Below are 72,089 nucleotides of genomic sequence, written 5' to 3' on the forward strand. Positions count from 1 at the left end.
AGGTCTGGGCAAAACGGTCCTTTGTACCAGAGGTACATTGTAGATGATTAAACTATATGGTAAAAATTTTAAAAGCACTGTAAATATATACAAAAACTACTTTTTTGTTTTTAAAGATAAGTATATTACTATAGGTAAGAAGTCAACTAGTTCCTTTTAGTTCCTTTTAAGTTTGGAGACCTTAAAGTTACTCTTTGAATGCCATTTGTTGCACATCCTGGAACTGAATTGCTCCCATTTAGCAAATCAGGTAAACCTGGAGGATGTCAATTTACCAAACACAACACCTGACAGCACAGCCTCTAGAGTTTGCCAACTATCCTATATAGTAGAGTGAAATAGAAACTTTGACAGATATTTTTTCTTTTTATTTCTTTTTTGGAATACAACAAGTTAGTCCTAAGGCTACTTGAATTTGCCTGAATTTTCACTAGATCTGACTAGTTCAATTTAGACGTTTAGGTTAGGATTTACCCTCACTCTCAGGCAAAGAACAGGAAAGCTGACTTTCCAGACTGAGGAAGCGGCATCAACACATTTATTTTTTAATAAACACCTGATTTGAAGATGGCTGAGTTATTCTAGTAGTTTACCCCTCCTGCAACTAAGCGTGGTCTAATTAATCCTCTCCTAAATGTGAACGCGTGTGTGTGAAAATACACGAGCGAATGGAGAAAGGAAAAGGGAACAAGGAGCCCTCCTACAGCTCTACGCACCTCTGTTTCAGCGAGCTGGGGTCAATAAAGCAGAGGCACGGAGACACGGCGACAGGAGGCCAGGAGGTACCGGGGCCGCCGAGCGCGGCACTGAGTGCTGAGACCGCGAAGGGGAGGGACGGCGCGGCCTCTGCTCCTCCTCGGGTCGGGGCGGGCCCGAGAAAACCCGCCTCCCCAGTGCCGTCCTCTTCACGGCACCACAGAACAGCCATGCCGGGCCGCCTGCTGCGCGGCCTCTGGCAGCGATGGCGTCGTTACAAGTACCGCTTCGTACCCTGGATCGCGCTGAACCTAAGCCACAACCCGAGGTGAGAGAGCTGAGCGGCTCGACTAGGGCCGTTTTCCTCTAACCCAGCGACGCCATCTAGACCGCTGGGACTTGGGTTAGAGGGCCGAGGTGGGCAGAGCTTCCGGAGGGCGAAGCCTCAAGCAGGCGGAGCCTAAGACGACCCAGGGACCTGAGTGGGCGGGGCCCGAGGTGGGCAGCGCCCGAGGTGGGCGAGGCGGAGGCTGATGGAGTCCGAGTTGGGCTGGGGGCCTGAAGAGGGCGCGGGGCTTTTAGGTGGGCGAGGCCTAAGGCCTATTTCCCGTCGTCCCCGGCGCGGCGAGGTCCGCTAGGACCTGATCGCCCGCGGGCTTTGGCTCGAGTTCTCGCTTTTGCTTCTGCAGGGGCTGGGGTTCCTGGGCTTGGGGGAAAAATAGGAACTTTTGGAAAAGAAAAGAACTTGTACAACGTGAGGGTGCGTGGCCTTCTCTCCGCCAAGGCAGTTAGGAGCTTGAAGTTCCTTAGAAAAGCTCCTAACTCCGTAGTTGGTATGGTCACAGCTCCGTAGTTGGTATGGAGAAAACAGCGCAGCTCGGCTGTGAGGATAACAGCTTGGAGTAGCTGATGAATAAAAACGAGCAAAAATCCAATAAAAGCATGTCGGAATATTGGATTTAGAATACGGATTCAGCGCTTGAAGAAGGGGATCTAGCTGAGTGGGTGGCCGTAGGATCATTGTTATTGCCGGCTTTAGTAAGTGGCCTGCTTGTGGTCTGGAAGAAGTCAACGTAATGCTCACTTAAATAGGCAAAGAAGTCAACGTAATGCTCACTTAAATAGGCAAAGAAGTCAACGTAATGCTCACTTAAATAGGCAAACGAGCTCCGCTGAAGGCTGGTTAATAATCAGAGAGCTTTCCCAGAGTTTCATACTACGGAAACGTGAATTCAGCTGCATCATTACTAGAATTGTGAGGCGGAAATTGGTTCAAGTAAACCAAGAAGTAAAAATAATACTTAAAAACTGTTTACGGAAATAAAAAGTGATCTTTAAAGAAGTAATTACTGTGGTGGTGTGATGAATTGGGAGATTGGGATTGACATATATACACTAGTATGTATAAAATAGATAACCTGCTGTATAAAAAATACATAAAATTAAATTAAAAATAAAAAAGTAATTACTCCTGGGAGAGAATGTGACAAAATATATAATGTTAACTTAAATTTGTCTTTGAAACTACACGCGTGTGAAAAGAGCCATTGCAATATGAGGATTCTCATTATGTAATAACATTCACATAATGGCTTTGGGTGTAGTGGGAAACTAGCCCTGTTTCCGCTTCTGGCTCTCCCATTTACCCGCTTTCGGACCATGGGCAAGTTCCCTAACATCTTCAAGCTTGAGTTTCCTTGTCTGCAAAAATGGCGTAATGAATGTAAGGACCCAACAGAATTTGGTATGTAATGGGCCTTTCATAAGCATTAGCTGTTGTTGACTTGTGTAGGTATTGTTGGGAGTCAGGTAACTAGAACTAAACCTAAACTCTTTTCTGAACTTCTTAGTTTTATGCCCTTCAAACACATGAGAATAATCTTCATACAGGCCAGTAACCCAGAAGACATCAAGACAGTCTGGCTTTTATCAGTTGAGGGTAGTGAATAGAAACTTTTCCCATTTTCAGGACCCTCCGATACGTTCCAGAGGAATCCAAAGACAAAGTTATCTCAGATGAAGAGGTCCTAGGAACATTACTGAAAGTTTTCCAGGCTCTATTCGTAAATGATTTCAATAAACAATCAGATATCTTGACTGTGTTTCCAGAACCTGTTAAATCAAAATATCAAGACCTACTGTCAGTTCAGCATCCAGGGGTGAAACAGCTTGAATACAGACATCAACAGCAAAATACCTTTACACCAGAAGAAATTCTTTATAGGACATTGGGTTTCAGTGTCACCCGAGCACCTAGCACATTGATTTCGGCTGGAAAAGGTGTCTTCGTTAACAAAGGATTGGTACCAAAAGGCGCGGTTGTATCTATGTATCCTGGTAATGACATAATTAGTACTTGGCCAAGAGTTTCTTATAAAAAAATATAAGTTCAACAAAATGCCTATCCCTGTAATCCTTGGAGTAAGGGGTTGTATTGGAAACTCTGATTTCCACAGATTTTTCTTTTTTCCACAGATTTTTAAACCCTGATTTGGAAATTAACTGTTTGTAAATTATCTCATGTATTAGAAAGTATCCTGGAGTATTTGTTGGGATAAATGCATTTTTCTTTTAAGGAAATTTTTCTAATGAATGTTTAAATTTAGGAGATTATAGTATGGCCTACTTTGATAAGACTGATTACTTAGAAATCACTAGAGAATAAGTCAGTTTGGCTTAGCTAATTAATAATTAAAGGTAAAAAATGATATGGGTTAAAACATGAAAGATAAAATTTAAACCTATAAATCACTGAATAAAGATCTTCCTGCCATTTCTAAACTTGAAAAGTAAAGAAGCTTCTTTTCAAAAGATCATTGACTAGCATGCTAAGTAGAATGTTACTTGTTAAACATATTATTTGCTGTAGTGGAAAGTATGCGTGAATGTTTGTCAGATAGACCTATGTTTTTAAAAAGTCATTCTACTATTTTTTAATTCTGTGAGTCTCAGTTTCCTCCTACACAACTATCCTAACTCCATAAAGACTAAATAGGACAAGCCAGCAACAAACAAATTAATAGTAAAATAAATAGATTAACATGCCTGGAACATAGGAAGCACCCTGTAAGTATTAATTTTCTCCTTTCCTTCATTGCCAATGAAAGGAAAAACAACCTGAATGTCAGACTCATCTATTCCCGTATATATCTACATTATTTAATTATTAATAAAAACACTTTTCTTAAAAGGCTCTTTAATAGATGACAAATCACACTCTACTTTAAAAAATAAAAACACAGCTTTGTAAAACTGAACCTAAAATGTGGTGTTCACATTTTTTTAACCAAAATAGTCATATTTTATTTGGCTGTGTGGACAAGTTGGTTCTGTGCTCCTTCTGCTATTGGCCACTCTTTAATGAGGGAAGGTAGCCAAAGAGAATCTGATGGTCTAGACGGGAGGTGAAACTTTAGAAAAAGGCAGAGAAATTAAAACAAATTCTTCCATGTTATGTTTATGTTCCAGAGAAAGGTCCTTATCATGATGTTTATGATTTTTATAGGTTGCTATAATAATGTCTTTGTCTTGTATACTAGGTACAGTATATCAAAAGTACGAGCCAATCTTTTTCCAGTCCATTGGAAATCCGTTTATTTTTAGATGCCTGGATGGGGTACTCATTGATGGAAATGACAAAGGAATATCAAAAGTCGTGTATAGGTAAGTTGGTGCCATGTTCAAATTTAATTATAGGAGGTAGAACCGCACCACAATGACTCTGACCACTAGCGTTTGTACTTTAAAGAAAAATCATTTAGGCAGCTGCCCTATTGATTAGACAAAAGTTTTTTAAGAAAAATTTCACTGTTCAATTCTAGGGTTAACTTTCAATTTTAAGATACAGAGGAACAATGTCTTAGCTAATGCTTTCACCTGTTTCAGATCTTGCAATGGGAGGGATCAACTTGGCCCTTTAAAAATGAGTGATAGTACATGGCTAACGTCAGAAATTCATAATCCACTGGCTGTAGGACAGTACGTCAACAATTGTTCAAATGGTAAGTTGGCACCTTGGGGCTGTGAGATATAAATAAAGCAGTGGTAATGCTCCTCCTTTGCCATGTGACTGAGTGCCAGAGGCAGTTGAGTTAACATTTCAGCTATTCTAAGCCCTTGAGTAAACTCTAACTTTATAATAGCTGATATCAAAGAGAGAGTTCGGGGAGATAATGATATACATTAACTGGAATTCTTTAACTTACTATTTTTATTCTGATTTTTCAGTAAATATAGGCAATTGATAACTGCCCTTTTGATTATTATTTTAATATTTTTTAATACTTAACTTAGAGATTATTTTGTCAGTGCCTCAACATAGCCTTATAGGTTACTCACTAGACACTAGACTGGTATCCTCTTTCTGTTGCTAAGTTTGTGAGTTACCTACCTTCTCTAGGACTTAACTTTCCTACAAGTTTGATTATCTGGCTACATTTAACATAGACTTTGGTGTTAGGGAGACATGAATTTGAAGCCTGATTCTTCTACTTAACCTTTACCCTTTCTGAACCTGTTTCCTGATCTTCAAAATGTAAATAAAACATCCAAACATATGTATATAGATATATAATCTAGCAGTGCCTGGAACATAATAGTGATTATTAATTTGAACGTTTTCTGAAAATTTAGAAAACCATACATCAAGTGCCATAATTCAGTACATAATTCATGACCTTATAAAATGTCTCTGTTTCTAAAAAATTCTGTACTTGTTCCTAGACAGAGCAGCTAATGTCTGTTATCAGGAATTTGATATGCCTGCAGTTTTCCCTATAGAACTGAAGCAGTATCTTCCAAACATTGCGTACAGCTATGACAAACAAAGGTTAGTCTTCTGGAAGAGCTTTTCCTATCTTCTGTCTTATGCTGTACCTAAAAATATATATATTTTCTATGAAAAAACTATATAGAGATTGGGGTAAGTTTTTTAGTGAAAAATTATAACAGATTTTTATGTGCATCACACTTTAGTGTGTTAATGTAGGTTATCTGAAATTTAAAATTTTCCATTAACTTAGCTTATTCTGCTTATTATTACCCACTTTTATTCTGTGTAGTATTTTATAAGTTATCAACCTTAAAGTTTGTTTCAGGTGACTCTTGTTTTTCCTACCTACAAAATCTTCAAATAAATTTTACTTTATTTTAAGGATCCTGTTCTCCATTTTACATGGAAGCACCCAGTTGAAGAAAGGGACCAAATTAGACTATTACTTCTTTTGCCTACTTCACTATTAGGTTCAGAAACTTAGTCAAAAAAAGGGAAATATTCAGAAGATATGAATTTTTAAATCTGCTTTTGTTTTTACCATAATTTATTTATTTTTTATACAATTGTTAAAGGTTACTTTCCATGTACAGTTATTATAAAATATTGGCTATATTCCCCATGTTGTACAGTACACCCTTGTGGCCTTACACCCAGCATTTTGTACCTCTCATTCCCCCACCCCTATGTTGACCCTAGTAACCACTAGTTTGTTCTCTATATCTCTAAGTCTGCTTCTTTTTTGTTATATTCACTGGTTTGTTGTATTTTTTAGATTCCACATATAAGTGATAAGAATATATGTATTTTTTTAAATAATGTTATTTATTTTGGGCAGCATTGGGTCTTCATTGTTGCGCATGGGCTTTCTCTAGTTGCAGCGAGCGGGGGCTACTCTTCGTTGCAGTGCGCGGGCTTCTCATTGCGGTGGCTTCTCGTTACAGAGCATGGGCTCTAGGCGTGCGGGCTTCAGTAGTTGCAGCACATGGGCTCAGTGGTTGTGGCATGCGGGCCCTAGAGCACACAGGCTTCAGTAGTGTTGGCACGCAGGGTCAGCAGTTGTAGCTCGCGGGCTCTAGAGCACAGGCTCAGTAGTTGTGGTGCACGGGCTTAGTTGCTCCGTAGCATGTGGGATCTTCCTGGACCAGGGGTTGAACCCATGTCCCCTGCATTGGCAGGAAGATTCTTAACCACTGCGCCACCAGGGAAGTCCCTGTATTTTTATTGTAACATTTCTTCTCTGATCAATCATTAAGTGGAAAGTCTACCGAGAATACTCAAGTAACAATTTTTAAATATAAGTAATTCTGTAGAGCTAAGAGTTCTTTATTAACAATGCTATAGGAAGATATTGTCTTTATATCATTTCACTGAGCTGCCAATTGCTAGCAAACTTTATTTTGTACAGGTCCTATTAAATTGTCTTTTGAAGATGAATGATATTTAAAACTTAGACTATTCCCTGTACTTAAACCTTGATAACTTTCATGTCTATGTGTGTGTATTTAACAATGAGGTTTTTTTAGCCTTATACTCTGGGGCATAATATTATTACTGTTCAACAAGTACAAGAAAAGTTAAATGAGTAGGAACATTGAAGGTGTGCATTATGTCTTGTGTCCATAAAAACTATTTTTTTTAATTCCCATAAATTATAAAGTAATGTTTCCAGCTTTGCAGAATACAAAGATACAAATTAATTTTTTTAAGTGTTGAATTATAATAAATTATAATAAATGTCATTTTAAAATGCTTTTTGTGATACCAGTTTTGAGGGCTTGAACATAAAAACAACATTTTCAAAAGAAGTAGTCAGTTGTATAAACAATTGACTTGTGGTCTTTTTAAATAATACAAAATAAACATACTCTAAAATGCCTTCATCAGTGATGAGAACTATTTCCTCATGGAAATCAAATACATAAAGTAAGATGATAGTAAGGAATCTGAATAAAATTCTCTAAAATCCATATTGGTTGTATTAAAACATGAGCTTGTATCTGTTAATACTTCTAATTTTGTCTGTGTTTCTTTTTGTTTTCAGTCCACTTCGATGTGTCATTCTTGTCGCACTCAGGGACATCAAACAAGGAGAAGAGCTTTTTTCAAACTACTATACAATTGTCAGCTAACTGTATGAAATTAGGTTTTCTATTCAGCTACTGAGTTAATTCTAAATGTTTTTGTTGTTTCTCTGAGTTCCACCTGCAGAGCAAATATTTTGAAACCTAATTGGAGTGGGAACTTTTTAGTTTTTATTGATATTTGTGTTTCAGTTCCATCATGAAAACTATTTGCTTCATTACAATTTCAAATTTGTAATGCAATTCCAGTGTTAATTGGTTTTCACCTAAGTACACAGTAGTTTACTAAATTAAAACCCACTGTCTGAACTTACAGTTTCAACTTTTCTTTTGTATATTTTGATTATCTCTGTGGTGGTTTATCGAATTTTAGCCAAGTCATCAGCAATTCTTGTACTATTGATGTGTACTAACTTCCATAAAGACTTAATTTTTCCAGAATATTCTAAAACCAAAAATATTTGTTGTGTTGTCATGAGTTAATTGGGGTGTGTTTGTGTGTGTGTGATTTAAAGATTGTTTTAGGGACTTCCCTGGTGGCACAGTGGTTAAGAATCTGCCTGCCAGTGCAGGGGACATGGGTTTGAGCCCTGGTCTGGGAAGATCCCACATGCCGTGGAACAACTAAGCCCGTGAGCCACAACTACTGAACCTGTGCTCTAGAGCCCGTGTGCCACAACTACTGAGCCCACGTGCCACAACTACTGAAGCCCGTGCACCTAGAGCCCATGCTCCACAACAAGAGAAGCCACCACAATGAGAAGCCCGTGCACTGCAATGAAGAGTAGCCCCGGCTCGCTGCAACTAGAGAAAGCCCATGTGCAGCAACAAAGACCCAACACAGCCAAAAATAAATAAAATAAATTTATTTTTTTAAAAATTTAACAGAAACAAAAAAAAGATTGTTTTAGCTGGTTAAGGGAAAAATGGGGGGTCATCATACTATTTACTGTATGTGAACATTTACACACACACACACACACACACACACACACACACAGTTTAAGAGTGTAAGATTGTTTTGGCATGGAATTATAGTTAAAAGATGGTGGTGGGAGGAACACCTATCCCCTATTCCACACTTCTCATATTTGGACAGCTTCCATAAGTAATTCTTCTGCCTCTTTCTCCACCCACTGGCGAAAGAGTGATTTTCTGAGATTATCTTTAGGGAAGAACTAGGCACCCATGGCCCAAACCCCTCTAGTTCCTTTTCTGTGGACTCTCCCAGCTGAGTCTGTTCTGGGCTGCTCTCTGCCCTGTGCAGGGAGTAGCCTGTAGTCAGCCCAGCCAGTGAAGGAGTGAGTTTAGTTCAGAGGTAGAGTATTAGTGAGCTGACCTGGCCTCAGCTCTGAAGCCACATTCTCCAGTTTTATTAGTAAGAGTTACTTTGATCTCCATCAACCTGACTCCTGCATCCAACCCTCAGTTCCAAACTTGGATAGGGAGGAGGGTGTTATTTTTTGGGCCCCTCAAATCCTAACATGGCACCTATACAACCAGATTCTTACCATCTCCACTGCTACACCAACAGCTTTTCTCAGTTTATTGCAATTTCAGTGGCCTCCTAATTGCCTTCCCTGTTTCCATTCCTGCCCCTTTTACAGAATAGAACACCAAAAGGGATTCTTTCAAACACAAATCAGATCCTAACCCGCCTCTGCTCAAAACTCTTTGATTACTCCTGCTTTGGAGTAAATGCCAGTCTTTCATTACCTCTGATCTCACGTCCTGCTCACTCCACCCAGCCACACCTGCCTCCTTGCCACTCCTAGAGCCTGCCGGGCACACTCCCACCTCAGGGCTTTTGCACTAGTTCTGCCTCCAGAAACCTCCCCCCAGATAGCCATACAGCTCATTCCCTGTCACCTTGCCTAACCAACCTATGGAAATTTACAATCCCCAACCGCCAACCCCTAAAATCCCCATCCATTTCTTCTCTGTAGTATTTATCATGTATGTCCATGTAAATCCATGGAAGCATCTCTTTTTCTCAGGCTCATTTGTTTTTTATTTGTGCCGCCAAGATTCTGAGATGCCGGGGTACTCATATTATTAAAAAAGCCAAGCCACTTGATCAAGAAGATCCTATTGGGCTTCCCTGGTGGCGCAGTGGTTGAGAGTCCGCCTGCCGATGCAGGGGACACGGGTTTGTGCCCCGGTACGGGAATATCCCACATGCCGCGGAGCGGCTGGGCTCGTGAGCCATGGCCGCTGAGCCTGCGCGTCCAGAGCCTGTGCTTGGCAACGGGAGAGGCCACAACAGTGAGAGGCCCGCGTACAGCAAATAAATAAATAAATAATAAGATCCTATTACTCAGAACTTTATGTAAGATACAGAAAATTAACTCCTGTGGCCATATTAGGTATTTAGGAGTGAAGTATTGCAATGTAAAAGACTTTTTAAAAATAAGTCAGAGGACTTCCCTGGTGGCGTAGTGGTTGGGAGTCTCCCTGCCGATGCAGGGGATATGGGTTCGAGCCCTTGTCCGGGGTGATCCCACATGCCGCAGAGCGGCTGGGCCCGTGCACCACAGCTGCTGAGCCTGCGCTCTAGAGCCCGTGCTCCGCAGCTGAGGCCGCCGCAGTGAGAGGCCCACGCACTGCAACAAGGACCCAACGCAGCCAAAAATAAATAAAAATAAAACAAATTTATAAATAAATAAGTCAGAAAAAAATGCATATTATATAGAAAGAGAACAAATATGGTAAAAAGTTAATTGTTTAATCTGGATTGTTCTTCATACTGTTATTTTAACTTTTGTCTTAAAAGTTTTATTATTTTAAGTTGGGAGAAACGTCACCATCAGCTTAAGAGTCATCAAACATTTAGTGAATGCCTACTATGTGAAGGGTCCTGGAAGATTCAAAGAATAAAACACAGTTCCTGCTGATAAAATGCTTACAATGGGATTATAAAGCGTACCCAGTACCATGACTTGGTCTGGACTGGAGAGGTGAAGATATTTTTAAAAAATAAAACATTGATTTTTTTTTTAAAGAACCACTTTTTCCTTACTAGAATTTTTTTTAAGGTTTATAAATGACATATCATTTCTGACATGCTTATGAAATGCTTTTATTAATTCTACACCAGGAAACAACTTTGTGGCAGTATTGGCTTTTTGTGTAAAAACAATCTCATCAAAATCGAGGTACACTATAGAGCATGTGTCTCTCTAAAGTGAATATGCCAGCTATAGTATATTAAACCTTGAAAAATGTGAGCATTTCTGGTCTAGGACTATGACTTCACCGCCCTGTGCACTGTTTTGTCAGAGAACCCAGATAGCCACAGAGAAGAGAATAAAGATCAGAGATCACTTACCTGGGTGGGAAACTGTAAACAGTGCTATATCCCAGGGACTAATGTAAATTAAAAATGAAAGTGTGGGGCTTCCCTGGTGGCGCAGTGGTTGAGTCCGCCTGCCGATGCAGGGGACACGGGTTCGTGCCCCGGTCCGGGAAGATCCCACGTGCCGCAGAGCGGCTGGGCCCGTGAACCATGACCACTGAGCCTGCGCGTCCGGAGTCTGTGCTCTGCAACGGGAGAGGCCACAACAGTGAGAGGCCCGCGTACCACAAAAAAAAAAAAAAAAATGAAAGTGTGTATAATGAAATACCCAATTTACAGATGACATGAAATCTTTAAGTCAGAGAAGCAGCTGGCTCAAAAAGTATACCATTGATGGAAATTATGGCCAAAATGGGTAAGGTCTACAAGTGACTAGATTATTCTGCTCCCACAAGGCTCTCCTCCCTCCCCTAAAAGACTAAAGCGCTATGCTCTTATATGGCGTTTGGCTGACCTCTTGGCTGTATTCAAAACACTGGTCCTTGTACCTCCTTTGAAGGCACTTCTGTGTATGTGTCCACCAGATAGCCCTGCACATTAAGGAAGAAATGTGGTTTTAGATAAGCAACTGAAGCAGAGACGTCAAGGTTTTTATCCTCCTCTTGTCCTTGTACAAAATCTGGACATTATGTGCAATCTGATCACTGCATATTAAGAATGGAACTACAGAGAGAAAGCTCTGGTCAGAGCAAGTGAAATATGGGGACAGACTTGTGAAATTAGGCTAAGGTGAGATATTTAGCTTGAAAAGATGAAGACTTAGGGAAGATATTTCTAGAGTCTACTAAACTATGAATATTATGATAAGGAAGACTAGTTTACTATAAATATATTGTCAAATAATAACATCTGATCAAATTTCAGATTTCATGTCTTCCTAAATGACAACAGTTACTGAGAAACTTGTTTGAAACATAACAGACATTCAATAAATACTTCCTGAATGAAACTAAAAGTACGTACAATCCCCACTTTGGGATAACGAGAATTTTATTATAGATGGAAATTTATTTTAGAGGAGTTAAAGAAAACTTATTTTATCTACCAATTTTATTACTTACCTATCAAATACCTTATTTACTACATCTAAAACCAACTTAACAGTGGTTAAATATCTACCCATGTGTTATAGCTTAAGAATTATTAAATAAAAATCTATTTGTGGCAAATACTCACACGAACCAAGAAAAAAAAAGATTTCCAGATTTTTATTTCTGGAACTGTACACCAGGTATTAAAGTACAACAAATACAAAATAATGCTCAAAAAAATCAGTGTTTATGTACAAATATTAAAATCAATGCAACAATAGCAACTTCCTCTTGAACATCTGATACTAAAACTTGTTCTGATTGTCACTAATCAATCTCATACTCACAGCGTACTTATTTCAAACTGGGACAATTGGAATCACTGGTCATCTAAGAGGAGTTTTAATATCTACCATATTTAACAATAAAACTAATAGTTTCCTCCTTTTAGTGAAAAAATTAAGAACTTTTTAAAAAACATAGTAATGTCAATATTTTTATAAATTATTTCGATTTCCATTTGTAGACAATGTGCTTTGAAACTCTGGGCAAACAATCTCCTTGGTGGTCAGGTTTATTTGTTGGTTTACATTCAAAGTTGAAGTATTCACTAGAGACTTTGGTTAAATTAAACAGTATCACTATGCTCTATTAGATCTGACGTTCTCAAATATTATGACCCTCAATTGTAAAAATTAAAAAGGAAACAATTGCACAATTCTTTGACCTAATTGTACACACTTTAGTATTGTTTAAACAGTATTCTACATCCTTCAAGTAAATTCAGCAGTTGACCATGACAAGAGGAAAACTAAACACTGAAAAAGCTAGCATGAAAAAGTGGAGTACAACTAACAAAAGTAAAGTATTGCTATAATCACAGCACCAGTTTCACTTCTAAATGAATCCGCTGTCCTCTTCAAACCCCCTGTACATAAAAGACACATCAGCCAACACTGCAACTGCTCACCATGGATTTTTGGTTTGTTCATACAAAAATAATATGGCAAAGGAAAAAGAAAAAAGAATTTATCACAGTTTGTTATAAGAATTGTGCTTAACACTTGATAATAAAGGCATTATTGTTTCTTCTTATGACTGCAAATCAGTTATTTTCATGCTCTCAAACGCAATTCTTCTAATAAACAGTAACAAATTCTCTGTTAAGATGCTTAAACGGAAAGGAAAAAACCCAGTAAATCCAGATTTAAAAGGAAATTCAATAAATAGCTATTTTACATGAATAAAGTCATAGTGGTACAATTTATGAATGTCACATCAAGCATGCACAAAAATGGTATTATACATGGAGGAAGCAGTCAGAAAATATTGAATTAGATCTAAAAAGAGATGAAGACTTTACATATATATACAAAAATCTTGCAAATTATTGCCTCATTTTAACAAGGAATTAAAAGTAAACGTTACCAGCCAGTTAGCGCTCTCTAAGAGGCTAAAATCAGATTGGCGTTTAAAAATCCATTAAACTAGCTGGAAATTATTTTTCTCTCATATCATTTCTGGATTTTGGTCAAAAATCTTTATTTAAATAACTAAAGTGTCCATTCAACTTGCTGATAATCAAAACTTCAGATAAGAAACACTGTTTCCATCTTATATCAAGATCCCAGCAATGCATAGATAAACTGAATATATTACTGCATCAGCTACTGAGAATGGGCATGTTCATTTAAGTGCAACTGGTATTAGCATTCAGTCATCTTTGTGTAAATTATTTTATACAGACCAGCCACTGTAAACCCAGAGTAAAAATTAAAGTTATAACAATGGAAGATTATGGCCAGTATCTTACTAAATTATAGGTGTATTCATTTTTAACAAAAGAAATTAGGTTCAAAGTTTAGCACAACACCACAGCAATAAGAAGCTGACAACTTGGAAAAAAATATCTGAAAGCAACATAGAACCCAGGCTACCCATTATTTACTGTGTGCATACAGGAATGCTAGACTTTAGATGTATAAATTAGAGACTGACTTTTAAGTTATTAATTTAACTACTTTTCGTCCACTGTGCTAAACTAACTTTTATAGTAAATGTGCTAATGCGTAAACACTTCAAAGCAATCTTCATTAAAATGCTGCAAAGAAAAGAATACACATCATCCAAAACTAAGGATGTCATTGCAGTTCACAGTTTGTATAATAAATACCCTCCCTTTCCATCACTACTAAGGTAACTACATTCTATCTATTCATCAGCACAACCTTGAAGCGACTTATACTTACAAATATCAGCAATGTAGCCAAACATTTAAGTTTCTGCAAAGCAAGACAACTAGTAGAAACTGAAAAATTTAATTGACAGTGCAAAAAAAAAAAAGTAAAATTCTGTGTTTTAACTGAACTATAAAAGCAAAGCTTATCACATTCTAATACTGCATTACATATTGTTTGAATTCACCTTATAACTTAAAGATGCATGTCTATACAGCAAAAATGGCCTAAGTTTAAGACAATGGCTTCTCATTCACAATGTTTGGAATAAAAATAAAACTGAGTTTGAGATGCAACTGAACGTCAATCACTTTTTAAAACTTAAAGTGGTAACGTACCATTCTATTTCAGATAGGAACTCACATTTTTCTTGCCAGTAACTGTTCAAGCTAAACAGAAAAGTTTAAATATACTTCAAGGTTCTACTGCATTTTATGTCTAAAATCTAGAAATTCCTCCTAAATATTAACACTTTGAACTGCACCACTATAAAAAAAACCTAAGAGGTGTTCCAAAATGTAAACCAATGAGTGGCAACATCCTAGGCTTTGTAGACTGTGCCCTGCAAGTCAACTGCCTCAGGATAAACTAAATTATCAATGACTGGTATGATTTTTATGATTACAATCTTGATAATGGTGGACAAAACCTCATCTAAATACCACACCTTCAAATGCCAAACTTTTAGCCAATAACTGAAGTTACACAGAAATCTTCCGGCAGTAAAATGACCAATTCTGTGTAAGGTAGCCCTGGTCTAGAATTCTGAAACAGGATCCAAGCAAGCGTCTTCATAATTTGCACGCAGTTCCTCGTGCTGGCTTCCATAAAGATGGACTTGCTGTTTTGTAAACTGAAGTGCTCTAGTTGAACAACATGAGAGAAGTTTCCATTTTTAAAAAAATCCTTGCATGTTTGTGCAGTTTAAAGAAACCTACCCCTGCTTTTATTTAATTAAGAAAATAAAACCAAAAAATGCTACATTGAGCAGGGATCAGGATCGGTACCTGTAAACATTGTTATTCCACTGCATCCATTACGGCAAAAGGAATTTACATGAATAGAAGCCACTCCATTCAGTTCAGAACATCTGTGCTGGTTTTGAGCTGGTGGCCTCTGTCTACAGGTTTTAAAATTGGGAGTGAGGGCAGTGGGGAACAGAAAATAGAAAAAGAAGGGAGTGGGGAAGAGGTACTGGGGATGAGGAAGAGATAAGCAGAGCTTAAAGCTGCACCACAGAGTTCAATCTTAGTCCCCAACTCTGCTGATCATAGTTCATTTCCACATTTATGGATTGAAAATGAAAATACTCTTGATAAATCAAGATATAGTTCTATACATACTGACATCACTGATGTCATAGTGAAAAAAGTTCAAACTTCCAGTGAAAGACTAAGCAAACCTGATACTTTCCTGGTACTGGTACTGCACACCCACTGTTTCTGGGCCCCTCACTCACGTCACTCAGAATGGAGGGCGGCATGCTGATGCAGAGCGTGGGCACTGATGAAACCATTGGTCTCGTTGGCAGACAGACTGCCAAAGTCAGCCACAGACACGGCCATTTTGGCACTGGTGATATGATGTGTGTGATTTTCAAAGTCCACACCCAAATTATTTGCAGAAACCTCATTCATAAAGGATTCAGGAACAGCAATGCCCATTTTCAATCTCTTTGCTGGTCTTTCTGACTCTTCACTGCACATGTTCATGGGGTTTAGCTCTGAGTGATAAAATCCAGTCTCAAATAAGTTAAAACAATCACTTTCCCCATTGCTGGGCAGGGTGAGTAACTCCTCTGTTCCAACAGGCACGTGATTGACTTGTCCACGGGGCGTGCTGCCCAGTGGAGGAAAGCTATCATCCAAACAACTCACATCCGCTGGATCGCAGACGGTCGCTACACTGCTGGTCAAAGCTAAAAAAAGAGACGGAAAATGGTTTAAGTAAGCGGTCTGACGTCATGCCACAAAGAGGATATAAGTTTGCCCCAAGCTATGGTAAAAAATGCAAAAAGATGCTCATGTTACCTGTCAAGTCACTGGCAGTGAAAGAGCTGAGAATGTTCAGCTGTTGATCAGGAACAGGCTCAGGTCGGTTAGATGTTAAGGCTGAAGGATTTACTGTCCCACCCAGAGCTTCTGTTTCGTCTACCAAACGATCCATATAGTCCCTAAAAAACACACCCCAATAATTTTATGACTGCATATCACAGTTAAAAACAAAAATCCCAGAAGTCAATCCCACAGTACTTACGTAACTCCAGGGTGATGGTTATATCGTTTCTTTCCAAATCTTGTCTGTTGAGCAAAGTAATCATAACGTTCAGATTTCTTCCACATATAGTAGAATGCTACACATTCAGCAACTGTTCTAGTTCTCACCTAACAAAAAAAGTTGCATTTTTTAAAATCAACATATTCTATGCATTTTTTAATAACTATTATTTTTTACAACCCATAGGTCTTATTTTCTATCTTCCCAATTATGAAATTCTGAACTTTTTATTAGTGAACTGCCGTTACATTTACACTATTTAATAATGAGGCTGACTTCAAAAGCCCAAGGCTTTTTCTTTAAATCAGAATGTAATAATAATAATAAATGCGTATCCAGAAATTACCTTTTTTTACACCTTTACCGAAAATCTTAAAACACTGACATCCTTTACTTTTCTTCACTGAACTTTCACTGTGATGCTGACTGTAGCAGGGGTCCTTCTTAACCCTGAGGGATCCATGAATGAGCTTCGTTGGGATCTATTAATTCCCCAAATTTCATGCAGGTATACTTTTCTGGGGAGAAGGGTGCAGCTTCATCAGATTATCAAAGGGTTCCATGGCCCAAAAGAGATTAAGAACCATTTGCAAAGGGATCAGTACTCTACCGCATCTGAAATTTAAGATGATTGCCAGATAAAGGCAGAATTTTTTCCTTTAACATGCACTTGGCTCTTAGCGCCAACAGAGTTTGGTAAGAACAACAACAACAATAAAATTTGAGCCTCGTTCAACTTGGCTCCACATGCAGACTAGGGCTCTTCTAACTATATATAGGTAAAGGTATGAGTTCAGACGTACAGACAAAATTCTGTATCTTTACCCAATAAACACTTTCTCCCCTGCTTAATCAGTACCCAATAAGGACATTTCAGAATCTCTATCCTGATTAGTGAGCATGTTGTGATATAAGATCATAATATAGGAACAAGCTTTTTAAACCAAGAAATAAGGTATACCTTTCAATAAATACATTAGCCATAAATAAGTCTTCAAAAAGAATATAGGCTTCTTGGGAACAGAGACCTTTCCTGTCTTATTCACTGATGTATCTCTAGAGCTTAAAATAATATCTGGTAAATGATAAAGCTTATTTGTGAAATAAATGAATATATTTCATAAATTATTGCTAAACTGAGATTTTATTTTGACTTAAAAGGGCAACTGTTTCATCTTTCAATAAATTAAACACTTAATCTCATCTGTGAGAAAACAATAGGTTTTCATACATACAAAAAAGCACTGAAGTATTCAACATCATACTGGAAGATCTAGCTAAATGCAATAAGAAAAGAAATAAAAGGTATACAGATTGAGAAGAAAGAAATAAAACTGTCTGTTCACAGATGACATGATTGTCTATATAGAAAATCCTAAAGAAGCAACAAAAAACCCTCCTGGAACTAATAAATGATTATAGCAAGGTTGCAGGACACAAGGTTAATATGCAAAAGTCAACTGCTTTCCTATATACCAGCAATGAGCAATTGATATTTGAAATTAAAAACACAATACCATCTACATTAGCGCCAAAATGAAATACTTAGGTATATACCTAATAAAATACATGTAAGATCTATATGAGAAAATCTACAAAATTCTGATTAAAGAAATCAAAGAAGATTTAAATAAATTGAGAGATATTCCATGTTCACAGATAGGAAGACTGATTATTGTTAAGGTGTCAGTTCTTCCCAACTTGATTTATAGATTCAGTGAAATCCCAATTAAAATTCCAGCAAGTTATTTTGTAAATACTGACAAATTAATTCTAAAGTTTATATGCAAAGGCAAAAGACCCAGAATAGCCAACACAATATTGAAGGAGAAGAACAAAGTCGGAGGATAGATACTACCCAACTTCAAGACTTACTATTAAGCTATCGTAATTAAGATAGTGTGGTACTGGTGAAAAAATTAACAAATACGTTAATGGAACACAATAGAGAGCCCAGAAACAGACTCACACAAATATAGTCAACTAATCTTTGACAAAGGAGCAAAGGCAATTCAATGAGGGAAGGATCATCTTTTCAACAAACAGCGCTAGAACAAGTGGACATCTATATCCACCTTTCACAAAAACTCAAGATGGATTACAAGACCTAAAAGTACACTACAAAACTATAAAAGCTCCTAGAAGATAACACAGGAAAAAACCTAGATGACATTGGGGATAGTGATGACTTTTTAGGAACAACAATATAAACACAATCTATGAAAGAAAAATTGATAAGCTGGACTAATTAAAATTAAAAACGTCGACTCTGCAAAAGACACTGTTAAGAGAATGAAAAGACAGGCCAAAGACTGGGAGAAAATATTCAAAACTCACACATATTTTTTTGGACTGTTATCCAAAATATATAAAGAACTCTTGCAATTCAACAATAAGAAAACAAACCACCCAATTAAAAAATGTGCTAAAGACCCTAACAGACACCTCACCAAAGAAGATATATAGATGGCGAATAAGCATATGAAAAAATGACCCACATATGTCATCAGGGAAATGCAAATTAAAACAAGATACCACTACACATTTTAGAATAGCCAAAATCCAAAACAGTGACACCACCAGATATTGGCAAGGATGTGGAACAACAGGAACTCTCTCATTCATTGCTGGTAGGGATGCAAAATGGCACAGACACTTTGGAAGACAGTCTGGCGGTTTCTTACAAAACTATCCATACTTGCTTAAAGAAAAAGAAAAAAAAAAAAACATTGTAAAGCAATTATACTCCAATAAAGATGTTTAAAAAAACCCAAAAAAACAACAACAAAAAAATATCCATACTATTACCATATCATCCAACAATCACACTTACTGGTATTTACCCAAAGGAGTTAAAAACTTATGTCCAAAAAAACCCCTGCACACTGATGCTTACAGCTGCTTTACTCGTAACTGCCAAAACTGGAAAGCAACCAAGATGTCCTCCAAATGGTGAATGGATAAACAAATTGGTACATCCATACAATGGAATATTATTCAGTGATAAAAAGAAATGAGCCACACTAAGACTCCATGCTCCCAATGCAGGGGGCCCAGGTTCGGTCCCTGGTCAGGGAACTAGATCCTACCTGCTGCAACTAGAAGTTCACATGCTGCAACTAAAGATATTGTGTGCCGCAACTAAGACCAATATAGCCAAATAAATAAATAAATTTTTTTTAAAAAAAAAAGCGAGAGAAATGAGCCACAAAAAAACATGGAGGAACCTTAAATGCATATTACTAAGTCAAGAAGCCAATCTTCAAAGGCTACATACTGTATGATTCCAATTATATGACAAGGGATTTTTTGATCAGTGAAACTATTCTGTATGATACTACAATAGTGGATAGGTGTCGTTATAACAACAGAGTGAACCTACTGTAAACTGTGAACACTAGGGGATAAAAACATGGCAAAGTAGATTTACCAGTTGTAACAAATGCACCACTCTGGTGGGGGGGCTGGTGGGAGGAAGCCGTGTGTGGGTGGGAGCAGGAAGTACATGGGAACTCTCCATACTTTTTCCTCAATTCTGCCGTGAACCTAAAACTGCTCTAAAAATAAAGTCTATTATTTAAAAGTGTGTGTATATTCTAACAGTTTGGGATAATTAAATCTCATTAAAATATGCTTTGCTTATTCTTTCTTTTTGTCCTAAGGAACACAGGATTCTAAAATATTTAGGTGGATAGGTCAATATTCTATGCCTACTGCTTTTTAAAAATTTTAAGTTTATTTATTATATTTATTTGTTTTTGGCTGCATTGGGTCTTCGTTGCTGCACGCAGGCTTTCTCTAGTTGCGGTGAGTGGGGGCTACTCTTCCTTGCGGTGCAGAGACTTCTCATTGCGGTGGCTTCTCTTGTTGTGGAGCATGGGCTCTAGGTGCACAGGCTTCAGCAGTTGTGGCACATGGGCTCAGCAGTTGTGGCATGCAGGCTCCAGAGCGCAGGCTCAGTAGTTGTGGCGCACAGGCTTAGTTGCTCCGCGGCATGTGGGACCTTCCCAGACCAGGGCTCGAACCCATGTCCCCTGCGTTGGCAGGCGGATTCTTAACCACTGCACCACCAGGAAAGCCCCACCTATTGCTTTTTAAACTAGATTTTATATTTCAGAGCAGTTTTGGGTTTACAGAAAAATTGGTCAGAAAGTAACAGAAATGTTAATAGCAGGGGAGCATTAACAAGTTATAGCTTTTATTCCCTACCCAAGAGGCTCATAAATTAGTTGCTTATATTCATTGTAATTACTAAGCAATTTCTCTATACTAATTTGCCTAACTTACCTTATTTTTCTGTATAAGATGAAAATCTTTTCCAAAAAGCATGAGTGCATGTTCAAAGCTCCGGCATTCTTCTTCTGTCCATGCAGTCATTCCTTCTAAAGAAATTTTAAAACAAAATAAATTGGCCTCAAAACTCTTATATATATAAATGACTGATTTACTTTCAGTATGTTTTCCTAATAAAAAGGCTATAAACTTCTACACACACACACACACACACACACACACACACACACACACACACACACACACACACAGAGACAAGTTCTTTATGTGGAGATTTTAGTTAGTAATCTTAACTAAAAAAATCTAGAATACCAAAATATAAACAACTGGGTTTTTTTCCTCTGCATGATGAGACAAGAATTTTATATTTTCTTCTATAATTCAAGCACATTGTTTTTCTGATTTTTTTAAGCAATGAGCATTTTTTTAATTAGGGGAAAAAAAAGGTTATTTTCTTTATAGAAAAAAAAGCCTTCCTTTGGTCTTATGTCAAAACCATAAGCTCTTTAATTAGAGACCATAAATAATGAACACATATTTATTCAGAGTCAGTTTGCAAAGTGCTATACTGTAGGAATATAAAGGGAATAAAAAACAGCCCATGCTCTCAAAAGACTAAATCCCATTCAACTTCCTGGCAGATGTCAATGTTGATGAATCAAATCTACTTGGGGCAGAGGAGACTTGAAGTGCCTCACAATGGGAACCAGGTCCCCAAAGCCATTAAGAGTAGCCCACCACGAAGGTGAAAACTTTGTTCAGAGTTTTGAGAGCTTAAAGTAATTTTTTCAAAGAAGCAGCTTTTACACGGAAACATTTCAATAGACTATCTCACCTACAAGTTTAAATGCATTGTTTCCAGCTTCTATATTTTTCCAAGTCATTTATATAATATTAGTAAGCATTATTTCACTCTATATATACTTAATGAAAGCTATGGTGCATGCAACTGATTTATATAATGACAAAAATACTGAAATTAAATTTAACCATTTTCCTTGACACACACAAACCAAAACCTAAGCACTGCAAAAATGTTATTACATGATTACTAAACATACACTTCTTGCAATAAATTGAATGGAATATATTATACATGTTTCTTTTTTTTAATCTTTAATCTCCTTTTCATTTCCTGTCTGGTTTAAGAAAAAGAAAAAACAACTTTTTTCCCCCAATGAAATCATAAAATCATTCTTATTAATTACTTTGGATATATTGTCATCTCTGGGGTCTGCTTTGTTCTGGAGGTGACAGGGGGGTAACTAATTTGTATTTGAACAATCTCTGGTACGTCTAAAAATAGAGGGCAAGAAAAGGAAAAAATTATTTGCTATGAAGATAAAAATAGATCTTATACAAAAGTGTTATAGGATTGCTCCGTCCTTTATACTTTGCTTATTCTGATCCCCAAATGACCATCCCCTATCATTTCCCTCTCTTGATCCCAAGTGTTTCTTACCTTGAGAGGCCTTTCCGTTGCAGCAGTACCTTTCAATTGCTTCCTTTATATTATGGTTACACTTGAGAAGTTCATATAATGCCTTAGGGCAAGGGAAAAAAAACTATTCAATAAAACTTACCAAAAGTTCATACTTAAAAAAAAAAACTCAAAAACAAACAAACAAAAACAGGTGTATTGTAAGAGTCCTGACAAATACTAGCTGAAGTGCTCTCTAATTTCAGGACATTTGAAGCGTATGTTTGCCCAGACATTTAATCTACGTAACTATCCTGTATATTGACTCTGGTATCCGAAGAGTTTGTTCATTCTGATTCTACCTCTCAGAAGTTATCTACCAGTATCATTCCTCACTTTTTTTTTTCATTGCCAGGCCTTCTGAGCTGGGAGAATATCCCTATTTTAGATGATTATTTCTAGTCAGGAAAAGTCAAGAATTATGGTCTTCTCTCTTGATAGCACCTTCTGCCTGCCTTTTAGAGTTTTAATAAAAGAGAATAGCAGCAGGTCTAGAATAGAAAGATGGATATTTTAGTGACTGGAGTTTATAGTTATTTCCATCTACTATGGAAGATATCATTTTTTAAAAATTAGAATTTCTTCCCATTAAACCTGTTTGGAATTATGAATATACTAAATAGCAGCAGACAGAACTCAACTGAAAGTTAAATAATAATCCACCTTCCCAAGTACATTTCAAGAAAGGCAAGGATATTGGTAAACCTATTAATACATCAATAGGTTAATAATCAATACATTAATAATCAATCATTAAAAACAGCTGCTAAAAAAGCTTCAGATAAATCAGTACCCATTTCTATTTTTAAAAAGACAAAACCTGTAACGGTTATAAGTAGATGGATACTACCTTACTATAAGAAAGACAGCCTGTATCAAACCAAGGCTGGTATTATTCTTTTTTTAAAATTTTTGGCCACACCCCGTGGCATGTGGGATCTTAGTTCCCTCACCAGGGATTGAACCCGTGCCCCCTGCATTGGCAGGCGGAGTCTTAACCACTGGACTGCCAAGGAAGTCCCAAGGCTGGTACTATTCTTAATGTAAAAACCTTACATGTATTATCTTCCATCAAAAGCAGGCCTCAAACCACTGTAACTACCAAAAGTCTCTGCGAGTTATAGCTAATGCAGTAAAACATGTTCTAGGAATAAGAGATATAATAATGGTAAGGAAGGAACAAACGTATAATTCAGTAATGACTTCAAAACTAGAAAACCTAAGAGAAACAACTGAAAAATCATTATACTAAATTAAATAGTTTCAGTAGCTTGAGAAAAAAATTTTTTAATTTATATTTCTCTAAATCAACATATACAAATACAATAGTGATCCCATTTACAACAGTGCTAAATACTGTATTTAAAAATAATGAGGAATTAATTAAATGCATGTGATACTTAAAACAAGTAAAAACATTTGAGTGATTAAAAAAAAAGTCAAATACATAGAGAATCAGAACATGTTCTTGAAGTAGGTTTTATATTTTAAAGGTACTAATTCTTCCAAAATTAATTTATAGTTTTAATGGAATATCAATAGGAAAAGCCAATGGGATTTCTTTTTGACAGCTGACAAAACTACTTTGAAGTTCAGCTAGTTTGACTTCTCTGTGTTATTCGGAAATTCAAGTTTGAGTCCACCTATCTCTGGGCACTCATTAGCTGGGATTAGCTAGGCTGGAGATAAGAGTGTAAAGGTATATGAGAGGGGCAAACAACATCAGAGAGAAAAAACCCTAATAGGCAATACTTCCACCCTTAACCCACACACCATCAGGAGCGTACTCCATCTACAAGCACACAGTATTTAACGAATGCTCCTAAAGCAAATTTATACACTGTTTTTTTTGTTTGTTTGTTTTTGCGGTACGCGGGCCTCTCTCTGTTGTGGCCTCTCCCGTTGTGGAGCACAGTCTCCGGACGCGCGGGCTCAGCGGCCAAGGCTCACGGGCACAGCCGCTCCGCGGCATGTGGGATCTTCCCGGACCGGGGCACGAACCCGTGTCCCCTGCATCGGCAGGCGGACTCTCAACCACTGCGCCACCAGGGAAGCCCTATACACTCTTAATAGACATGAACTTTAATCACATCCTGAATAAAGTTCAAGAATAATCCAAAAAATAACTTTAACATAAAATCTAAAAGTCCGACCACAGAGAATGTTTAAATAAACAATGGAACATACAGACATCAAGAATGAAGTATTAAAGAAATCTCAATGGCAAAGAAAATAAGACTAAGTAATTAAAAGGATATAACATGGTAGGTAAAGTAAAATATATGTGTGTGTATACAGAAAAAAAGGCCAGAAGACATGAAACAATAGAATGGTTATCATTAGGTCTTGGGATTTTTTTTAAACCAGTATTTTCCAAGTTTTAAAAATCAGAAAGAGATAGCCAGTTCATATGTAAGAAATATTTGAATCAAATATAAGAAAATCAAGAAGATACTATATTAGTTAGCTGCTGTTTCAACAAAAGTTGATGTATACCTGTTCATTGTCCCTTGTGTGCGTTCCTGCAGAAATTCTATCCATTATTTTTTCGTTTCCAGTTCTTAATGAGGTCTCAACAAGGTACTCCTTAACTTTGCTCTCCAAAACCACACCAGGACGCCAAAGTAATTGGTCTTCATTTTCATACACTGATAAAGAAAATCCCATCAACACATTAAAAATAGTGAACACACTTTAAGATGTATACAAAACTGTTTTTCCTCTTCCTATACAAGTAACTAACTTTGAGGACACCAGTAATTTGATTGTCTGGCAAGCTGAGTCTTTCATTAGTAAAGGTTTAAAACAATTTTTTTTTTTAACTTTATTAAGGTCCAAGTATTCCAGTCACTAGAGCAAGTAGCTGTTTTGGTGATTGGATTTACTAACAAGTTAGAAAGCTTTCTATGCCTAGTAGTCTAATATAAAACCTGGTAGTGGTGTCTTACATTCTTCTAATGAGGGGGTAAAAATAACCTGTGTAAATTCTTTAATAAACTTATTACAATTTTCTCTTAAACTCCCTAAATGGCTCTATGAAAATGTCTACAGGTTAAAAATTGCAAACAAATTAAAACAAACAAAAATAAATAACAATCAAAATATCTGCCAATACTGAAATACCTAGGAAAGATATAGTTTTCCTTTACTGATTTCTTCCCAAAAGGTAAATTTTTATTTTAAAAAGCAAAAAAATAAAATAAAATAAAAAGGAAGCAGACTAATTAAAAATGGAAAACAATGATAAACAGTAAGATAAGTAAACTTTCCACCTCTTAGAGAAGCTGATATTTAGTAAGTGAAATGACACTAAAACAAACTGTATATTTTATTAACGCAAACACTGTTGCCATACTGAAGGTTTCTACTTCACACAATAAAGTCATACAGATAGCCCAAGTATTTATTCCATTGCTTCCATTCTTCAATTGTAAAATAACTACTAAATATAGCGAATAAAAGTAATTTACTGAGAGCTCACTATGCAGCAGAGACGGTGGTAAGTGCTTTACATTCACAACTGTATAAGGCAGGCATTTCTATTCCCAATGAGCAGGAAAGTTAAAAATAAAGTGTGCCTGTGAAGCAATAAGACTGACTTTTGAGGTAAGTTTCTGGAACCAGTTTCATAAAGAAACTTTAGTCAAAACTGAAATAGGTAATATAGTTTGAGTTTATTCCCTCAAAAGATAGAGAAGGTATACTTTCCTTTCTGAAGGTGTAGAACTGAGAGAATATTACCTCCGCTATGTTTCATCTAAGGACCAGCAGCTGCTGAGTATGTACTTTTGCCCACGGCCAAATCTACGTGTTTCCCAAGTTTGGCTAGGAAGGTGTACCTGGATTTTTACTTCCCACCACCTCACCCCTCCATATTTTCAGAACCAGCTATAGTTGGAATCTACCAAAAATGTGAGGAAAACTGATTACACTTAAGTAGGGGTATATAACAAAAGCAACAGAATCTTTACATTCTACCACCTTATCTTTCAGGGCTGGGGCAAGAGAATTTCTTCTAGCTTCTTTTTTCCTTAAGTGTTTCTTCCCAAGAGGATTATATTCCTAATGTTCTCATTATCTCAGGTGATAGGATGCTACCAACTTCCACTGCAGTGGGATGTAGGCCAAAGAGCTGTACTTTAAGAGCAGCTCCACTATTTTAACAGGTGCTTAGCATACTGAATTAAGAAGCACTGTAAGGGGCCAGGGTTGGGGGGAAGGGGGCGGTAGTTCTCTGAGTCTCATGGTTAATTAATCTCATGATACATTACTCCTAAGTCAGGCCTAATTCTTCCCTGACTCCAAAATCTGTCTTTATACTCACAGGATGAGCATACAATCAGATATTTAAATAAACATATCGAGTGGTAATTTGGCTTACCAAATATTATCAAAATTAAAAGGCTTCCTTACCTTTCTCATTACCAGCATACTCTCCAAGATAAGGTGGAATCTCTGCTTGATATTGTAAACCAATCATTATTTCCTACAGGAAAATTTAGAAGTAAAAACAACTTATTACAAAAATAAATACTGAAAAAAAATGTTCCAATTCATTAATCAGTTACTACAAATCTAAAGTTATCTCACAAAATTATCGTAAATTATTTCAGAAGTGTTTTTAAAAGCTACTTTAATCCAAATGGTCTACTAAATTATGATGGTAACTTAACATACCTTCCTCAAATCTTCAGGTGAGTTACCACTGTCTGTTTCAACATCTTCAACCTCTGATTCTTTATCTCCATCACACGTAGTATTTGCTTAAAAGAAGAAAGTTAAATTTTAAAAAAGGGTTTTGTTGCCTATTTTTGCAGCACTTGAAAGAGTGCCTGATATTTTATATTTTACTTATGATAAAAATTTGTTGAATAAATGAGATCAGCACAAATATACTAAACCTCTTGTACTATTCTCACATTTTGAAACTAGTCAAAACAAGACACTGAAAACACGAAGAAAGTGCATAATATCCTTATAATTATCTGGTGTACGGTCATATAGTTTGGAGAGGCAAGAGGAAAACCACTACGGTCCCCTTAAAAAAAGAAGGTAAAGCACTAGATTACACTGATTACATTAATCCAGAGTGAGACATACACAATGAGCTGCACATTGAGTCCATAAAAATTATCTGTTTGCACACATACGTGTATGTGTATTGGAACTTGTTATCTGAGCAGTTCTTCTACCATAAAAATACCTGAGAAATAAGCAAGATTGCATATAAGAAATTATTTCAGTTCAAAGACCTTTTAAATATTACTGATATACATTAAGGGATAACACCAAGAACTAAAAGAAAAGGATTAAATAAATCGCTAAAAATAAAAAATACTTTTGGAGCAACTGATGGTAGTTTTCAAACTGACAGTAGTTTATCAGGAGAGTAAGAGCCTTTTAACAGAAACCCAAAAAATGTCTATAAAATTTCATGGCTGAACTAAGATTGGTTGCCCTAGCAACAGATGAGTCTTGGGAAAGAAAACAGCCCTGCAAAACCAAGCAAATGCTTTCGTTTTTAAAGAGCATATTAGTTTACATCTCCCCCAATAAAAAAAGGTTATAATCTTGTTCAGATTATAATAGTATTTTATTTCAATTAAGTAAAACACTCAGATATTCTGACATAACTACTGAATGTAACAAAATGTACTCAAGCTACAGTATCAGTGCTACTACTAATCAGTAATGATTGGATTTCTTACATCGTAAAGGTCTAGGGAAGAAATCGGAAGTTTCATGGGAAGTCACAGATGGTGTCAGATCATCTGCAGAAGACTGAGTTTCCTCATCATCACCTGACAATAGGTCTTTTGCTATTTCCTCCTATAAGAATAGGAATGCAATGCTAGGGTTAGAAATGATTACATCCCATCAATTTTGAAAAAAAAAGTCTTTATAACATTATTCATAAACATTATGGTATTATAATACAATTAAGAACTAACTGAAGTCTCAGTTTTGAGAAAAGTAAATTTGAAATTCTCCTATAATTTACTTCACGTACACAATTAGTTAATAACATTTACTAATTATATATAATATTAATGCTATACTATTATACATTTATGATATAACAAACAATTTGCTTAATTTGTGGGTATGTAAAGAACTTATCTGAAGCGGTAGACTAATTTTTAGTGAATTTACAACAAAAATAATCTTACTTCTAAGTGGTTAAAAATTAAACTCACTTTCTGCCAACTTAAATAACTAAAAGAGAACAAAAAAGTCTCCAAACTCCACTCTTCCGATAATTTTTTAGAAGTCCAACTAATGCACCACTCCGACCAGTGATATAATTTTAAAAGAAACAGTTCAGAATTAATTTTTATGTAAGTATATAGTCATCCTTGTGCCTGGTACATAGTAGGCACTCAATATTTGCTGAATGACTATGGTCATTAAGGTTTTTGGTACATTAATATCACATTTAATTGAAAAGTGGGAACAACATAACTCACAGGAAGATGTGGAGTCCTCTCCCTGCCTGAGACCTGAAAGATGAGGAAAGTTTCCCAGGGATCTGTTAGCAGAGACCATGACTGAATTCTCCTTGGCAGGGACTAGGCCTCCCCTACAACCAGCCTATGTTAAAGATGTATCACTGAGGCCTTGGCTGCTATGGTCTCTGTCACTCCCAGAGCCCAAGAAAACAGAACTTCTCTCCAACCACTCCATGCCTAAGCCAGATTGGTTTGAAAACTTCTGGGGGATTCATTAATCAATGCATTCAAGTGTCCACAGGATCAAAAGAAGTTAGGGCAAAATCTAAGTTTAGATACAGTATGTCTACACAGGAAAGATAAAAAGTTATGGAAGAATACTCAAATATGCAAAGTATTATGAAGCTATTACTACTTCTAAAGTAGTGAGATCAAAGCCAAACAATATTCAAATCAGTCACCAAAATGATAAGAGCAATGCATCCATAAGAAGTTTACAATTCAGAATTATGAAATGCTTTAAATTAAACTAATAAAAACAGTCAATGGTAACAGATCTGGAATTTTTTTCTACATGCTTGTACTTACTTTGTCTAGTGTCATATCTGGTAGTTCATCTGCAAGTTCACTTGGGGAGCTATTTGCACTGGAATTTGCAACTGCTGGAATTGTAGGTTCATAGCCATAGAATGCCAATAAATCTTCTAGAGGCATGTTTCCTTCCTATTCAAGCCAGAACACAAACGTGAACTCAGCAGATGCCACAATGCTGAACCTCAGATAAACCTTGATGCCATTAGTGTTCATAAAGCACATTATCAAAACAGCAGGACCAAATCAAAACCAAGTTTTAGTTTTGCTTTTTGTAACTGTATCCAGAAAACAGGATCAAACACCTAGAGCTATAATTAATATATGAACAAAAGTCTAACAATTAACATCTTAATTTTCATTTTCCAGCATCATTTTACTTTTTAAAAACTTCCTCAAATATTTGCCTTCATGCAGACTTTTTTTTCGCTTTTATATTACTATAACGATTCGCCTTGAAAACATTTCCGATTAATCAATCAATAACTTCACATAATTTTTAGCTTGTTTCCTTGCAATTAACAGTTGACCACTTGGTTTATTCTTCATGTTATTTGGAAGATACCTAATGAGAAAACCTTTGCTGAACATTTACTAACACTATTATGTTTATATATTAATGTTCAAGACACAGTTATCCTTTGATATTCCTACTACTGTCTCTATATTCTGTACCAGTTGTTTTTTTCCCTACAACTGTCTGATGAAGTTTGCATTACCACCATCTTACAGATGAGAAAATTGAGGCTTAGTTCTGGGTTCGAATCCCAGGCCCCCAAGTTCTCTTACTGGCAGTGCTGCTTTGATAAAATTACAGACTCTGGCTGCAGGACTACCTGTGTTATGAATACTTATGCCATGCCACATAGTGGCACCCAGTCATTGTTTTTTCCCTCCACTAATCTGAAAATAAGTGCTATATTTCCTGTTTTAAAGTAGTTTAATTCAACCACTAAAATGCATAGAACTGTTTATAATTATCATTTAAATGACTTCAAAACCATATATTCATGAACTAGTTAATTTCTTAAATATTTTAAAGACGCTTATGTCCATCTATTAAGAGATTCACTTTTAAAACTAGCTTACGGTTTAATTTTCCCTTTAAAAAAAAAATCTAAGTCATGAAGCACACAGCATGAAAGCAGAGTATGCAACACATGCCTACAGTTGATCACAAAGTGAGCTGAGGAGAGCCAGTGATGTCTCCCAGAGAGCCAGCTGGCTGCCCACCAGGGCCCACAAGGGACACAGGTTCTGGGGGTCCCTAAGAATTGGCCTTCACCTTTGCAGTACAGAACTTACATTTTTCACTATGCCTGAATGAAATAGATTCATGTTATGAGATTAGAATAAAGTATATGACAGAATGCTAATTTGTGAATCTGCAGTAGCAGACATGCACCTTTCCAATGACCATGCCACTCATGAAATCTTTTCAGCTTGGAAGGGGAATCAGTAAAAAGCTGCTTTGGGAGCATGGACAAATTCAGCACAAATTAAGTTGGATGGTCAGGATGGACAGTTCACCCATGCCACGGGAAAACCTCATGAAGTATTCTTCTCCCAAATGAAAGAACCCCTCGAAGGTGCCAGAACCACATTGAGAGTTTTTCCAGTCCTGCTCCTTGCAGAGTCCATGCAGTCCATTCCCTCTGGTTCACACTAGTTGTAAGAGGAGACTGGTTACAGCCTTTGCCAACCACCTGTTAGCAATATTTCTCCAAAACTTTACAGTTTCAGATTCCCTCCATGAACTGGGGAGATGGCAACTTTCACGCATCATGCACTGACAGTCCATCTTCCCATCAACACAGCATTTACTGAGCTCTAGGTACCATGTGAAGGACTACTGGCTATGGGTAAAGAAATACAATTTCCAGAAAAAAAAAAAGAAATCCCTGCTCTCAAGAAATTCAGTCTTGGTGGAAGGAACTGATAAGTTAACAACTGTAAAACATGGTGCTAGCTGCTTTAATCAGTTCTGGAATTGGTGCTATGAAATGGTAGGTACAGAGAAGGGAAGACCTACGCTCCAGGAATAATAGTATATGGTAGGGAAGTATCACACAGAGGACAAAGACTGAGCTAAGTCTTGAAAGATGAAGAGGCTTTTAACAGATAGGGTTGTGTGCTAGGGACTTGTGGTTCATCGTCAGAAACACTGACTGAGCAGTGACTGTGCCAGGAGCCCACTGTGCCAGGTGCTGGTATGAAACACAGGTCTTGCCCTTCTACAACTTACAGACTAGGGGGATACTAACAATACTCAAATATGGAACTGCCAATTAAGATGCGTGCAAAAGGAATCAATAGGGTCCTGAGACACAGAATTATGTGGAGGGCCTACTGTCATAGGGTTACAGAGTCAGACAGTGAATGACTTTAGCTGAGGCCCAAAGTCTGAGAAGTGACCAATCCTGTGAGGAGCATTCCAGGCAAAGGAAACAACACACTTGAGGCCTGAATATGGTTTTCCACTAAGCCAATGGCCAGAGCACAGAGAGTAGAATGAAGAATGGCTCAAGAGGTGATTAGAAAGACAAGCAGAGGCAGATCACAAAAGGCCTCATGGGAAAGAAACTTGGACTTCATACTCCCAGGGCAATGGGAAGCCATTGGAGAATTATAAAACTGGAGTGACATGACTTTATTTCTTCTTAAATCCTGGGCAGCTGTATGAAGAAAAGTTTGGGGAGATGAAGAGGGAAGAGAAAAGCAGGGAGACCACTTAGGAGTTGCATGCTGGGTTAGGGTAGTGATACAGACATGGAGAGAAGTGAATAGATGAGATGTATTCTGAGGTGTAATCAAATGGGCTACTGGAGTAAAAGGGAGAAAGAAGGACAACTCCCCAGATTTCTATCTGAGCAACTGCCTATCGTGGTAACTTTTACTGAGGTAGAAAAGACTAAAGGAAGGAAAGGTTTATGAAGGAAAAACATTAAGAGCTCTGCAGAGGGACTTCCCTGGTGGTGCAGCGATTAAGAATCCGCCTGCCAATGCAGGGGACACGGGTTCAAGCACTGGTCCAGAAAGATCCCACATGCCGCAGAGCAACTAAGTCCGTGCGCCACAACTACTGAGCCTGCGCTCTAGAGCCCGCGAGCCACAACTACTGAAGCCCGCGTGCCTAGAGACCATGCTCCACAACAAGAGAAGCCACTGCAATGAGAAGCCCACGCACCACAACGAAGAATAGGCCCCGCTCACCGCAACTAGAGAAAGCCCGTGTGCAGCAAAAAACATTCAACTCAGCCAAAAATAAAAAAAAAATAATTAAAAAAAACAAAATGTTTGAGAGGAGAAGAATACGGTGAATTTCATAATTTAAAAAAAAAGAGTTCTGCAGAGGACACAAAGTTAAGTTTGAGAGGACTATGAAACATCCAAGTGGAAAAGTCAAGTTGGCTAAGAGCCTGGAGCTCAGAGGATCAGGCTGGGCTAAAGATATAAATCTGGCATTCATTAGCATCTAGATGATATTTAAAGCCACAGGAGTAGATGAGCTCACTCAGGGAGAGAGTAAAGAGAAGGGGATCTATGCTTTATTAGAAGAATTTTCAGATATATTACCCTATAGGCAATGGGACACGTCTATAAAATTTTAGATATGATTTGCATTTTGAAAAAGACATCCTAGGGGGAGTAGAAGAATAAGAGCCTGAACTAAGAAGGGAATTAAAGAATCTATTTCTTGACTTACGTGATAGAGGGAATGTAGGTAACACAGGAGTCTAAGTGGATTGCCCATTTCTGGCCTGAGAAGGTTAAATAGCTACAGCATCATTATAAGACCAAAACAAAAGATAAATAAACTTAAGGGTAGAGGGTGCGACAGTAGATGATTTAAGGTGAAAGTCGAAGCACTGGGCTTGAATGAGTTATCCAGAAGAGGAATACAGAGTGAGAAGACAAAAGCTAGAACCCTGGGGAATACCATCAATTAAAATGAGCGTAAAGAAAGAAAAGTCCGTAAGTACTACAGAGGGAAACACAGAGGGTAGAAGTAGAACTAGGAGAAAATGCAGGATTATGTAAGTTAAGAAAGAAGCAAGGGTGGAGAAACCACGGATGGTCACTTGGGTCAAATATCAAAGAGAGATCAAGCAAGATAAAGCAGACATGAATTCTTTGTATCTGTCAATCAAGAATTATTGGTGACCTTACAACCTGTTGGGAGAAGCAAAGCTGAGGACTGAATGGGAGGGGAGAAAGTACATACACTATAAAAAGAGAATGCTGAAGGGCAACACAGGGTCAAAACAGAATTTCCAAATGTGGGAAATATATGAGTAGGAGGCCATACTGAAATAAAGAAAATAAGTAGAAGAATAAACGGAGGGCTAAAGGGGTGGAATCTAGGGACTAGCCTGGGATGTGGAAGATACTTTTGGGACCGGAGAGAAGGAAGGAAGAATTAGCATAAAAGTTAAGTTTGCATGTGTGAGGCAAACAGGAGGTTCTGGGTAGTCATTCACGAAAATCCTACTTTCTCTACAAACACACAAGCATGATCATCTGTTGAGGGAGAAGGTGACCTTCTTTGTGGAAACCTCCTTAATACAGTCAAAGGATGACACTGTAATGACCCCTAGAAGGGGCTGGTGCCAAAACACAGAAATTATCTGTACTAAAACTTTGAAGCAAAACTGGAGAAGATTAATCCAGTCTCTGAAGCACTTTACAAATGAGCTTTCTGTTAGAGCCTATTAATAAAGCACTTAGTCCTTTGAAGCACAGAAGAAATGTTTTCAAAATTGAATTAGCAAATCTCAAAGTCTCTGAGGATCTGTGGTGGCTAGATCAGCTTAGAAGTTTGATCTAGCACCTTATCCCAGGGATGAGGATTCTTCTCTTCTACAATATTTCTCAGGCATTTTGTTGAACCTATTTAAATTTCAAGGGACACATCTGAGTCCAGTCACACTTATAAATGAACTGTTTTGTAAGTCAAAGGATTTGTAACAGGAAGAGCACAATATTTAGAGGCAGAGGACTCACTAATTGCTAACTACTACTGTGGGCAAATCACCTAACCTCTCTCACCTCTATTTCCTCATCTGTAAATAGAAAAACACATTATTTCATTAATCCTATGATGCATAACCTCACATATCAGAAATCAGGATGTACCTCATTACCACTGTACAAATTTCTCATAGTAATGTCCCTCCCTGCTCCCATCTATGCTACTTCTAAATCTATGGTACGTCTTACAATCAACAAGGCCTCTGAGCCAAGGAAATAACGCTAATACTTGTCTGACACACCTGATGGTGTTGCTGAATGGGTCAAATGACACTGTCTAAATGAGGTACAAATTAATTTTCACATAACACCAGTCTGGTATCTTATAATACTGGATGCAAAACCGCATACATATAACTTTTTAAAATGCTTTAAAAATAAATCAGTAAGGACCTAGATCAAAGTCTCATTTCACAATGCATATCAGAGGAGAAATCTATATATTAATAAAGGCAGAAATGTAAATTACTTTTTTAAAAGTTATAGGTCTAAATCTAGGATTATTAAATTAAAACCTCTCAGGAAACAGTAATGTGAATAAATTAAAATGTAGAACGATATAACATAAACCTTATTTTAGTATGGTTAATAACTAAAATCTTGTCACGTAATCTATTCTCTATACTTACCAAAGTGCTACCGTAAGAAAACTGATTTTGTACCGCTCTTATTTTCCATAACATATAATGTACTAAAAATTTGTAAGCACCAAAATAAAGGCCATATGTATAGACTATCAAATTTATTTACTATGAGCATAACAACTTGTAGTTTTCTAAAACATTAACACCAAGGCTCTAAGGCTGTTACCATGTACCAACACCTAAATCACTGTTCCAATAATATAAGATTAATACATTATTTTAAATTGTATAGAAATAATTTCAAACTTCTTCTAAAAATACAATGATCTTTACTCTTTATATTTGTGTCTCTATCTACTCTTTCTTTTCTTTGTTTTCATGTTTCATTAAACATCAATAAAGAACAGAGACCACATCTACACAGTTATGCTTTACTGCAGATAAGAATCACAGTTCAGATGAAGTGAGCAGTCAGTCACTCTTAGAAACAGCTCCTCTTGTCCCTTGCTCAATGAGAGAAGGATTAGCCTTCTGAGCAAGGACACAGCTCTTAGGTCTTCACTAGAATTTGTTTAAAAATCACCTGGATTGTTCTGTCTCAATTTCCAAGAATGCGACAAAATGCCAAGAAGCAAAACTGCCTAAGTACAGAGAAGTTGAAACATTTAAAGGCCTGTAATTTTTCAGAATCTACAAATTCAGTGACAGGTATCATTACAAAGATTTAATTACTGGAGTTTACTAAACAAAATGAAAATCACAGGAATAGAAACTAGGTATTTCTGTGAACAGCTAAGTGAGTAACTCTTTGCTGTTGATTATTTCTCTATATCTTTCCTATTTTCTTTTAAAACTCACCACACAGATTAAAGCAGCTATTACTATAATCTCTGGGAGAAGAAAACCTACAAATCTGAAAAACAAAATTTTACCAGCCCATAAAAATCTCTACGAGATTACCCATACTCAAGTAGGAACTACATTAACACATTAAATGAAATTTTAAATTCTTACTAGTTTACTGACAAAACATCTATTTGTGTGGTTAAAGCACAGTCTAGCACATTTATATTATTTTCTTACGTCATGCTGTAAATAGACTGCTGTCTCCCTATCTTTAACAGCAAACACATAATTAAGGAAGGTGCATTATGACCTTTTGACCAAGCCCACAGCAGTGTCCTGACATAAAAAACTACAGGAGAGAAGTATGTATTCTAAGAAGCCTTCCATGAACTTCCACATGAGGCTAAACACCTTTTACTAGACATAAATCCTTTCTCCCATAGCTCTCACTGCTTACTGCTTTCATAGTTCTTAGCAGAGGACATCAAAAAAATCTTTGCTCTCATTTGTCACCCCACACTAGACCATAAGCTCCCAGAGATCAGAAACATTGTCAAATTGCTCATTTTTGCCATCCCAGGACCCACCACAGTCCTTGGCTTAGTGATAATGCTAGCTGGATTATAATTCTCAATTTTTCTAGGCTACCTACTCATAAGAGGTAGAAACGAATTCCCTGAATAAAGTCAAGGCAGAGCTTGAGACTCTTGGGTATCTTCTCTCATCAACAGGCAACAACTTATCATCACCCCTGAAAGAAGTGATAGGTAAGACTTTTCTTCTTGATTATTTCCTAACAATTTTATCTCTATATTCCCAAATCTGTTTGGCTTTTATAGGAGATATATGTATTTTTTTTAATGATTAAATCTAACCGCAACCATGTTGGATTAATCTGCCAAAGGAATAAACATGTTTAGAAGATTTCAGGTCTACAGGAGCAAGCCTGGGGTCTAGGCCCTGAAGACTCTGCTTCTGTTTCCCTGTGTGTTAAGATGAAAGAAGAAATGCCATAATAGCACAGCCCTGCCTCACAAAGATAGCAGAAGAGATTACTTAAGAATGTGCTTTGTCTTCTTCAAGAAAAAGAAGTATGAAAACTCAGTATTATTCCTGAAAACTTTTGTTATTCTGGGCTGATTAGAAATTTGCAAATAAGGTTAATTTACAGATAAGTATAATCTTTTCAAGGAACCCCTCTCTCTGTAGTTCCTGGTATAAATATATGTTTAAAATCCAGTTCATTTGAATTTATACTGATTTGGGGTTTTAAAAGTTATAAACTACATTTACCTTCCCGACTTTCTAAAAGATGACTGGGTGGGAAGGAAACAGGATATTACTAATTCAAATTTAAAAACAGAGTAAAACTTTTTCTCTCTCAATTTCCTTATAGTAATCCATCAGATTTTAAGTTTCTTGAAGGAGAACTTCTCCCTGTATCTACTGCAGTGCAGTGCTTAGTTAAACTCAAGTTTGCCCCTCAGTAAAATAGTGTGATATAATGCAAAGAGGCTGGGCTAGGATTCAGAACTAAGTTTCCTATAGTTCTCTATATCTCAATATTCTCATCTGTAAATGTACCTAGTTCATTGTCCTGGTATAAACTTAAAAACAGGTTAACAAACATAAAATAATTTTTAAAAGTTATATGAAAATGTACTTATTAGGCTATCCTTCAAAATAATAAGAAAAGCAGTAACTTTCTGTACAAGTTAGGTCAAAAGGAAATACGCTGATACTATTTTTTTAATTGAAGTATAGTTGACTTACAATGTTGTGTTAGTTTCAGGTGTACAGCCAAGTGATTCAGCTATTTATATATATGTGTGTGTGTATATATCTTCTTATAAATATGTGTGTGTATATATATATTCTTCTTCAGATTCTTTTCCATTATACACTATTACAAGATACAGTTCCCTGTGCTATACAGTAGATCCTTTGATACTATTTTTATTTCAGGTAGGTTATAAATAATTTATAATAGAATGTCAAAATCTTTACTATAAGTTTGTATTAAAATACTAAAGTAAAATCCTTTACCTTTTCTAAGTCTTCAATTTCAGAACTGAAGTTTTTACCCTCATCCATCATTTCCTCTTCTTCAAGAGTTCTTTCATCATCATAGTCATGGACCAACATCTCAGCAGTGGGGTCAAAATCATGATCCTCAGACGACAAAGACCCAACTGGAAGGAAACAAACTGAATCACTTTACAGGTTCACAAGGCTATTTACAAAAGAAAATAACTTGTGTTCTACTGCCAGTTCCTTAATACACTTGTCTAAAAGCAGTAGAAAAATGTGAGATGGATTATGAAAGGAAGACTTCACAAGAGTCTTACATAGTGAGGCTAAAAACTTCAGTAGAAGGGAATATTAACTTTACTCAAATTCTAACCCTCAAATAAAGGTTCAAATCACAACAGAAATGTGGTTTTTAGAACAAATACAAATTTCTGTGAAGCAGCTATACAGCAATTCAGTCTTCAAAAGCACTACCTCACTTTTCACGTCTATAACAGTATTTCAAGCTCCCCAGCATTAAACCATAAAAGCATGCTTTTCTTTGGACTACTAATAAAGTTCTTAAGGTTATGTGAAGGGAATACAGAAAATCATATCTAAGAGCTTTGGAAGAGGTATCCCATTGCAAGTTGTTTTAGTCAATTCCAACTTGTTTATAAGATGGTAATGCTTGGGAATTCCCTGGTGGTCCAGTGGTTAGGACTCTGCACTTCCACCACAGGGGGGATGGGTTCGATCCCTGGTTGGTAACTAAGATCCTGCAAGCCACGTGGTGTGGCCAAAAAAAAAAAAAAAAAAAAGATGGTAATGCTTTTTAATGGCAAATCTGAAGTCAACAGGATACCCTGAAAACCAAATGGAGAAATGAATACTATCCATAATCCCGAGAAAATGAAGTCAAATTTATGAAAAACAGGATTTTCTCCATTTGTTTTACTCTACTATGTAATTTAATTAGATCACTCTCAGAGCAGGCAAGGAAAGAAGTATTAGAATCTTGGAGTGGAGAAAGGGAGAAGTGGAAGGAAGCATATTCAACACAAAAAGTTTGATGTGTTTTTAGTCAAGCTATTTAATATTTTAAACATTTAAGGACATTAAGATCATTACCAAAACACTGAACTAGACCAAAGATTTTTCACTATGGAAAAAAACACAGACAATTCAATGTTTCTGATTCTGAGTTCAGAGAACTCTAATCATTAGCCCTAAAAATAATAAAATTCCTATGGGACTCTATTCTTTAGGAGGTTTACATTATAATGTTATTTTTTGAATGCTGAAAGATATTAACCTGCTCATTTTAAAAGCCTGTTGAAGTATAGGTAGTTTAAGTTAATTTTAGAGAAAGATGAATATTTGTTAAATAGCTGAAAAGCAGAACATCAACCATTACAAATTTTCTTTGAGGAATTCCAGGAAACTTTTGAGGTATGCCAAAGTGTAAGGTATGAAGTAGATGGTAACTTTTCTACCTCTTTGAAAGCAGAGCTCTACCCTCTTTCTAATCCACGTATCACTTGGCACACTTTAAGGCTTCCCCTGAAAGACGAAAAGTATTCATTCAATAACAGCCAGAAACAGAAGGGCCTGAGGGTCTACTCTTGGCTTTGTCCCTGGCTTTCTGGGACCTGAGGCAAGTCATTTAAACCGTCGGGGCCTGGGTCCAGTTTTTCATTTATAAAATTCATAGGGTTGGTTTAATGACCTCTAGTCTCTTCTGGTTCTAAAATGTTCTTAAAAATTGGCTAATTGATTATAAACAAGTTATAAGTTTGTTTAAACACCAAAACCACACTTTTTGCTTTTTATTTAGATTGCAACTTCTTAAAAGCAGACAGTGATACAAAATGGAAAAATTCCATTATCATCCAGATGTTTGGCATCATGTACATAAATATTCTTTCCCTGAAATCAGCTATAACAAAGAAATGTTTGTCTCAAAATTAGAGAAACTTAAAACAATTTTTAAATGTAAAGACATAGCTATTTTCAAAATAGCCACAAATTTCTTCTACTTGATGTTAATTATTTTATAATACCTTAAACAATAATCAAGTGAGACATTAAAGGTTGACTAAAGACACGAAGTAATATGCAAGGAAATGGACTCTAAGGCAACATGTGGTAACAGAAGACTTGGGAGCCCATCCAGACTCTGCTATTAACTAGGTAACTCTCGGTAGAGTTATTTAGAAGTCTCCTCAAGTGTAAAATAAGGGAGTTGAACTAGTTCAGAGGCACTTTTCCTGGAGACTATGAGAGGGAAAAGAGGCAGCCAAAAGGGGGCTGGAAAGAGAATAAGAAACTGAAACAAAGCTGTCCTTAACATTTCAGCACATGAGGAAAGGTCTCTGCCATAGATGGGTTTCAGGGGTTCCACAAACCCCAAGGTATATGCAATTATCCATTATGTGCAGAGTTCTGGAGACAGAGTCCCTTGCTTTCATCAGATCCTGACAGGGGTTTCTAACACCAAAATGGTTAAGAAACACTGTCCTAGATGATCTAATGTTGTCTCACCTCAAAAATTCTGTATTACCACTTTTCTTTGCCAAACTCATAAAGTATGTGTTTCTTTTAATTAGGACAGCTTTATGTAACTCTCAATTTTGCATTTAATACAATCCACAGACACTTCTCAATTATGAAAAATGTATGAGACAAAACAAGGGGAGATGGAGAGTCAGGATTAATGATCAATATAAGCACCCCCAAAGTTCTGACAAATTAAAGAGACAATTTCTCAAAAAAATTAAAATCTAAATTAAACTGCTAAAGTTAGTGGAAAGTTTGGGAAAGATTTGGGATTAACCGTTTCAGACTTGGAGAAAAAAACACGATATGTGAGAATTAAAGATCTATTACTTAAAAAGAACGTTTGTCAATTAGCAGCTCTGTAACAAAAGTATTTTTTTCAACATGCCAGATAAAAGTGAGAAAAGAGTGTAACTGTTCCTTCCTCCAACAGCTTAATTACCAAAATGAACACTGAAACCTCTTAAAAACAAATGATGAAAAACTCGCAAGACAAATTTCTGTTGGAAAAATTGAGCAATAGATCTTTGGGTCCCCATCACCCTTTGGGACCCACTGAAAAGTAAGAAAAGGGGACAAACCTGGGCTCGAACTTCCAAAAGAAGCCTAGGAGAGAAAAGAAAACGTGCGGTTAGATCGCGCAGCCAGGGAAAGAGGCAGCGCCGGCAACAGGGCGCAGAGGAGGCGGAGCCCAGCGCTCCTCCGCAGCTGCCAAAAGTGCAAGACGTAGCTTCGCTCCAATCGCTCCCGGCCCCTTTCGGGCCCCTCTTGGCTGCCTCGCCTTCCTCCCCGAGTCCGTAGTGTACAAACTCGCACACCGGGGACGAAGCCCGGTGTCTAACTGGCAACTCCAAGACTCCGCTTGGAGCTCAGCAAGTTACAAAGTAGAGAAGCACAACCCAGAGCAGTCGGCTCACAGCATCGGTCCCCCATACCCCGGCATCTCAGGAGTCCCCCAAATCCCACCTGGCTCTCCACGGCCCCAAACAACAACTCGCAACCTAACACCCTTTCCTGGAAGGGACTCACCCTGCGCATCCAGTCCACCTCCTGGGGCCCGGTAGCCCCAATTCCTGTGCTGTCCTCTGCCCCCGAGCGTAGCCAGCTCTCAACCGGACACTCGCCCCCAAACCAAAGCTCAAGCCCCCCCATACTCTCTGCGGCGTCCGGAGACGCGGATCCGCAGTCCCAGAGATGCTGGTTCCTTCCAGAGTGTTCAGTCGCTCCCCGGGCCCGCCAGCGAGCCCCTCGCCCTAGCGTGCTCCTGCCGAGGGGCTTCTGCTGCGCCACCCCCTCCCCCCAAGCTCACTAGTCCCGGGGGACACGGCCAGGGCAGCTCCGCTCGCCCTGCCTCCCCCCTTAAGCTCGGAGGAAAGTGGGGCTACCGAGAGTCCGTGGAGAGAGCGTCGAGGGTCTTGGTCCTCCCCGTTTACCCACAGGAGCTCCCGCACCTCCCGGGCTGCGGGGCGGGGAGTCCCGCTCGCCTCTCGCGAAGCCCAGCGGCCGCGCATCCCGCTCGCCTCCGCGCCCGGAGCAAAGTGGAGCTTGAGGTTCCTTCGCACCGCAGCCTGGACCCAATGGGCCGGGGGCACAGAACACTCCTCCAGCAGGGCAGTGGCGCAGCCCGCTCCCCGCTTTGCAATCCGGCCGCGGAGGGGGGGGATCGGCCGGTTTCCACCCACCCCGGCCCCAGGAGGCGGCGCGGAGGCTCCGGCGGCCCGCGTCAGCTGCCCGGGGGCACGGCACGGCGGCGTCCGCGGGCCGGGGTTCGCTGCCGCCGGCCGCCGCCTCCCGTCCGGCCCCGTCGCCCGGCCGGGTCGGGGCAGGAGCCGCCGCGGCCTAGTCCCGGAGGGAGACAGCTCCCGCGCCCGCTCCCGCCCCCCGGCCGGCCCCGCCGCCGCCCGTCGCCGCCCCGCGGCCCCGCGCCGCCACGCCGCCCCCCGTAGGGCCGCGGGAAGGGCCCCGGATCCCCCAAGCCGGCTCGGGGACCGCGGGAGGCCGCCGGGCACCCGCTCCAGCCCGGCCGCTCCTGCCCGGTTTCCCTGCTCACCTCCGCCATATTGGTACCTTTAGGGCGAACGAGCAGCGCCGAGCCCAGTCCCCGGATGGGGAGCCTGAGCCAATAGCAGCCGCCGCCGCCGCCGCCGCCGCCGCGGTCCGCCCGGCACCCGCCCGGCGGCGGAGGCGGCTCGGCCCCTTATAGGGCAGGGCGGCCCGCGACACCCCCGGCCCGCTCGCAAGCCCACCCCATCCGGCGCCCCTCGCCGCGCCCCGCGCCCGCTGCGGGCGCCTCGACCCGCACCCGCACTCACCCGCCCTTCGCCTCTCGGCTGGAGTAAAGTTCCTGCCGAATTGGAGGCAGACGGGGGACGGATGGAAACATCGGCGCAGGACAGACCCATGTCCACCCAGTCGAGGCCCAAGAACCGGCCGGGGTGGCTGCGGACCGACCGACAGACGCTCCGGTCCGGGAGGGCGTTGGGGAGAGGGGCAAGAGACTTGGAGGGACAACTCGACAGACTTCCCTAAGTAAGAAGAGAGGAGGTGGTGGATGGCCGAGAGGAAGCCCCGAGAAATGGAAGAAGTGGCTGATGGACTGCAGTGTCAGTCCAGAATGAGAGGACAGCGACCAGGCATTTTGCGGTTTCCCCTAAGAGACCTGCAGGAATGGGGGATGCAGATCAGCGTACACTGGCCCATGGAGTGGACGGTGGAAGTGGTCATTTGCCAAACAGGTTTGGAAGATAGTGACAGTACGGAAGAAAAGGCAAAAGATCAACAGGGCAAAGAAGTGATAGTGAATAGAGTTGCACGATTCAAAGAAGATGCTTGTAAAATACAAACTCTGCACGTTCGGGAAAAAAAATTAGAACAGTACTAGAGGTTGTTAATTGCCAAATAGGGTGGTAAGGGAATAGGGTTGATCCCAAATAGGGATGACCCAGAGGTACACACTTGATAGACCTGTGGAAGAGCAGGAATACTCAAGGGCCTGAAACTGACCCACCTCCCACCTCCCTCCCAAAAGGTCAAACATTTGCTTAGGGTCAAATGGGAAAGTAGACCTGTGGGCAAGTGGATGGGTTGAGGATGGAGGACAAGGTTTAAGAGGTGTACCTTCTCCTAGGCATGTCTTATGGCCGTTTGGTCTTCATTGGGAGACCTAAGTCTAACTCCTGGCAGTTCCATTTTCACACTGAACAACTCTGAGCAAAGTACACAAAAATATTCACCAACAACTTGTTGGTAGCCCACAGAGGTAAATCCTGCAAGAAGTTCGAGTCCGTATTCCTAGTTGCCTTGGCACACAGGTGTCTTGAGGCAGGAGGCCAGAAATAATATGTATGGAAAACAAAGTAAAAAAAAAGAAAAAGTGGAAAAGAGAAGTCGACTGTAAGGTCCTGGATAAGTGAGATGCAAACACAATTAGAAAAGTATAGCAGGGCCCTATAGAAACTTGGAGAAGAGTGTAATCTCAGACACCAGAGCTCTTCTATCAACTATTGCTAAAACACGTAATATTAAATAATAGAATTGAGGTTATTTGCCGTAATCTCACAAATTGAGAGACTTTTTAGAAGCTTAAACTTTCCATTCTTTTAGTCCAAACATGAAAGGTCTGGATTTTAATCCGGGGTTGCCTTCTATTCTCCCCTCCAATGGTGGAGACTGGATTATGGATAGGAGGGGAGATGATTACTTTCAACCTTTTTAAGCAAGGCATCTCAAAATTAAAGTTATTCCACTGGTGAACGTTATTTATTTATGGAAATTTTAGGAGAAAAGTCACCTCAACCATTTCAAAACATCATAAAGACATGGAAAATTACACTTTCCCTGCTGTGAAAGATATCTTTCGACATTTTGTCCAGTCAAATAACTCAAAAACAGCTGAACTTTGAAACCAGAGGGCTTGGCACACATTGTATGTACTGTCCTCAATGAGGCGTTTAGAGTTTTCAAAGTAAAAAATGGCTTGAAATTAAGTGATTAACTTTAGAAAAGTGGTAGTGAACACATCCCATGGACAGAGCCATTAAACAATGCCCTGAGCTGGACCACAGGCCACGCCACCACAGAATGGGGTTGGGATCGAGTCATGAAGAAAGTGTCTCCAGCAGCCTGTCTTGTCATACTTAACACTAAGGAGAACCGTTTGCTTCATAGCAAAACGTGGCTAATCCAAACTATAAATGTGGCCTTAGGTTCCATTTTGCCCTATCTAAGAAATATACAGACTCCTGCACTTGCGTAAACTTAGTAGAGAGTCTGCAGATTCTCTTTTTATTAAACTATAAAGATTTTGCACAGGCACTTGTAATTTTGGCTGCTTATATGCTCTCCATCCTAGTACGTAATTCATGTAGTCTATGTCCAGGCTATTAAATAAGGATTCATAGAAAGATAAGTGAAGCTAAATTAATTTGCAGATTAAGGAAATAGAGCCACTTTCCACTCCTAATCCCCAGAGAAAAAGTATACCACCCAGTCTTACATAACACATTCCTTTTATGATAGTGTGTAAAGTCTACTGTTTGTACATGGATCTTTCATTCTTTTTGATGACAAGGCTTCTAGCAGTTGGTACAGATAAAAAGTCCCCTTGTTCTAGGGAGTTGAAATAAAAAATTACTTTTTACTGTTGTTATTATTATATACAACAGGTGGCATTATATAGAAAGTAAGTCCTATGCTGGACTCTGGGCACAATGGGATCACCGTAAAAGTCCTTGTCAAAGCTTACCGTGTAACTGAGTAATTTTTATACGTGGTGGATGGGAATCAGAGGAAGGAAAACTCAAAACTGAAACCACAGTAACATCCAAGGAGAACCAAAATGTAATAACATCCTCCAGCCATCTTTAGAAATGAAATAAATCAAGAAAAGATTATAAATGTATGGTTTAAGATGTCTTACAATATATACAATAAAATAAGAAAATGTACGTATAAAAAATGAGGGCCAGTGAAACTAATTAGCCTAGGAGATTAACACCAGAGAAGAAGTCAGAACAAGAATATGCAGGTAATGAGGTGTGATACACAACATGAGAGTTAAACCATAAATTTGGCTTAGCGCTTTCTGGAGCTAAAGCAAAAAATAAATACAATCGTTGCTTGATTCTCACTGTCCTTGAGAAGAAATGTACAAATTCTTCCATGGAAACAAAGCTTTTCAGTACCTTTAAAGAAATGTCTTGCCTGAGCTACATAATAATGTAGTACTGTAGAGGGCAATATCCTCTACCAGATCCTCAAAGGGCACTGGCAGGGTTTGCAACACTGTTTCTTTTAGTGACCATCCATGAAAGTTGAGGGCATCCTATAAATGTATGACCTACTGAAAGCAGTTTTAACAGGGCCACGGTATGCAATACAAATATTTAGCTTTCTACAGATTCCATCTAACCCAAATAGACTATCCAAAGTTAATGTCTCAATCTCAAGTGCCTGTGCTAGTCAGGCAGGCGCAACGAATAAGTGAAGCTGGCCATTGTGAAGACTAAAGTAGGGGCAATAGCAAACCAGTAGACAGTAACCCTACCGGAACGGAGCAGCCACTAACTCAGTCTCAGCAGACTGGCTCTAGCCTTGTGAGAATGTGGGCCCAGTGCTTCCAGGCATTCTCAATTTCCAAGAACATCTGGAAAGCCAGATTTTTATGTGACATCTCCTGGTTTTCAAAATTTATCAACTAATTTTTAAAAAATGTTCAACACAATGTAGATTAAATAAACCACGTTAAATAAATCACGTGAACTGTGAGCTTCCAGTTTGCAGACTCTTAGAATCTCTTAACCTTACCTCTCAACATGGCTTCGGGTAAGACTGTAATACCAACATTTCAGCTCGCTATCACATCAAACTTCTTGCATTTTTCTAAACATATCCATTTTTCCTGGGTGAAACTCAAATATTTCTTGACGGAATGGATGACTGCTCTCTGAGAAAGCTAATTCACTGTAGTAAGCTTTGCCTAAACAAAGATTGTTAACAGAAGGGAGATGGTCTATGTAGTTATTAAAAAAAAAAAAAAAAAGAGGGCTTCCCTGGTGGCGCAGCGGTTGAGAGTCCGCCTGCCGACGCAGTGGACACGGGTTCGTGCCCCGGTCCGGGAAGATCCCACATTCCGTGGAACAGCTGGGCCCGTGAGCCAAAAAAAAAAAAAAAAGAAAAAGAAAAGAAAAAATAATTCTTATTTCTCTAAGATTGACCAAAACAGGTTGAACAAAACAACCATAAGTACTGACAATTGCTTTGTAGTTGTATGTTGTACTGTATTAGAATGGAAGCTAGAGAAAGTTCTGAAAAAGCTGAACTCAACAACGTCAGAATTTTAGCAAAAACTAACTGGGGCAACCAGCTTGGAGAACTGGCTTTGAGATGGAACACACAGGGCAAGGATATAGGGACTTCTCTTGATGGAGGTACATTGCCACTTCCCAAGGCAAGTATTAGCAGAACTAATTTAACGGCTGCATAACTTATCTTGAAGAAAGAATGCACACGGGGCTTCCCTGGTGGTGCAGTGGTTGAGAGTCCACCTGCCAATGCAGGGGTCACGGATTCGAGCCCTGGTCCGGGAGGATTCCACATGCTGCGGAGAGACTGGGCCCATGAGCCACAGCTACTGAGCCTGTGCTCTGGAGCCCATGAGCCACAACTACTGAAGCCCCCGCACCTAGAGCCCGTGCAATGGGAGAAGCCACTGCAATGAGAAGCCCGCGCATCGCAGCGAAGAGTAGTCCCCGCTCGCCGCAGCTGGAGAAAGCCCGCGCACAGCAACGAAGACCCAACGCAGCCAAAACTAAATAAATAAAATAAAAATTTTTTTAAAAAAAGAAAAAAAGAATGCACAACTCAAGGAGTGCCAGTGACTTTGCTCTCCATTTCCCTCAATCAATATACTCTGGGTTTACCTTGAAATGGGAGACTCCAATCTTCTGTACTCTTGGTTGGCTTCTCACAGTGTGAGCACCTTGCTGCCCTGAGTATAATTCTGGTGTTTAAAGATACATTTTTTTTTTTTTGGTACAGTATGACCTATAAATACAAGCCATAGTATTTAGGCTTAAAGTATAGACACTTTCCTAAGCCTTTTTTTTTTTTCAGTTCAATTTCTTCTAAAATTATTATCATGAAATGTTTCAGGAGTATCAAAATATATGCTATTTAAATAGTTTTTCCTCCTTTTTCATTTAGTTGCACAACCAAATGTAAATACAGTGTGATTCCACATTACATGCATTTATTGAGTACCTATATATATATATTTTTGGCCGCACCATATGGCACGTGGGATCCTAGTTCCCCGACCAGGGATCCAACTCGTACCCCCTGCAGGGGAAGTGCAGTGTCTTAACCACTGGACCGCCAGGGAAGTCCCTTGAGTACCTATTAAGTACATATTTTTTCCGTATAGTCTTCTTCATCATCACCTTGGAGGTAGCTGTTATTGTCTCCAGCTTATAGATAAGGAAACTAAGGCTCAGAGAAATTCAAACTTATCCAGCTTTTAAATGACAGAGCTGAATTTGGGCCCAAGGCTGCTTGAATTTAAAGCCTGAGCTCTTTTCTTCATATTAAGATGTTAACGAGTGAACCAAGAACCATTAGAAAACAAAAAGATAGGATTTAAGTGAAATCTTGATAATTTTATAAACGAGACTAAGCAATCTCTCTTGGGAAAAAACAAGTGCTAAACTAAGGGACCAACTTTTAGAATAACCTATGAAACTGGATAAAAGAAAAATGTGTTTCAGATCAACTTATTGTAACAATACAGTAAGGAAAATAATCTGAGTTATACAGTACTTAAAAGATGGTAAGCGGAGGGCGCAGAGACCATGTCCATCTCAGTCCATTTTTTTGCAAACATCTGGCCTAGCACACTGCTTGGCACACAGTGCATGTACACTCAGTAAATATATTTGAATGAATGAATCAGGATCTAGTTCAATGGTAGCCACTTCCTTAGAGAGAAATGACCTAAGGTATACAATAATGATGATAATAGGCAATGAGTCCTAATGCATCATTAGGAACAGTATTACAAAGGCAACAGTCATTCACTTATTAATCCATTTACAAACCATTTCCATCCCTGGCCTTTGGTTAGATTGGGACTGCCCATGTGGTACACGTACCAGGAAGCCCAGCCACAGACACCAGCCCTCTGACTTCACTGTGCAGTCAGGCAGCCCTACTGCTCACTTGTTCTGACCTGCTGTGGTCCTTTCTCCTTCCTCCACCTCAGATACCCAACTCTCCTCGATGTCATACCACAGAGTAACGTCCCACAGGGATCCCTTACCTGTGTCACTCACTGGGACATGCTCCTTTGGCTTTTACTCTCAGCATCTCCCTAAGACCTCCACTCACCCATAACTGAAAGTTTTTCCTGGCCCTTACTGGCCACATCAGCTCTACCTGGCCTTCTATCCGGGAGAAGAAGGGACATATGATCTCACTGTGCTGGGATCTATAAGGAGATTCATCATAAGTCTACACTGCAAAACAGCTCTCCTCATTCACTAACTTGTATTTCACCTTTTGAAATACTTATGCCCCGACATTTATATTTACACACAAATGAATTCACCACACCACTGGGTGGATTTCTCTCCAAAATTACCAAGTCAAAGTTGTACAAGAACAAGCTTATACTTTGGGAGAACTTCTCTCAATAGAAAGAAGGAATTTTAGGAACTGATTGTATCAGAAACATCTTATGTGCTGTGTTAGTTTGCTAGGGCCACCATAACATAGTACCCCAGGCTCGGTGGCTTAAATAACAGAAATTTATTTTCCCACAGTTCTGGAGCTAGAAGTCAAAGGCCAAGGTGTCGGCAGGTTTGGCTTCTCCTGAGGCCTCCCTCCTTGGTTTGCAGATGGCTGCCGTCTCACTGTATACTCACATGGCCTTTCCTCTGTGCACACGTATCCCTGGTGTCTCTTTGTGTGTCCAAATTTCCAATTATAAGGACATCAGTCAGATTGGATTAGGCCCACCCTAATAGCCTCATTTTAACTTAGTTATGTTTTGAGAGGCCCTATCTCCAAATATAGTCATAGCCTGCAGTACTGGGAGATCAGGACTTCAACATATTAATTCGGGGGAGGGGGGAAATGATTCAATCCATAACACACGCCCCCTCAGATTCTTTCCACCCAATCTGCCTCTCACACTCGCAGCCTCCACTGTGGAAGGCCAATTCCATGCACACAGCTCCTGCTGGTATCTGGCTTCTTCTGCCATTTCTGCACTCAGACAATAAATAGCTGCAAAGCATGGAATCTGGCTTCCTGAGTGACTGTTAGGGGGATTGGATGGTGTAAGCCAAAAACGTGGAGGTTTGAATTCCATAGGAGGCAAGCTTAGATGAATGGGGATGTGGGAGACTGCAGGGCGCCAGGCAATTAAATTCCCTTTCCTCCCGCCCTTGGGTGGATGACTCTGGGGCACAGTTTCTCCACCCAGCCTGTCCTGAGATGTCCAGTGGTTGAGCAGATGTACATGCTGAGTGACCTGCTGGGTCTCCTGTGGCTTTGTCAAGAAGCAATGACCAGCATGGTTACGTATCGCCTTGCACTGCTTCCCATCCTTCCCTGTTTAACTTCCCTCTTTCTTCACTCTTGCTACCATGGCTTTGCACTTCCCCAAATCATCATCTCTTAATCCTTGTCTCAGGCTCTATTTTCTAGGGAACCCAGGAGAGAACACTGGCATACGTGCCTGCTGGAAAATGAGACTGAAAAAGCAAAAACAAAAACAAAAAAACAACCCTGTTAATTAAAGACAAACATTGACAAGGAATCTTGGGGCTGATGCAGAGCTGAATACCATGTAATCAATAACATGCTCCTGCATGATATACATCATGTTCAGAGGACTCATCACTCTTTATGAAATAGGAGATTAGAAAGTATATCAGTTGGTTCCAACTGGGAACCATTCTAAGATTTAAAACAAAGGAAATTAATCCATGAATTGGTTACATAAGCCATAGGTTTGGCTGAGATGCCAAACAGAGGACTGTGAAGCAATCCATAGATTTGCAAAAGCAGAAAGTGTTACGCCTTCTAAGCTGGAAAGACAAAAGGGAGAATCAATGTTACCACAGCCCAGAGGCCAGTCACTGGGGGAAGCTGGCACTACTGTATGCTTGACTAGCTACAGCTGAAGATACAGCTGTGCTGGAGATGCAACTAGGCATAGAGAGAAAAGGACAAATACCCCGGTTTTTCTCTTCCCCCTCCAATTTCCTGCCAGTGCCTCCCATTCCCTGAACTGGGAAGAAGCCAGCGGACCCAGGAGCTCGGAAAATGCAGACTGCAGGAATTGGCACCTGTCATATGGAGCAGTTCAAGGGAAGGCTATAGAGTGAAATTAACAGCACAGGGTAAGGACTGGCCCAGAAAACAAGACAGGTTAACTTGGAGAAGCTGTTAGAAGGTCAATAACTTTACAGGTCAAGGTACTGTACCTTAGGGGAAAAATATATATGTAACACAGCTATAGCAGAGTGCACATTGGAATAAAACAGCCCTGAGTTCAAATGTTATTTGCACATGTGACCTTGGAAAAGTCATTTAATTTATCTGAATCTCAGTTTCCTCTTGTCGATCTGTGTTGTAACCCTCTTAGAAACGATGTGTAATGCTTTAGCATTGTCCCACTGAGGGGTGAGGAAGTTGGAATTTTATCCACTAATTCCCATCCCCATTAAAGGTCATTCCTGGCATTTACTCCTGGGCACTTTTGGCCTGCCCTTCCTTCAGGAGGGCCAGGCCCACTGTCTCAGGCAGAGAACAACCTTAGGCTGAGAGATGCGGGAACCAGGTGTGAACAGGTACTGTCCAAAGACAACTCCAGGGTAGACTGAGGAATATGGATCAAACATTGGCAGTATCTGTTGCTGATATATAACTGAAAAAGATCTGGGAATCATAATGGACCACAATCCAGCCTTAAATCAGCACAGTTGTGCTTTCATGTTTCCCTAGACCAGTGCTTTTCAAACTTTTCTGACCAATATCCCCAGTTAGAAATATAATTTTACATTGTGACCCAGTACACCTGTGTTTGTATACTTATATATAACTTAAACAAAAGTTTCATTAAACAATATTTATTCTAAGTAGCATGGACTCTGATATCTTTTTATTTCACTAGACATTTTTAAAGAAAGGTTGCAAGTCACAAAATTGATTTCATGACCCTCTAAAACCCTCAGTGTATTTTCTTAGCTACTCTAAGTGTGGGCTGCTGCCGTGACAAGTTAAGGAACTGGAGCCAGAATGTAAGTAAACTTGGTCACTATGCACTAAAGTCATTAAGCACTAAATTCAGCTGACATTTTTTCACAGCAAGATATTCTCAATGAAGGAAGCAGTATGTGTTGATTCATATTTTGGCTCAAGCTCCTCTAGTCAGAGACCAACAGCTCATGGATCCATCCTTTGAGTAGTACTACCCTAGACCACATTTTAAAAATGGCTTGTTTTAAGGGTAAAGAAAGAAGTTTTCTAACATTTGCCCTTCTCTCTTGTTAAAAGATCCTTAGTCCTCCAAACTCTTCCTCAATTTTTTCTTGGGGTCTCTAAGGGTCATCTCTGATGATGTCATCAAACCACATTTACAGATGGTCCCGACCCTCTCCTTAGTGCCTAAGGCTAGAAGCGAGGGTGAAGACGACTGCCCACCCCCTCTGCTCACCCCTGCAAGAAGGACCACGTGGTCCATGCTCCTGGTTCCCTGTTCCTGCTGCCACCCAGCCTATGGGGAAATGAGATTCGAGTTCCACTTCTGTGGACCAGAAAAGGAGGAAAACGGGGTCCCACACTGCAACTGTGGGCCCCTTCTCCAGGCTGCAGGTGAGTTCTGTGAAGCTACTATCTTCCAGGACAGCAATCCTCAAACTGGAGGATGCTAGGGCAGTGGGCCTCAACCAGCAGCGGTTCTGCCGTGCCCCCCCCACCCCCGCCCAGCCCCTGGAACATTTAACAATATCTGGAGATGTTTTTGGTAGTCAAGCTGGGGCGAGGGGGTTGCCACTGGCATTTTAGTAAGCAGAGGTCAAGGATGTCGGTAAATATCCTACAATCCACAGGATAGTCCCCACAACAAAGAATTAGATAACCCAAAACACCAGTAGTGCTGAGACTGAGAAACCCCACCCCCAGGGTACATGCAGGCTTCCCAGGGGTGAGCACGCAGATTGTTCTAAGCTGATTGGTTACTTATCTTCAATTCCATTTGTAATCTTTCCTAAATTTGGTCTTCCACAGTCTGCCAATTCTCCTTTTCCACCTCCCTATTTTTTTTTTTTTTTGGTGGTACGCGGGCCTCTCACTGTTGTGGCCTCTCCCGTTGCAGAGCACAGGCTCCGGACGTGCAGGCTCAGCGGCCATGGCTCACGGGCCCAGCTGCTCCGTGGCATGTGGGATCTTCCCAGACCGGGGCACAAACCCGTGTCCCCTGCATCGGCAGGCAGACCCCCACCTCCCTTTTACAATGACCCTTTCCCCAAATCCCAAATAAACATTCCCAGGTATAAAAACTTCCAAGTCACCCCGTAAGGGACAATTTGAGTCTACAGCTCCCTCCTGTGAGAAGCAACTGTGAGGCAGTTCCCTGGGTGCAAAGCAAAAGAGCTTCATAAAAACACTAAAGCAGCAGCATCTTGTTTCGTGCAGGTGACAAACTCCTGCAAGCCTCTGAACCTTATGCAGCCATCTATATGTCTTAGAATTATAATCCAAAAGTAAGATAAGTTGATCACAGGGAGACATATGAACACATTTATATTAATCGATAAATGATGTCATTTTTTTTTCTGACTGAAAAATTCTATCTGGTTAATGGGTCTGACAATGAGGACTGGCTTCGCCATTTCAATTATACAGGAGACATTTCCATAAACTAAATTGGCTAACTCTGCAGGCCAAGGTACAATATATGATGTGCCAGAAATGACATCTTTTTCAATTATTCAGATTTATAATAGAAATATTTACATGTTAACTTAAAGATGTGAAAGGAGGGTGACACTGTTGGTGTGAATGTAAGCTGGTGCAGCCACTGTGGAAAAAAGTATGGAGGTTCCTCAAAAAACTAAAAATAGAATTAACACATGATCCAGCAATCCCATTCCTGGGCATATATCTGGACAAAACTATAATTCAAAAAGATGCATGCACCCCTATGTTCATAGCAGCACTATTCACAACAGCCAAGACATGGAAACAACCTAAATGTCCATTGACAGATGAATGGATAAAGAAGATGTAGTACTAAGATCAGGAACAAGGCAAGGTTGCCCACTCTCACCACTATTATTCAACAGAGTTTTGGAAGTTTTAGCCACAGCAATCAGAGAAGAAAAAGAAATAAAAGGAATACAAATTGGAAAAGAAGAAGTAAAGCTGTCACTGTTTGCAGATGACATGATACTATACATAGAGAATCCCAAAGATGCTACCAGAAAGCTACTAGAGCTAATCAATGAATCTGGTAAAGTAGCAGGATACAAAATTAATGCACAGAAATCTCTGGCATTCCTATACACTAATGATGAAAAATCTGAAAGTGAAATTAAGAAAACACTGCCATTTACCATTGCAACAAAAAGAATAAAATATCTAGGAATAAACCTACCTAAGAAGACAAAAGACCTGTATGCAGAAAATTATAAGACACTGATGAAAGAAATTAAAGATGATACAAACAGATGGAGAGATATACCATGTTTTTGGATTGGAAGAATCAACATTGTGAAAATGACTCTACTGCCCAAAGCAATCTACAGATTCAATGCAATCCCTATCAAACTGCCACTGGCATTTTTCACAGGACTAGAACAAAAAAATTTCACAATTTGTATGGAAACACAAAAGACACCGAATAGCCAAAGCAATCTTGAGAAAGAAAAAAGGAGCTGGAGGAATCAGGCTCCCTGACTTCAGACTATACTACAAAGCTACAGCAATCAAGACAGTATGGTACTGGCACAAAAACAGAAATATAGATCAATGGAACAGGATAGAAAGCCCAGAGATAAACCCACACACATATGGTCACTTTACCTTTGATAAAGAAGGCAAGAATATACAGTGGAGAAAAGACAGCCTCTTCAGTAAGTGGTGCTGGGAAAACTGGACAGCTACATGTAAAAGAATGCAATTAGAACACTCCCTAACACCATACACAAAAATAAACTCAAAATGGATTAAAGACCTAAATGTAAGGCCAGACACCATCAAACTCTTAGAGGAAAACATAGGCAGAACACTCTATGACATAAATCACAGCAAGATCCTTTTGACCCACCTCCTAGAGAAATGGAAATAAAAATAAAATAAACAAATGGGACCTAGTGAAACTTAAAAACTTTTGCACAGCAAAGGAAACCATAAACAAGACCAAAAGACAACCCTCAGAATGGGAGAAAATATTTGCAAATGAAGCAACTGACAAAGGATTAATCTCCAAAATTTACAAGCAGCTCATGCAGCTCAATAACAAAAAAACAAACAACCCAATCCAAAAATGGGCAGAAGACCTAAATAGACATTTCTCCAAAGAAGATATACAGATTGCCAACAAACACATGAAAGAATGCTCAACATCATTAATTATCAGAGAAATGCAAATCAAAACTACCCAGTCAGAATGGCCATCATCAAAAAATCTACAAACAATAAATGCTGGAGAGGGTGTGGAGAAAAGGGAACTCTCTTGCACTGTTGGTGGGAATGTAAACTGATAGAGCCACTATGGAGAACAGTATGGAGGTTCTTTAAGAAACTAAAAATAGAACTACCATACGACCCAGCAATCCCACTCCTGGGCATATACGGTGAGAAAACCATAATTCAAAAAGAGTCACATACCACAATGTTCACTGCAGCTCTATTTACAATAGCTAGGGCATGGAAGCAACCTAACTGTCCATCAACAGATGAATGGATAAAGAAGATGTGGTACATATATACAATGGATGTTGTATTCCATTGTATATACTCAGCCATAAAAAGAAACGAAATTGAGCTATTTGTAGTGAGGTGGATGGACCTAGAGTCTGTCAAACAGAGTTAAGTAAGTCAGAAAGAGAAAAACAAATACCGTATGCTAACACATATATATGGAATCTAAAAAAAAAAAAAAAAAAAAACTGGTCATGAAGAACCTAGGGGCAAGATGGGAATAAAGACACAGACTTGGGCTCCCCTGGTGGCGCAGTGGTTGGGGGTCCGCCTGCCAATGCAGGGGACGGGGGTTCGTGCCCCGGTCCGGGAGGATCCCACTTGCCGCGGGGCGGCTGGGCCCGTGGGCCGTGGCCGCTGGGCCTGCGCGTCCAGAGCCTGTGCTCCGCGGCGGGGGAGGCCGCAACAGTGAGAGGCCCGCGTACCGCAAAAAAAAAAAAGAAAAAAAAAAAAAAAAAGACACAGACTTACTAGAGAATGGACTTGAGGATACAGGGTGGGGGAAGGGTAAGCTGGGAAAACGTTGAGAGAGTGGCATGGACATATATACACTACCAAATGTAAAACAGATAGCTAGTGGGAAGCAGCCACATAGCACAGGGAGATCAGCTCGGTGCTTTGTGACCACCTAGAGGGGTGGGATAGGGAGGGTGGGAGGGAGATGCAAGAGGGAGGAGATATGGGGATATATGTATATGTATAGCTGATTCACTTTGTTATAAAGCAGAAACTAACACACCATTGTAAAGCAATTATACTCCAATAAAGATGTTAAAAAAATAAATAAAAATGTATGGATAAAGAAAAAAAGATATGGTACATATATACAGTGGAATACTACTCAACCATAAAAAAAGAATGAAATAATGTCATTTGCAGTAACATGGATGGAACTAGAGATTATCATACTAAGTGAAGTCAGTCCGAAAGAGAAAACCTAATACCATACAATATCATTCATATGTGGAATCTAAAATATTACACAAATGAACGTATCTATGAAACAGAAACAGACTCTCAGACATAGAGAACAGACTTGTGGTTGCCAAGGGGCAAGGAGGTGGGGGAGGGATGGATTGGGAGTCTGGGGTTAGTAGATGCAATCTATCACATATAGAATGGATAAACAAGGTTCTACTGTACAGCACAGAGAACTGTATTCAATATCCTAAGATAAACCATAATGGAAAAGAATATAAAAAGAATGTACATACATGTGTAACTGAATCACTTTGCTGTACAGCAGAAATTAATACAACATTGTACTATAAATCAACTGTAATTCAACTTAAAAAAATGTGAGAGGAAGGGTGATAGAAGCCAGAATAGAGGTTACCTATGGGTAAGAGAGGGCAGGTATCAATAAGAAGGGAGCATGAGGGAGCCTGCTAAGGTGCTGGAAATGTTCTACGTCTTGATTTTGGTGGTGGTAACGTGAGTGTATAAATATGGAAAAATTCATTGAGTCTTACACTTAATATCTGTGTACTTCAGAAAAGTTATATTTTAATAAAAGCAAGAAAAAAGTAAAGGTTTTTTTTCAAAATTCTTTTGTGAGAGTATTCAAGCAAAAAATGTTGCAGACTACTGCTTTGGGAGAATGAGAGGACTAGATTTTCCTGGTTTTCCTTTAGCCATGGTCTAAAACATGTCTCTTCTGTCCTCCATCCTCAAGACTTCTTCTTCCTAACCTGTCTCATTTGCTTCCCAAGCCCTTCCACTAAGCCCCTGGGAGTTATATTCTGTGATCAACACACCCCTACACCATGAATCACTTCCCAGGCATTTCCCTCCACCACCTGACTTAACTGAAATCTACCTCCTCTCCTTGACTGCTCCCGCCCAGGACACCATCTTTTCAGACTGCACAGACCTCAGAGTCAGGAGGGGAGGTCTATGGCCTTGCTCTTCTGATAGGAAGCAGGGTGCTGCACCCTCTGAGAATCCTAGCACTCAGTCATACAACCTTCTCCCCCGTCACTGTCATTTACTGACTGCCTGGCCACTGCCCTTCACCCACCGAGGATTTGGTGTACACACAGCCTTCTCGGCCTCAATCCCTGCTATTCTCTTGATTACATTTACACTTAACAGCAGATTTCAATTTCGATAAAGTCCAGTGTATCCCTTTTTTTATTTTTATTTTTATTTTTGGCGGTATGCGGGCCTCTCACTGTTGTGGCCTCTCCCGTTGCGGAGCACAGGCTCCGGACGTGCAGGCTCAGCGGCCATGGCTCACGGGCCCAGCCGCTCCCCGGACCGGGGCACAAACCCGTGTCCCCTGCATTGGCAGGCGGACTCTCAACCACTGCGCCACTAGGGAAGCCCGTATCCCTTTTTTTAAATGGTTGGTGCTTTTGTAGCTTATGTAATTTTTGCCCACTCCAGGTTTTCAGAGATTTTCTCCAATATCTTCTTTTCAAAATATGTTATAGTTTTAACTTTAACATTTAGGTCTATGATCTAGTTTGAGTTAATTTTTATGTATTGTGTGAGTTAAAGGTCAAGATTAATTTTTTCTATATAGATATACAGTTGTCCCAGCACCATTTGTTGAAAAGCTTTCCCCGTTGAAATAACTTGGCACTTTTGTCAAAAATCAACTGAGTACAGTGGTCCCTCAGTATCTGTTAGGGGTTGGTTCCAGGACACCCCCCCCCCCACTCCCACCCCCGCTTAGATACCAAAATCCACAGATGCTCAAGTCCCTTATGTAAAATGGTATGGTATTTGCATATAACCTAAATCCTCCCATACACTTTAAATCATCTCTAGATTACTTACAGTACCTAATATTGATACTGTAAATGTTATGTTAATAGTTGCAAATACAATGTAAATGCTATGTAAATTGTTACTGAAGTGTGGCAAATTTAAGTTTTGCTTTTGGGAAATTTTTGGAATTTTTAAAAAATATTTTCGATCTGGGACTTCCCCGGTGGTCCAGTGGCTAAGACTCCACACTCCCAATGCAGGGAGCCCGGGTTCAATCCCTGGTCAGGGAACTAGATCCCACATGCCGCAACTAAGAGTTCGCATTCCACAACTTAAAGATCCTGCATGCCACAACTAAAGATCCCACATGCCACCGCTAAAGATCCTGCATGCCACAGTGAAGATCCCGCATGCTGCAACTAAGGCATGGCAGAGCCAAATAAATAAATAAATATTTTAAAAAATTTTTTTGATCTGAGGTTGGTTGAATGTGTGGATGTGGAACCCACCGATACAAAGGGCAAACCGTACTATGCAGTTTTACACGAGGGACTTGAGCATATGTGGATTTTGGTATCCTTAGGCAGTCCTGGAACCGTTCTCCCGGATACCCAGGGATGACTGTATATATAATATATATATTCAACTGGATCAACTGAGATTTTTATATTACATTATATACATTTTATATATATACATATAATTCCTATTTCTGGGCCTCATATTTTGTTTCATTGTTCTATATGTCCATCCTTAAGACAATTCCACACTGTCTCGATGACTTATAGTAATAAGATGTATAAAAAATCTTGAACTCAGGTAGTGTAAACCCTTCAACTTTGCTCTTTTTCAAAATTATTTTAGCTATTCAACATCCTTTGCTTATTCCATATGAATTTTAGCATCAGTTCATCGATTTCTACAAAATGCCTACCAATATTTTCACTGAGATTGCACTGAATCTACAGATTAATCTGGAAAGAAATGACATCTGAACAACAGTGAGTTTTGCAATCCACGAACATGACATATCTCTCCATTCATTTAGGTCTAACTTTCTTTCAGGAATGTTTTACAGTTTTCAGTGTACAGGTCTTGCACATCCTTTAGTAAGCTTATCCCTAAGTATTTTATGTGTTTTCAAGACTATTTTAAATGACATTTTAAAATTTTCATTTCACCATTGGTTGTTGCCAGTATATAAAAACTTAAATTTTATATATTGACCTTGTATCCTACAACTTTGCTGAACTTATTTATTGTTTTAGTAGCTTTTTTGTAGCATCTGTAGAATATTCTATGTTCACAAATTTGTCATCCATAGTTAAGACAGTTTTACTTCTGTCTTTCTAATCCAAATATCTTTCTCTTTTTCTTGCTGTAGTACAATGGCTAGGACCTCCAGGACAATGTTTAAAAAAAAATGTGTTAAGAGTACTTATCCTTCCTTGTTCCTGATATTCCTGGGGGAAGGCATCTTATTTTTTACTGTTGTGGTGGTTATGAAATATATTCATGATTTATCTGACACTCCTCCCTTCAAAAAGTGGAGCCTTAATATTCTCCCCTTGAATGTGGGCTGTAGTTAGTGACTTGTTTCTAATGAATAGACTCTGGTGGAAATGATGGTATGTGACTTCCAAAAGACCAGGTCATAAAAGACATTGTGGCTTCCTCCTTGCTCTCCCTTTCTCTTGGATCACTCACTCTGGGGGAAGCCAGTTGCCAAGTCGTGAGAACTTTCAAGAAGCCTTGTGAAGAGATCCATATGGTAAGGACCTGAGGCTTTCTATAAACAGTGAGTAAGAACCTGAAGCTTTATCCCAACAGCTTCATGAATGAACCATCTCGGAAGCAGATCCTTCAGCCCTAGTCAAGTCTCCAGATGACTATAGATGATGTCTTGAATGCAACCTCATGAGAGAATCTCAAGCAGAACCACCTTGCTAAGCTGCTCCCAAATCCCTAACCCTCAAAAATTGTGAGATGATAAGTATTTATTGTTTAAGCTGTTCATTTTGGGGGTAATATTTTACACAACAATAGATAAATAATACAGTCATTAAGTATCATCATGTTTCTTTATATGTCCTTTATCATCATTCCCTTCTATTACTAGTTGGCTAAGATTATTTATTGTAAATGAGTGTTGAATTTTGTCAAGTACCTTTTCTCCATACATTGAGATGATCATATGGTTTTTCACCTTATTCTGGTAATATGGTGATTTTCAACGTCTAACCAACCTTTCATTCCTGGGATAAATGCTACTTTATCATTCCCACTCTACGATACATTCATCTTGTTGAGCAGTAAAATGGAATGAACTGATACATGCAACAACATGGATGACTCTCAAAAGCACTCTGGTTCCATTTATAATAAATTCACGAAATAGCAAAACTAATCTAGAGACAGAAAGTAAGTCAGTGTTTACCTGGTGGCAGAAAGTGGGTGGGGATTGACAGCACAGGGCAGGAGGAAAGGGTGATGGAAATATTCTGTATCTTGATTATGGTAGTGCTTATACAAATTTACATTTGTAGTGGTTATACAAATGTATAACTCATTAATCAAGCCCTTAAAATGGGTGCACTTAAATGTAAGTGAATTTCACCTCCAGAGAGTTGATGTTTAAAAGTTTATACTTGAATTCTGTGAAACTAAATAGGTTGAGAATGTATTTCCTTGTCATGCCCATTAAAATAAAAATGCTAAAACAGTAGGTCTAGGTTATCTTTAAGCATGGTTATCTGTGTTACAACTAAAGCTAGCAATTTGGTTAATGACCACAGTAAAAGAGAAAACACTGGCCTAGTTAATGGATTTAATCTATTTTCCAAGTCTAAATGGTTGTTAAGTAAAGGCTTCTGCTGTGTATAGAATCATTACTGTAGGGAAGTGTACTCACTGGGCCTATTTTCCTAGGGTGAAATTCAAATGTTTGAGAAATCCAAACCCAAGTCAGTTTTCCAAGGGAGAAACCTCTACTTAAGTGATCTCAGCCTCAGAATAAAGGGTTAAACAGAAACACAATGCATGACTTTTCTGATGGTTTTTCTCATTGTGCTGAAAGCATTTCTTCTTTAGCTGCGATAATCTTGAACTCTGTCTCACCCTGAACTAGGACTCTTCAGCCTGGAACACACAGAAATGGTACAAACGCCAACACTTGTTTCTAAATAAACCAGCCATAAAACAGAAGTTGTTGATAAGAGGAACAATCAACAGTATCAATTGTAAGTTATTGTCAGTAAAAACTGTGATTTTTTATAACCAAGCCTAATGCTGACCCTCCTCTCTCTTATCTTTGCATTTGCAGAAAATGAAAAGACTGGAGGAAATGAGAGTCTGCCTCTAAATTGGTAATTGCACTGGCCATGTTCTCACCCTTGTCACTCTCAGGCTGGAATTACAGAATAGCTGCTGCCCCCAAATCAGCCCCTCCTGCACCCCTCAGCTTGTCATTCCAGCAACAAGAGCAAAAGAGAAAGAAAGGGGCTAAGATAACTGTCAGTCACATTCAACTTTCCTCTTTCTCTACTCTTTTATTTCGAGGGTGGAATCTGAGAACCTCACTATCTTTTCCTTAAGTTGGAGAAGCCAAGAGCTAGTTATGCCTCTGTGATGGAAAATATCTTTTGCAGGAAAACGTGAAGAGCCCTGATATCAAGGAAGTGCAAGACAACTAAGGTCAGGAAGCCCAGGGGAAGCCAGGAGTCAATAGCAAGAACTACGGGGACCATAATCCAAAAGACAGATAACTCTGTTATGAAGATGTGAAAAAGTTAGAACCTTCATACACCACTGGTGGGAATGTAAAATGGTGCAGCTGCTTTGAAAGGCATTCTGGCAGTTCTCAACAGGTTAAACATAGTTACCACATAACCCAGCAATTCCACTCCTAGATGTACATCCAAGAGAAAGGAAATCATGTGTCCATACAATAATTTATATACAAATGTCAGAGCAGCATTATTCATAACCACCAAAAAGTGGAAACAACTCAAATATTCATCAACTGAAGAAAGGATAAACAAAATGTTGTATATCCATACAACGGAATATTACCTGGCAATAAAAAAGGATGAAGCACTGATATAATATGGATAGATCTTGAAAACATTATTCTACATGAAAGAAGCCAGTCATAGAGGACGATATATTGTATAATTCCATTTAAATGAAACCCCCAGAATAGGCAAATCTATTGAGACAGAAAGTACAACAGATTAGTGATTGCCTAGAGTAGTGAGGGGGAACAGGCACATGGAAGGGTTGGGGGTTGTTGGCTAAGCAGTACAGTGTTTCTTTTTGGGGTGATGAAAGTATTCTAAAATTCATTGTGATGATGGTTGCACAACTCTAAATTTATTAAAAGTCATTGAATTGTACACTTCAAATGGGTGAATTGTAGGGCATGTGAATTATATTTCCATAAAGCTATTATAAGAAAAACAAAAATACCCAAAACATACAGGGGACCAGGGCAGGAATGGAAAACCTGGAAATTAGCCAGAGGGAAAGAGGAAGCAGGCAGGTGGCCTGAGGCAGTTCCTAGGCCTCACTACAGTGCAGCTGCTGTCGGTCTGTATTTGCTACAACATGAGGCATGGATGGGATGAGTTGAATTTAAAGGGCCAGGGATTGGGCTAGACACTACTGTACAGCAAGCTGCTGTTTTTATGGCAGACGACTGCTTCTATAGTTGCTATTAAAAAGTGCCAAGGGCTTCCCTGGTGGCGCAGTGGTTGAGAGTCCACCTGCCGATGCAGGGGGCACGGGTTCGTGCCCTGGTCTGGGAAGATCCCACATACGGCGGAGCGGCTGGGCCCATGAGCCATGGCCGCTGGGCCTGTGCGTCTGGAGCCTGTGCTCCACAACAGGAGAGGCCACAACAGTGAGAGGCCCGCGTACTGCAATAAAACAAAACAAACAAACAAAAAAAACTGCCAAGAGGCTGCTTCTGTGTTCAGGTCTCTTTAGGGGGCAGATGGTGAGCCCCATGTTCATTTGTTTATTTAGGTCCTCACAGTCAGGAAGTTGACTTACTCATACTCAGTTTAAGACATTTTATCCTCTTCAATCCCATATGAGGCCTTTGGTGGTGGGTATATTCCTTTATATTTATTCCTTTTTACTCCTATATTCTACCCAAGCAACCATTCTAGTGGGTATAATGAACATCTTTTAGATAGTATGTGCATCCTTGCATATTGAGTGTTACTGATTTGTATGCAAGTATTCTTAAATTTAGCAAATATTATTGCCTTGGACAGCTCATTCTGGTTCTTTTTTTTTCTCCCCCTTTTTTTTTCACTCAGCACACTGTTTTTAAGGCCTAGCCATGCTGTTGGGTGTACATCTTTGCTTCTAACTGGTGTGCATCCGCTACACGTTACCAAACTTCTCTCCTATATGTGACTGACATATAGGCTGCCTTCCTCTCTCTGCTACCCCCAGTAATGTGTGGCATCCGTGCGAAAGCTCCTCACAGACCTCCAGCCACAGGCAGGGTAACTGAGCAAAGGCCCCAGCTGCTGTACTCTGAAATCCGGCGCTGTGTTTCACCTGAGGTCATGTTTCCCACGGGTTGCTCCCAGCCAGTGACTAAGTGCAGCAGGGACACTAAGACAGGCCCATTTCTGGGAGACATGGGATTCCTCTCACAGCTGATTTTGGCTTGAAGACTTCCTGCTGGACTCAAAGAACCTTCCCTAGATTGTACAGCAGTCTAGGACACTTCCACCAACAGCCCTTCCGTCTCTCCTTCACTTGGGATCAGACTTGCAACATGGTATGACAGTTCTCCCAACCCTCCCCATTTTCGCTCACAGGTATATTCCCTAGTAAAATCTTTGTACATTTAATTGATTCAACCCACATCTTGGCATCTGTTTTTTGTAAGACTCAGGCTAATCCATAATGCTGTATCAAACATCCTCATACGTGTCCCCTATTAAGTTGTGTAAAGATTTCTTGGGGATGTACATCTAGGAGGGAAGTTGTTGAATCCTAAGGTGGGACCAGATTGCTCCCTGGAGGGGTTGCTCCCATCTGCATTCTCAACAGCAATACATGGGATTCTTATGTCTTCTCATCTCTGACTCTCTGTGGCATTATCCACTCATTTCTGCCCATCTAACAAGCATAGAGTAGCATCTCTTTGTTGTTTTAAATTTCTTTTCTCTGATTACTAAAATTACCGATCATTTCTTCATATGCGTTTTAGTCTTTAGGAACTCCTCTTCTGTAAATGGCCTGTTACAGTCTTTACCCATTTTTATCTTGGGATTGCTTTCTTTTCCTTTTTGGTTTTAAGGAATGCCTTGTATATTCTGGATACTGAGCCCCTGTTGATTTTAGACTTTGCAAACATCTCACAATTTACCATCTAGTAACCTTGTTCACGATATCCTTGACTGAACAGAAATCATTCATTTTAACATGAGAACATCTTTGGGGAAGGGGAGAGCTGTTAACATTTCACATCATGGTCAAAAATTTGAACCATGGCCAGAAATATCCAGACTTCATTCTAGGCTCACCATCTCCTAGATGTGTACATCTAGGCAAGTTACCTCTCTTTCAACTTTTCATCTCTAAAATGGGCATAATATAAGAGAATCCCACCCATCTGAAGCAATTGGGATAAATAGATCAACTTAAAATGGAGAATCATAAAATGCCATACCTATGTTAAACATTTTCTTTTAACTTAAAACATACAAATATGTATTTATTTATACATCTTCACATAGAGCATAGGCCTTTTCTTTGGCTATACTGCACATCTGTCTTCTTACCTAATCCAATCCACAATGCATTGGCAATAATTTCCAGTTTGGGATTCTTTAAGGTGTGTCAAGAATTTATATCTTCTATATTTTTACAAGTTTTTTCTACCTGTTACAATTGTTCTTACCCATATTTAATCGACAGAAAGTTTTTTTATAATACCTTTCCAGAGCATTCCACTTAATTTTCTTAGGAACAACTCTTCACACTCATATCTAATGTTTATATACTAATTAATCAAATTGCACAATTGTAACAAGCACAATAGGCACAAACAGGTTTGAGAGCAAAGATAGTTTCGTAAGCATATGACTCAACATGGGGGAGCAGAAGTACACAGGTAAACCAGAGTCCTTGGCTGTAAATATTCCACGTGTCATCAGAATTCACCCTTGTGGGTCACGGAGGAAAGGGAGAGCCCTGGAGAATCTGAGGAGTTGTTTCAGTGGACGCTGCTTAGGAGTTTCCGTTGTTATCTGCCTTTTGGTTAGTTGTACTGAACACTGCACCTGGCACCTAGTAAGTGTTTGGTAATTGTTAATCATTATTAATACTAAACTAGTGGTTCTTTTTTTTGTGTGTGTGTGGTACGTGGGCCTCTCACTGTTGTGGCCTTTCCCGTTGTGGAGCACAGGCTCCAAACGCGCAGGCTCAGCGGCCATGGCTCACGGGCTCAGCCGCTCCGCGGCATGTGGGATCTTCCCGGACCGGGGCACGAACCCGTGTCCCCTGCATCGGCAGGCGGACTCCCAACCACTGTGCCACCAGGGAAGCCCTAAACTAGTGGTTCTTAACCTGGGCAACCTGTCTCTTGCTCCTGCCACTCTGTCCCCCAGCCCAGGAATATTTGACAATGTCTGGAGACTTCTTTGGCTGTCTCAACTGGAGAGGTGGTCTAGTGTCTGGTGGAAAGGTACTAAATAGGACAGTCCTCACAACAAAATGTCAGTAGTGCCCAGGTGGAGAACCCTGTACTAGACTATGCACTTCAGGAGAACAGTAACCACATAGGTATTTATTCACAATTGTATCTCTAGTACTTAACATCTCATGGTCCATAGTAAATAATAAGTATGTGTTGATTCATGCATGCAAACTGATTAAATGAGAGAGAAGCCTTTGAGAGAATGGAGGGCACATTCCCAGAGTCGGGGCCCAAGACTTCAAAGGGGCACAAACAGACCCCTTCCCAGAAAATTAATCTAGGCTACTCTAGCATCGACGTATATACACTGCCGAATGTAAAATAGCTAGTGGGAAGCAGCCGCATAGCACAGGGAGATCAGCTCGGTGCTTTGTGATTACCTAGAGGGGTGGGATAGGGAGGGTGGGAGGGAGGCTCAAGAAGGAGGGGATATGGGGACATATGTATGCATATGGTTGATTCACTTTAGTGTACAACAGAAACTAACACAGTATTGTGAAGCGATTATACTCCAATAAAGATCTATTAAAAAAAAAATTTAGACTACTCTGTCCCTAATCCAACTTCTGCATATTACAGCTGGTCAGCTGTAGTTGGTTTGATCCTCATCTGCTTATACTGTTTTTGTCTGTCATATTTACCCACTAAGAATTTTATTATTATTCTTTTGGTAGTTGATCTCTGGCTAGATACCTGGACTTTGCTCTAACCCGGCAATTCAACGTTGGTCCACTTCTCTGGAGAGCCCAGCCCTGCCATCCATTAGTGTTCAGCATCTCACCCTCCTGCCTGGCACCTGAATGCTTGCTTCAGCTCTGCCCCTGGCTGTCAGGAGATTAGATGAAGGGAGAACACAGTTCTGGTTAAAGAACTGGTTAAAGAAAGGTCCTGAATGAAGAGAATAAAAGAGGTCTGGCCCAGGGAAGCAGAAGAACTATGTTCTCACCCTGGTTCTACTGCTTATCAGCAATATCTTGGGTAAAATCTCATAGTTACTTTTTCTTTACCTCAGTTTTTTCATCCATAAAATGGAAACAATAATGCTTTTCAACCTATTTTATATAAAGTGGTTTGTAATAAAATGATAACATGAAGGTGATTTTCAGAAAGGTTTACAAATAACCTAAAAGTCTTTAGTGACTGTCAAAGAAACCAACTTTTTAATAAATGGATATAAATATAAATATATATATAAATATATATATATATATATATATATATATATACCACATCCCCACACCCTGGCATTTTCCCAGGCAGGCAGAGAAATGCTCTTCCCATTTCACAGATGGGAAAACTGAGTCCCTCACAGGTTAATGTTTTGCATAGTTCAAACAACTGGTATGTTCCAGAGAGACTGGGCCGGGACACAGACCAATGCTCTTTCAACTAAGATACTAGGCTACTAAGCAGGTCCTTTGAAGACATGTGAAAATGACTTTGATAAAGTAATACAAAATCACATTATAAAAGGGTTTGGCATGAAAGGAAGCTGCACAGCATACACCCTAAGGATACTTTTATAGTCATGTCTCAGATGTAAAATTGGGAAACAGTGAAACTATGCAGCTAATTGTCATTTTTTTTTTGGTTTGAAACATCCCACTCAGAGAGGATTTGCATGTGGCCCTGAAATTTCTCTGCTCATTCAAGTTTTGTCCATTCTTTTTGTGGCATGGATCTACAGAACAGCAAGGGCCATAACCTTAAATTCACACATGACTGTCTCCTGTGTCACTCTGTGGGATTCAGCCAGGCCTGACAATACTCACGGATGGATAGAAGGAAAGGAAGCAGCAGGACTTGAACGCATCTCTGTCGGGCGGGTCAAACACAAAGGAGGGAGAGGGAACCAGCAGCTGCGGCTGCAGGGAATTCCAGTTTTGTGCATGCTGCCGGGGCGGGTGGCCTGGAGAAAGCTGAGCAGGTGGCTGAGAAGGAAGAGGATCCCAGCAAGCACGTGAAGTACAGGAGTGGGGCATTCAAGGTGTAGCACACTTAGAAGTCTGGGACACCCAGCCAGGAATCTGTCAGCACTGGGGATATTTGTGATTCTGATCCCTGGGATCTGGACTGGCAAGGCCAAGGGAGGCTCCTGTTCTAAGAGGAGATGGGGACATCACCAGGTTATTGAGAACAGACTCAAATACAGAAGCCCAGACTCAAGACATGGGGCCTGTGAAAGAAGATGGAGAATTCAGGAACAAATTAGGCACTGCTTATGGACCTCTACAGGGGTTGCTCAGCTGGAGTAGAAAGACTGCTCTCTGGGGAGAGAAAAAAGGAATAAACCAGGCGCCAGACTGGACGAAGCAGGAGGGGGCTGTCAGCTGTCAGGAGGCAGTGGGACCCTTGATCGTCTCTGTTGCCCCACTGTGAGCACAGTACCCCACACGCTAGAGTCTCTGGGCTGCAGAACATACCTGCTGCCCCTGGAGTAGCCCCATGGGTCATACCGCAGAGCTATTACTAAAGAGATAAAGGAAAACTTGGGAAACGCTCTGGGTTGAGATTTTAAATATTTACAGTATTCTCTGCAATTGATTCTCAGTCTACTTCTTTGCTCCCTGGTGCCACCTTGCACCTGCCACTAGAGCTCCTTCTAGGCAGCCAGCCCCGACCTCCTAAACCTGTAAGCATTCTCTTTGAACAAAGCCCATCAGAGGTGTCTAAATGGGAGAGAGAATTGGAAGAAAGGAATGGGGGAGGGAAAAGGACCAGCTCTAACTGAAGTCAAAGTTGGAAGGAAACTGAAAAGTAAGTGGTATAAAGAGACACTGCAGGTTGCTCTCCAAAGCATTCTGTGCTAGGATTGAGTCATCCTTGGGTATAAATCTTTTTGATGCTGATCTACAAAGGAATGAATAAATGAATGAATGGACAAATGAATAAATCAGTGAATGATTCAAAGAATCAATGGACTGATAAACAAATGACTGATGAAGATAGGAAAATGGCATTGTGCAACCATCACTATACAGATATGTGTATGATTGTGTATATGTGTGTGTGTGTATGAAGGAGGAAGAGTTCAAAGGGTTGATGGGTATAATAGGTACACAGAGGGCTACTCTGGCTCTTAGAGAGGGATTGGTGACAAAGTAAAGGGGAGTAACAAGACCTAAATTACCTCAGAAACCCTCAGCCCTTGAATGGCAACAGATATGTGTGGCAGCTGCATCCTGATAGCCGACGGTTGTCATGTTCAACTCTCTCCTTCCCCCATGGGATATGGAGCAAAGTGGGGCCCAAGTCAAAGGATGCTCCACTAAACCAGTCCTTTCTCTGACAAGCTCCTTATGTTTACTCCCTGACACTACAAAAAGAAACAGAATCACTCACAGATTTTATAACTAATGCTTTCATGCAGATGAAATCCTGTGCCTCTGAAAGACCAGCCAGCTACCCAGCATTGGCTAAAATAGTACTTGACACACGCACTAGGCAGTGGAGTGGTGAAACTGTGGCTGTGAAGAGTGGGGTGACTTCCGGCTTGATTTTATCTAGCCGGTATATAGGGGAATAATGTATCCTAATGGCCTGTTGTGGATAACCTTTTCAGAATGAACATCAAATTCTCAACTGATAGAGGGAGTGAGGACCAGGATCACCTGGGGAGCTTTGTCGAACTTCACATGCCCCAGGCATCCTAGCCCTGATTCTGGTATTTACTGCCTGAGACATAAGCTACTAGCGCGCAAGGAATTAGATCTGAAGTTGTTTGCACCCGACAGAATGCCTACCATGCAGTGTGGGCTCAATACATATTTTTATAATCATAGAATTTGGAGGGATTTGGTCTCCTCTTTGCTTGAAGGGGCCTTAGAGCTCAACCAGTGATCTTATTCAATGGCAGAAATTAGGTCTGGAGTAGTGAAGTGACTTGTCCAATATCACATGTCTAACTAATGGCTCAGCATGGCAACTGAAATTGCAGGAGAATGCAGAGAGGTTAGTATAAAAATGTATATTAACCAGTGAACGTAATTGTTTTCTGAAAAGGGCAAAACACCAGTTTTAGGAAATTGGTCAGATGGTCTGATTGAGGGAAAGAAAAGATATGCTAGGTTCACCCATCAAATGTGGGGTGTATGGGCCATGGGTCTGTCCTATCTTTAGGTTCCTGGCCTCTCCCTCCTACTGCCAACCAAGCCTTGTCACACAATCCTAAGCCTACAAAGTAGAGGAGATGGGCATGGTTTATTAGAAGCATCTCCTGCAGCAGGAGAAAAGGAACCAGGGTCAAATGCCAATTCAGTGCTTCAGAGAAGATTCTCAGAGAGAGGTTCATTAATCAGGAACAGTTTAAGTAAGCTTCCATTTCAAGATATGTAATCTCTCTTATGAAAACTCTCACCACCATTAAAACATCTTTTCCTGAAGCAACAGCAAAATGAATATGGCTACCGATTTTAGGGGGGAGGCTACTTACTTCTATTGTTAAGAGCCAAGAAATCATTCAGCACTGAAACAGTCAGTTCTTTTTCACTGGGCAAAGGTCAACATAAAAACCGCAGCCTCGGGACTACCCTGGTGGCACAGTGATTAAGAATTGCCTGCCAACACAGGGGACACAGGTTCAATCCCTGGTCCGGGAAGATCCCACATGCCATGGAGGAACTAAGCCCGTGCGCCACAGCTACTGAGCCTGTGCTCTGAAGCCCGCGAGCCACAACTACTGAAGCCTGCGTGCCTAGAGCCCGTGCTCCGCAACAAGTGAAGTCACTGCAAGAAGCCGACACACTGCAACGAAGAGTAGCCCCCGCTCGCCACAACAAGAGAAAGGCCTGAGCACAGCAACGAAGACCCAAAGCAGCCATAAATAAAGTTAAATTTTAAAAAAAAAACCAAAACAAAACACAGCCTCTGCTTTTAGGTTAAGTTCTTTTCAATACTTCACACTCAAAGGATTTGAAACATAAATCTGCTTGGCTTTGAGTTGCTGGAAAGCAGGTTGTTATTTAAACACACCACCAAGAGTGACACTTTGCACGTGGCCACTAAGACACCACCTAGAGAAGATATTGATGAGGTGTAATCATCTTAGACTGTGCTTTGGTGTTGGAGCAGCACAGGGAACACTGATATGGAGGGGGTGCAACTTTGTCAAGCAAATGGCCCAGTCCTTTTGTTACCCTTTTGACAATAAGGGCACCTTATGAAACTGGGCTCCGTGAAGCACTTACATCATGTCTTAGGATTCTATCCATTCATTCAAATGATTTAAACCAACACCAACATTGCCATATGAAATATTTTAAACATACATCTGTAATCCTGATAAAAAAAATGTCTAGGAAGGCCTGTTCTTGGCCGCTGTATTTCCAAAAATATCTCTTGCATACACCAACAATTGAGCACACAATCTGTGTGATCTGTGCCTTCAACCACTTGCACCGTTCTTCATCTTTGAAGCCTGCTGTTGAAGGGCATCCATTGCAAGGTCACGCAGCCTCCAAAGAGGATCATTTGACAACGGCACACAAAGTCATCCACAGATGGAAGATAAGAGCCTTTGTAACTGTGTGGGGCCTGCATGGTTGCAAAACGTCAATGAGACGAGAGAGGTGTTACCAGGAGAGCACGGACTCCTTTCTGATATTGAAAAATGAATACTACTGCCTTTTTTGCCCTGAGATAACTGATTTGTGAAATCCACCAGTCAACTGAGCTTTAAAAACCTTCCAACGGTAAGACTTGCAGTATATACAACATTCTATGAGCTATCCTAAGATAAATAAAATCATACTCGATCTCTCATATTTTCATCTAACTCTGGTGTTAATAGTTAAAATAATCAAATTTTAAGGACTTTTTTTCTAACCAAGTAATTTCTCAAACAAATTTGAGAATAAAAGGCTCCTCTACCAGAATGATTTCTACAGAATGTTAAATGGAGCACTTGGATTAACATGTATCTCAGTATTTAACTGCACCCTTCCAGGCAGACCTCAGACAGAGGAAAGTGTGGAAGATTGGCAAAGAGTCTCTCTACCCCAGGATAGGCTTACATCTCACTTTCCAAAGAATTTCAGTTGTAATAAACTTTACCCAAAATTACGTTATGACAAGAGATTGTAATTCTAAGTAATGAAACTCAACATTTCCTTCTTCTATTGCCCATGGTATAATGATTTAAAGTTGGCAAGCCCTCCCTTGGTCACACAATCTATGAAATTAAAATATGGCTGTGGTTTTGGTCAAGGCCAATGAAATGTGGCAACCCTGAACAACTTATAAGAATAAAATCTTAAATTAGCAATTCTAGGGACTTCCCTGGTGGCACAGTGGTTAAGAATCCGCCTGCCAATGCAGGAGACACGAGCTCAAGCCCTGCTCCGGAAGATCCCACATGCCGCGGAGCAACTA

The 72,089-nt window shown here is 39.7% G+C and overlaps 2 protein-coding genes across 3 annotated transcripts; one reads left to right on the forward strand and one right to left on the reverse strand.

Annotated features, from left to right (window-relative positions):
- The first annotated feature begins 775 nt into the window (after positions 1–775).
- On the forward strand, positions 776–7,860 carry SETD9 (SET domain containing 9). Of its 2 annotated transcripts, XM_082651458.1 has the most exons (6): positions 776–1,024; positions 2,666–3,033; positions 4,236–4,359; positions 4,582–4,697; positions 5,419–5,524; positions 7,512–7,860. In XM_082651458.1, the coding sequence occupies exons 1-6, from the start codon at positions 927–929 to the stop codon at positions 7,597–7,599; spliced, it is 900 nt and encodes a 299-aa protein (XP_082507584.1). In that variant the 5' UTR covers positions 776–926; the 3' UTR covers positions 7,600–7,860. The 2 variants fall into 2 exon arrangements, with proteins under 2 accessions (XP_082507584.1, XP_082507585.1); XM_082651459.1 differs by lacking the exon at positions 5,419–5,524.
- Positions 7,861–12,140: 4,280 nt separating this feature from the next.
- Positions 12,141–42,451, reverse strand: MIER3 (MIER family member 3). The gene is made up of 13 exons (XM_082652409.1): positions 42,345–42,451; positions 40,876–40,900; positions 37,772–37,917; positions 29,262–29,396; positions 27,933–28,053; positions 26,902–26,987; positions 26,638–26,710; positions 24,721–24,872; positions 22,207–22,288; positions 20,739–20,833; positions 16,431–16,558; positions 16,205–16,347; positions 12,141–16,092 (listed from the first exon to the last, which is right to left on the reverse strand). Exons 1-13 carry the CDS (start codon positions 42,351–42,353, stop codon positions 15,635–15,637), a joined length of 1,653 nt encoding a protein of 550 aa, XP_082508535.1. The 5' UTR covers positions 42,354–42,451; the 3' UTR covers positions 12,141–15,634.
- Between the last annotated feature and the right edge of the window lie 29,638 nt (positions 42,452–72,089).

This window comes from Grampus griseus (assembly GCF_964374135.1).
Source record: "Grampus griseus genome assembly, chromosome: 3".
NCBI classification, from domain to species: Eukaryota; Metazoa; Chordata; class Mammalia; order Artiodactyla; family Delphinidae; genus Grampus; species Grampus griseus.

Bases quoted from the DNA above. Each gene is read 5' to 3' on its own strand.
- SETD9 (XM_082651458.1), top strand. From the start codon at position 927: ATGCCGGGCCGCCTGCTGCGCGGCCTCTGGCAGCGATGGCGTCGTTAC. The intron at 4,698-5,418 runs GTAAGTTGGCAC...ACTTGTTCCTAG, and splicing joins CGTCAACAATTGTTCAAATG to ACAGAGCAGCTAATGTCTGT. The intron at 5,525-7,511 runs GTTAGTCTTCTG...TTTTGTTTTCAG, and splicing joins TACAGCTATGACAAACAAAG to TCCACTTCGATGTGTCATTC.
- MIER3 (XM_082652409.1), bottom strand. The intron at 28,054-29,261 runs GTAAGTACAAGC...CTATTCTTATAG, and splicing joins CAGATATGACACTAGACAAA to GAGGAAATAGCAAAAGACCT. The intron at 26,988-27,932 runs GTAAGAAATCCA...TCTTCTTTTAAG, and splicing joins CTTCCCTAGACCTTTACGAT to CAAATACTACGTGTGATGGA.